This window comes from Cupressus sempervirens, chromosome 3, assembly GCF_028749045.1.
Source record: "Cupressus sempervirens isolate cs-2001-9-10 chromosome 3, ASM2874904v1, whole genome shotgun sequence".
NCBI classification, from domain to species: Eukaryota; Viridiplantae; Streptophyta; class Pinopsida; order Cupressales; family Cupressaceae; genus Cupressus; species Cupressus sempervirens.
Genome location: NC_143120.1, coordinates 267263213 through 267335301, shown reverse-complemented (window position 1 = coordinate 267335301; position 72089 = coordinate 267263213).

Here is a 72089-nt window from a genome sequence, read left to right as displayed (position 1 = left end):
TTGAAAGCTATACTGGAGAAAAGTTCTTCATTCTTTTTGTTGATGATTACTCAAGAATGATGACAGTCATGTATCTAAGAACAAATCAGAAGCATTTGAAAAGTTCAAATGGTATTTGGCTAGAGTAGAAAAGGAAACAGGGAAAAGATTAAAATGCTTGAGGTTAGACAGAGGTGGAGAATTCATTTCACATGAGTTTAATAACTTTTGCATTGAAAGAGGAATCAAAAGACAGGTATCAGCCCCTAGAACACCCCAACAAAATAGAATAGTTGAAAGAAGGAACATATCCATCATGGATTGTGCAAAAACTTTAATGATTGAAAAGAGCATTGCTATCAAATACTGGAAGGAAGCTATCATCACTACAGTTCATACCCTGAACCAAGTATAGCTGAAGAAAGACTCATTCAAAACCTCCTATGAGTTATGGTATGGCTCTAAACCTAATGTAAGTTACCTTAAAGTATTTGAAAGTAAATGTTACATTTTGAAAGAATCTAGAAAAGGAAAATTTGATGTGAAAGGTGATGAAGGTATATTCTTTGGATACTCATGCAAAAGTAAGGCATATAGATGTTTGAACTTGTCTACTCACAAAGTCATAGAAAGTGCACATGTGAAAGTTGATGAGTTTGCAGAAAGGACTGAAGAAGAAAGCAAAAGGGAACCAGAAGATTATAAAAGGTTTGTCTTCACTGAACCTGATACAGTACTAGTTACATCAAAGAATCAGGAATTTTCTACTCCTAAGTCATCTGTAACTGAGTTACAGAAAGTTCAAACCAAGCCACAACAAACCGAGTTAAATTCAGTGACTACCGAGCAAGTGTCTACCAAGTTTGAAGGACTCGAGCCAACATCTACCGAGCCAAAATAGACAGAACCTGAAGTTGAAATGCAAGAGGATAATAATGAAATTCATTTAAAAGGCAAGGAACCTATATTAGCTAAGTATGTTAGGAGACATCATTCAACAGTTCAGATCATTGGAGATAAATCTGAAGGAACCATGACAAGAAATAAGTTGAAAGGTACTTGTTTACTTGCTAATTTTGAACCTAGAAATATCAAAGATGCATTGGGAAATGATAGTTGGATTGAAGCTATGAATGAAGAGATAGAACAGATAAAAAAAAATAAGACATGGACTCTTGTACCTAGACCTAAAGACAAAAATGTGATTGGAACTAAGTGGGTATTCAGAAACAAGTTAGATGAAGATGGTAAGGTATCAAGAAACAAAGCTAGACTAGTATGCAAAGGATATGCTCAAGAAGAAGGAATAGACTATGGAGAAACTTTTGCTCCTGTTGCAAGATTGAAAGGAGTCAGAACCTTACTAGCATATGCTACTCACAAAGGATTCAAAGTTTATCAGATGGATGTCAAGTCAGCATTCCTCAATGGTATACTGGATGAAGAGGTTTACATTGAACAACCTGAAGGTTTTGTTGATCCAGATAAGAAGAACATGGTCTGCAAATTACACAAGGCATTGTACAGTCTGGAACAAGCCCGTAGAGCATGGTATGAAATATTGCATAACTATCTTATTCAAATTAGTTTTCAAAGAATTAATGATAATAGTAGCTTGTATATAAAAGAAGGATCAAATGATAAGATTGTTTTAGCATAGATATTTGTAGATGACACTGTGTTCAGAGGAAATGATGATCTTTGCAAAGAATTCTCAGAACAAATGAACAAGGAATTTGAAATGTCTATGTATGGTGAAATCAAATTCTTTGTTGGTCTTCAAATTCAACAGAATAAAAATGGTATCTACATCACTCAATCAAAATACATCAAGGAGATATTGAAAAAGTTTGGAATGGAAGATTGTAAACCAGTTGGGACTCCTATGTATACTAGATTAAAACTTACCAAGGAAGATGAATCAAAAGAAGTAGATCAAACATTGTATAGATCTATGATTGGAAAGTTGTAGTATGTAGTTCATACTAGGCCAGATATTGCCCTTGCAGTTGGTATTGTAGCAATATTTTCAGCAAAACCAAGAGAAAATCACATAATGGCAATCAAAAGAATAATGAGATATTTGAAAAGAACTGAGGATTATGGTTTATGGTAAAAATTTGGAGGTAATATGGATTTGAAAGTGTTTACTGATGCTGATTGGGCAAGAAACCTTGATGACAAGAAAAGTACAAGTGGAGTGCATTCTTTCTTGGAAAGAGGTTGGTTTCTTGGACAAGCAAAAAGCATAATTGTACATCCCAATCTACAATAGAGGCAGAGTATGTTGCTGCAGCAATAAACTATTCTAATATTGTTTGGTTTAAACAGTTGTTGGAAGGCATGAAGGTGGAAATCAAAGAACCAGTTGTTATGTTCTATGATAAAACAAGTGCAATCAACATATCTAAGAATCCAATGATGCATTCCAAAATCAAGTACATTGCAATAAAATATCATTTTGTCAGAGAATTGGTGCAAGATAAAGAGATTAGATTGGAATATGTTCATACAAAGGAACAAATTGCTGACATATTCACAAAACTGTTACCTAAGGATGCATTCTTGTATCTAAGAGGTAAGTTAGGGGTCACTCCCCTATCTGAAGTTCACTAAAATGAAGTTTTAGTGATGCATCAACTCATACCAGGTTGAAGATCTATTAGTTGATGCAGCATAATCAGGAAATATTGCATATGAATCGGTACTAAAGGTACACTGAAATTCATTTGAGTTGAGTTGTCTTTGGCATGTGTTGTCAAAGAGGGAGAGTTTTACTGTCATATCCATCTAAAATTTGTTTAAGATAAAGAGTTTGCTATGTAATTCCTTCACAGAGGGAGATTACTGTAAGAGGGAGAGTTTTCAATCTTAGAGGGAGAATTGTTATGTTGACATGTTGTGTTTCCACATAAGAGAAAAGGCTTGTTTTCAAATTTTATTCTGCTATGACATGTTGTATTGCCATCAATGCCAAAGAGGGAGATTGTTGGATACAATTGTTAATTGTGTATTGTCTTTGATGTTACACAAATGTCATATTAGCCATCAAACAGAGTCTACCGAGCTCAGATGGTTAGCAAAGCAATTTATAGTGACTATCGAGCATTCCTGAACATTATACAATAAGTTAACTCTTACCGAGCTCACTCAGGCATCAAAGGATTTTGTAGCAGAAATTTAATGTTAGCAATATCCCAATTTGGTAACAATAAAATGTTAGATGTGTTAACATCATAATGTTTTTGACACTTGAGTGTCAACACACTTAATCATATTCGACATTGGATGCCGAGTACATCATGCATGCCGAGTGATCTTCATGTACCGAGTAGTTTTCAGATGCTGAGTGAAGATCAGATACCGAGTGAAGATCAACTTCTGAGTGAAAATTAGATACCGAGTAAAGATCAGTTACCGAGTGAAGTATAAGTGCCAAGCAATACAAGGTGCCGAGTGTTAACAAGTGCCGAGTGTTAATAAGTGCCAAGTGGTAACAAGTGCCGAGTAACATAAGGTGCCGAGTAATACAATTTTGTTAAGGTGCCGAGCTATCTAGGAAACAACATGTGCCGAGTATCAGAAATACTTCAGGAGCCGAGTAATTTAGTAGATCAGCATAAAAGTTTGTAATTGCACAAACTATGATGCAAACAGTTTTTACAGCCGACATAAGGTAAATCTCGAAGGATTTAATGATGAGATCAAATCTTTTATTTTTCCTATGTAATTTGCATGCAACCAATAAGAAAAATGCTAAAGGCATGCAACCAATCAGCAAAAGATAAGTATTGAGCAGAAAATGAAGATTGAATATGGATTGTAGATCCATACCTAACCCTAAATCTTCAAATGTCTTTATAAGGAAGACGAAACTTCATTGTAAAATGCAAGAGATGAGAGGTATGAGAAGATATACAAGGGTTCAGAAGGAATTCTATTTTTAGAAGTGAGGATTATCAGATCACAAAAGGATCTAGATCAAAGAAAGCAGAACAAGTGCCTGCAATTAGAAATCAAGGATTGTAATCAGTCAGGTTTATTGTACCTAATACTTTCTAGCAATTGTATTAGAATAAAAATCCTATGGTGATAGGTTAGCTTAACAGCTATTTCGATAAATCCTTTAACTAGGTGATAAAATCCTTTAACAGGGTAACACTTCATGTTAAGTGTTTGAAAGCCTCTAACCAAGTTACTATTGAAACAGTGTAAAGCCTTTAATAGGGCAGGCCTTTAACATGGCAAACCATTAGAAGTGGTTGAACAATATTACTGCAATAATTTTTGTGGGTATCATCCCCACCCTAGTTTTACCTTCTTATTCCTAGGTTACCAAATTCCAGTGTTAAGTGTTATTGATGCATGTGTTTTGTTACATGTTTATTTGATCTATTTACATGCATGCAACTTACTTTCAGTTAAAAGTTTTATTAGCTAAAGTATGACACTTATGATCCCCCCCCCCTTCTCATAAGTACTCTTTCCATATTTGAATATTCCAAGAATTGGTATCAGAGCTTAATCTAGGTTCTCTTAAGGAAAAGCCTAATAACTTGGAGGAAAAGATCTAAAGATGGAAGCTTTCAAACTTGGAAAGATCATTGAAAATCAGGTGATAGATATGCAACTTGCTTTGCATAGCTTGGAGGAATTCAGAAACAAGTTGAGAAACTCATTAAAAAAGAGGAAGGATCTAGCCATAGCTGAAAATGATATACACTACAAGGAGATTGATACCACCAACATATTTTCCAGTGGAGACACTAAAGAGTTTGATGCAACAATAGCAGAACTGATGGAGAAAAACAAAATCCAAGCAGCTGAGATAAGATCTCTTAAGATGGAACATGAATCATAGGCCATAATGATATGTGAAATTACTGAACACAAGAAAAGAGTAGTTGAAGACAAAGTGATGTTGGAAAATGATAAAAGAAATCTTACAAACAGACTTGAAGAAAAATGTACTAAACTGACAAGGATCTCAAACATGCAGATGGATACACTTGCCCAAATGATGAACCTTTATCATGAAATCAATGTAAAGGATATTGAGATCTCTACCTTGAAGATGCAAAATGAAGAAATGCAGAATGAATTGAATAGAGAAAAAGAGGTAGCAGAGAATCTCAATAAATCAAGTGAAGCAATCAAGTATTTTGAACAGTTGCTAAAATCACCAAAATCTGCCCATGATACATCAGGACTAGGATACAATAGCACTGAAGTTGGAGAATCATCAAAGAGTGCTGAACAAAGAAGTAATAAAGGTAAGCATTCAAAACCCACTTGTCATTTCTGTAATAAGAAGGGACATACAACTAATGTGTGTAGGAGTAGAAGATTCAATCAATCAAACATACCCAAAAGTTTCTGTCACAACTGCAACATGCAAGGACATATGACACAAAATTGCGGATCCAATGTCACAAGAACTCAAAGATTTGATGGACATTGTTATAATTGCAAAAAGTATGGACATAGGCATTTGAATGTAGATCAAAACCTATGTGGACATTAAATCAACCAGCAAAAATAGAAGGGAACGGAAGCCATTATCATTGGGATTACAACACCAGGTATAGTTGTCACTATTGTCAAGAATATGAACATATACCACAGAACTGTATAAGAACACATTTCAAAGGAAACTACAAAAGATGGTTGAATCAAACTACATGTTTCAATTTTTTGAAAACTGGTCATATCAGTAGAAACTATGCTACAAGATCAAAGGCACCCAAGACTGAAGATAACAAAGGAAAACAAAAGATTGATGTTGAAAAGATAAGAGGGCAAATGAATAAGACTTGGAAAAAGAAGGAAGAGTGCAACACATCAAGTGGAGGGATCACTTCACCCAATGGGTTAAGTGATCATACTTCATTAAACTAAGCACAAGAAGTACACAGGACTGATATATAAAGCTATATCATACATCAGTCCCAAGACAAAAAAAAAAGCTAAGCAAAGTATAAATCTACATGAAACAATATGTCAAGATAAAAACTAAATGTTGATGCCGAACTGCCTTTGGATGCCGAGTCAAAATAGACGCCGACATCCCAACAGCGACTGAGCTAATAACTAATGCCGAGTTGGATAACTCCAATAGAAGCCAGTAAAATGGAAATAATGGAAGCCGAGTTAGGTCAAAATTTTTTTAGAAGCTGAGTTGGCAATTGAGCATTCAATGCGACGAAATTAGGGTATATTATCGCGATTTCAATCAGTTTTCGCATCGCGATCAAGAAGCAAAGGAGAAGAAAGAGAGCTAAGCGACTTCATAGCAAGAATCCAGTATTTCAAGCAGATTGCAACCTTATTGAACACATTTTTCATCAATCTAAAGGTATTTTCGTTTGTGCCAAGCTACGAAATTTTATACCCATTTGTTGTATAAACCCTAGTTCTCAATAATGGCGTCAAGTTCAAAGTAAACCCAAGAAAAAGAGTCATTTGAAGTCCATTTAGTTTCAAATGAAGTGAAGCAACCTGATTTCTGCCCTATTCTCGAAGTTGCCTACAAAAATGACCCAACCGGAGCTCTCTCCCACATTCCCCCAAAATTTGTAATGGTTCAAGATATGAGGAAATGTTACAATTGCAAGATAGGAGCTCTAGGAGACATGGAAATTAGACAAGCTTATGATAAACTATGTGTAGATGGAGTACTAAAAGAAGAATTTAAAATTGTTGAAAGGAAGGGTTTGACCCGAGTTTTAAGTTTTCCCACCGTATTCAAAACTGAATGGATTAGACTTGTACTGAGTAGAATCCATGGTGAAAACTTGTGGTTAGAAGATATGCCCATCAAATTGACAAAGGAAATTATACATAGAGTAACAGGGTACCCAACCCTAGATCGGTACAAAACCCTAAGAAGTGAATCAAAGGAGGTCATTGAAAGGAATACTGGTGCACAATGGAACAAAAGAGGAATGCCAATTCATACCATACAGGATCCTCTAGTAGAATTTTCTGTTAGAGTCATTGCTCACAAATTCTATCAATCTAGTAGACTCAACAGTGTACCATGCATTGTAGTAGATGTAGGTTACAAATTGGTGAAAAAGGATCATACTTATGATCTTGTAGAACTAAAATTGCAACAGATCAATGAAAACCTAGCTGCCATAAGAAAAACAAAGGGCACACAATGCAAATTTGGAGCAATCCTAGTTTGCATATTCTTTTATGTACAGAATGAATTTCTTTCTTTTGGTAAAGTAACATGGAGGAAGGACAGAACCATCATTGCACAAATTAATGAATATATAGAGCAAATGGGAGAAAATTTTGATACCTTGATGACAAGCTATTTTGAGGATTTCAAGAAATCCATGAAGCAAAGGTCAAGGATACCAACTTCATTAGTAGAAAAGCATACAAATGACATATGTTTCTTAGTTGACATAGATTTTACTTACATCCAAGCAGTAATTCCAAGGGTAAGATGGCTAAGGCCATTTGGATATGAAATCAATATTGATGAGGCATCAGTAGCAATAACTACATTATTGGCAGAGGAAGCAGATAAAAATGCACCACATTTTGGCACTTATGATGTGGTAAGATAAAAAATAAACATGGAATTAAAAACTACTTCTACATTGAAGAAGAAAGATAAATTAATCAAGAAGATCAAGAAGAAGTTTGGCAAAGAAATTGAGGCTGAGGCAGAAGAAGAAGAAGATGACAGTGAGGATGAAGATGAGTAGGGACAAGGGCCAATAGAACTAACCCAAGGTCTTGGAGAAGACAAGGAGGAAGGTGTAGAGGAAGAAGAAGCCAAGGAAGCACCAATTGAAGCTGACCCAAAGAAGAGAAAGGCAACATAACAGCCTTCAGCCAAGCCCAGAACGAAGAAAGCTGCCACTCCATCACCTCAAAAGCCAACAACACGAGCATCAACAAGAGCCTCTACTCAAAAGGCTAAAGAGGAAGTTGCCAAGAAGAAACAAGTCAAGGAATCTTAGGAAGAACTGAGGAAAAGAAGAAAGTATGTGGCTCAACCTGACACTGATGACGAAGAACAAATAGAAGAGGCAAGCAATTCATTAGTTGATACCCTATGTAAAAGGATTGCAAGTGGTGACTTGAATAATTTAAATAAAGTTGATTTTAGTAAATTTAATAAAGAAGAACAAAATAAGATAGAAGAAAGAGTGTATGGAATGATGGCACAGTTCAAGTACACCCCACTTGAACTAGATGGTCAATTGCCAAAGGAGCTGTCAAAAATTATAGAAGACAGATGGCGTTTTTGCTTTAAAATGGAGAAGGAGATGAGGGAATCAACCCTAGCCTGTGTATTGCCGGATTTGACCTGAGAACAAGTTAGCAAAGCAGTCAAAAGGCATAATAACAGGTTTACACCCAAATATAGGGCATTCTTTATACTTCAAAACAGAATGGAAGAGATTGTTCAAAGAATAATGAAATCGTGGAAGAATTTGTATAAAAAGATTGAAGATTTTCTTGAGGAAGAATACAAGGAAGAAGCAGCTATACCAATAGAGGAGAGGAGAAAAAGGAAAGAAGAAGAAGAAAAGAAAAGAGAAGAAGAAAAGAAAGATGGAAAGGAGGAAGAAACACAAAAATAGGATATAATGGCAATAGCTGAGCTAGAGCAGCAACCAGAACAGAGTGTGCAAGACACACAATTGCCACCCCCTAGCCCTCCACAAGAATCCATCCCACCTGTAGATACTATAACAATTATTGATGTTCCTAATACTTTTGGTCAGAATGTCAATCCATTAACTACAGAAGATCTGAAAAGAATTCTTGACCAATCAACACAACAAGCAATATTATGTACAGAACCAGTATTGGTCAATATAGATGAGTTACAAAAACTAGTAGAAAGTAAAATTAAAGATAAGGTGAATACACAAGAACCACCTTCTATCACAACTACTCGTATTCAATTTGAAATACCAACTAGTATAATTGATGCTGCAAGACAAAAGCAAAGTGCAGTTGTAGAACAAGGAAAAGAACAATCAGGACAGACTATTACATCTGATCCTACAACACAAATACAAGGTGCACTTCCACAGATAACAATAATTGATCATGGTAGAAAGAAGGAGGAGGAAATAGTAAAAACCCCTAAAGAATAGGAGGCAATTCAAACATTAATAAATTTGCCTACCTCGAGAACTCCTTCACATCAGCCATTACAGATTTCAGTACCATCATCCAGTACTGCCAGAGTTGCAAGGGTACTTCACTATGGAGACCCTGAATTAGATGAAGAGATAGTCATACCGAGCTATGACTCAAAATCAATAACCATTGATCAAATCAATGAGGTGTAGGATGCACTAAATAGAAGGAAAAGACAAGAAATACTCAGGAAAGAGTATAAAAATAAGAAAACACTTTATGAGATCAAGGACATCTTTATGGATGCCTTCAGTTTGCAATCACCGGATGAGTCAAAGCATATCACAGAGAAACTAATAGATATTGTTGACCAGGTGACAAATGAAGACCTAGAAACCAATGCAAAACTTATGGAATGGTCAGAAAGAAAATTTCAAGGGAAAGTGAATGAGAAAATATCAAGACAAATCACACTTTCACAAGTAGAATTAGCAAAGCTTATTGATAAGGTGAAGAAGGTACTTGAGAATATATTCTCACTGTATAAAAAATTGTGTAATTTTTCATACTTCACACAAGAAACTAGCCAAAAGATACTGAGCTTGGCAAGAAATTTAAACATTTCAAGCATGCAACTACCGAGTGATCCAGCTCAAAGTGAGAAGCATTTTTCTCAATCGCTTCACACTCACAAAGAAATAGCTATCTTAACAACAGATGAGGCCAATATTAAGGCCAAAGTAATATAGCTCTAGTCCTCCATTACCCCACATTTAGAGATACTCCATAAAGAGCAAGTATATTTTGAAAATGTACTCAAGAAAGATCCAAATCTTTCTACATTAGATGGACTTATTCAACTTGCTGCCAAGACTTCTATCCAGCATAAGTCATTAGAAATCACTTTGAACAATTGGGATATAACTCTCAGAATGATTATGCAGGTAAATATCACATTTTTGGCTAAATATGGTCTTAACCCTTAAACACTTTTTGACATAAGTGTCAAAAAGGGGGAGATATCGATTGTAAAGGGGGAGATATAGATTAATAAGGGGAGAATAGATACAAAGGAGGAGCATTGATATACAAATAATATATAGATAAGGCACAATCAACTCAGGGGGAGTTACAAAATTTTTGAGGTATATATTGTAAGATTGTAAGTCATAAATTTTGATCAAAGTTTTCAATATGTACATACCAATCAGATTAGTAAATGTACTTATAAGGTCAGTTAAGTGTTTTTGTCACTCATTTCAAAGGGGGAGATTGTTAACATCATAATGTTTTTGACACTTGAGTGCCAACACACTTAATCATATTCGACATTGGATGCCGAGTACATCATGCATGCCGAGTGATGTTCATGTACTGAGTAGTTTTCAGATGCCGAGTGAAGATCAGATACCGAGTAGTTTTCAGATGTCGAGTGAAGAATAACTGCCAAGTGAAAATCAGATATTGAGTAAAGATCAGTTATTGAGTGAAGCATAAGTGCCGAGCAATACAAGGTGCCAAGTGTTAACAAGTGCCGAGTGTTAATAAGTGTTGAGTGGTAACAAGTGCCAAGTAACATAAGGTGCCAAGTAATACAATTTTGTTAAGGTGCCGAGCTATCCAGGAAACAGCTTGTGCCGAGTATCAGAAATACTTCAGGAGCCGAGTAATTTAGTAGATCAGCATAAAAGTTTGTAATTGCACAAACTATGATGCAAACAATTTTTACAGCTGACATAAGGTAAATCTCGAAGGATTTAATGATGAGATCAAATCTTTTATTTTTCCTATGTAATTTGCATGCAACCAATAGGAAAAATGCTAAAGGCATGCAACCAATTAGCAAAAGATAAGTATTGAGCGAAAAATGAAGATTGAATATGGATCATAGATCCATACCTAACCCTAAATCTTCAAATGTCTTTATAAGGAAGATGAAACTTCATTGTAAAATGCAAGAGATGAGAGGTATGAGAAGATATACAAGGGTTCGCAAGGAATTCTATTTTCAGAAGTGAGGATTATCAGATCACAAAAGGATCTAGATCAGAGAAAGCAGAACAAGTGCTTGCAATTAGCAATCAAGGATTGTAATCAGTCAGGTTTATTGTACCTAATACTTTCTAGCAATTGTATTAGAATAAAAATCCTATGGTGATAGGTTAGCTTAACAACTATTTCGATAAATCCTTTAACTAGGTGATAAAATCCTTTAATAGGGTAACACTTCATGTTAAGTGTTTGAAAGCCTCTAACCAGGTCACTATTGACACAGTGTAAAGCCTTTAACAGGGCAAACCATCAGAAGTGGTTGAACAATATTGCTACAGTAATTTTTGTGGGTATCATCCCCACCCCAGTTTTACCTTCTTATTCCTGGAGGGTTTCTAGGTTACCAAATTCTAGTGTTAAGTGTTATTGATGCATGTGTTTTGTTACATGTTTATTTGATGTATTTACATGCATGCAACTTACTTTCAGTTAAAAGTTTTATTGGCTAAAGTATGACACTTATGATTCACCCCCCCCTCTCATAAGTACTCTTTCCATAGATTTGAATATTCCAACAAGATTCCTTCACCATTTGCCTTCCATCCTCAGGACTTATATTCTAAAATTCTTTTATTATTTCTTCTTTTGTTTGGTTTTGGATGGAAGCTTCATCCATTTCTAGATGCTCTGTTTTCAACCTTTTACATTTTTCCTCAAAAATATTCATGTTTGCCTTCCATGCAAACCGCTGAAAAGCCCTAGATTTCACAAAGTTGTCATCAGCCAAAAAATGATGACTTGCCTATTCTAACATAGGGTCCAATTCCCTACCTCTATAGTCAGCTGTTGTTAGGTCCAAACTTGGGAGGGGAGGTTCTGGAGGGTTTCCCTCATCTAATTTTGCCTTCCATGCAAACCGCTGAAAAGCCCTAGATTTCACAAAGTTGTCATCAGCCAAAAATTGATGACTTGCCTGTTCTAACATAGGGTCCAATTCCCTACCTCTATAGTTAGCTGTTGTTAGGTCCAAACTTGGGAGGGGAGGTTCTGGAGGGTTTCCCTCATCTAATTCTGCTTGAGTAATAAAAATACCTACCTGTGATCCCATCTGCTCAATTTGCTCACCTATGAGCTATTCTTCTCCAATCCTCAAAGGGGATTAAGTGGGTGAATATTCCTCAACTTGAGGTCTCTCTTCTTTCATTACCTTCTACCCCTTGGGACTAGGTTCATCAGGTCTCTCCTTTATGGTTGTACTGGTGGATCCCATTATTTTCTTGCCCTTATCTACAGGAGCTCTTTTATTTTGAATTATAGTGTAACGAGGCTTCTTTTGTACAATTATTTGACTAGCTCCAATATTACGAGTGAAAGCTAACCTACTCATAACTTCTCTGGCCTTATCATGATAAGAATCAATAAAAAATTGTTTCTTCTCATTCATAGCTTCCATTATTTTAGGGAAGTTACTTATGAACTTATTAATTTTTTTAGCCTCTGTATTAGCATTATCTAAAGGACTATATTTCTGATCAAAACAATGAATGAATTCTAAGACTTAGGAATAAACTCTCCATTTTTCCTTCTTAGTTTCATGTTCCTATAATGAGAATTCATTCCTTATAATGTCCTCTAGAAAATATGAATCATGTTTATCCTTTCCCAACTTAATTCTATGCCTTAACGTCTGATTAAAAAATCCCTCAAAATCAAAAAAACGAGGATGAGAGATAGCCATCATATACTGATCCAAAATTTTATGCAAAAAGAGCCAACCCCCTTTGGTAATCACAAACTAATGGGCCACTATGCAAGTAGGGAAAATTGACCCTAATTGCCTTTTCAATAGAAACATTTCTTCTACTCCTCCTAACTGCCACAAAACTTCAGCCATTCCTACCTTCAAAGGTACTTGGTAAGGCAAGACATGAGGACTCCCTTTAAAACCATAGAATATGAAAATAGTAGAAACAGACTAAGGGATGATATCTCCCCAATTATGTGAAACTTTCAAATTATGGTGGTTATCCATAGGCTTGATGAGACTCGTTAGTACCTTAGGGATTCTAGGATTGTCACTCAATATGAGGCATTTCAATTTAGAAGAAAAATACCTATCAAATTTGACAAAACTGGCATTATTTGCATCCTAGGTCATATTTGTGCTCCATAACTGGACTGGCAGTGCTTCCCCATTCTCCTCTCTATTCAATTCCATCTCATTACCAAAATATGTCACCCCCTTGAACAAGAACATATGCATTAATAGAGAATAGTGGCCAAAAATTTTCTCCACTTTGCCCTTCGCAATTCCAACTAAACTAGTATGAATTTCTTTAGCCAAAAAGGAGGTAAAATCAAAGATAACATCTACACCAAAAGAAGCAATTTGAACCATCATATACATAAGGCCAATGGGCATGAAGTCCTACTCATCTTCACCAAAAACATGACATAGGGTCCTATATATCTCTACAGCCTAGGAAGTGAAAAGACTCCTCTTAAAAGGTTCTCTAGAGGCTGTAGTAATTACTGGCAGATTTCCTATTGTACCAATATGTGCCCTCAGTGCACCTCCCCTAATCAAATCCTTCTTTTCTTTGTATTCATTTTCTAATTTTGGAAAATTGATTAGCACATGGTAATTTGACAATGGTTCTAGGTGAAAAACTTCTCTAATTTCTTCAGGACTAATTGAGATCAGAGGCACACCATCATTTCTTCTCACCACCCTAATAGCTTGGTCATAATTCTTGGCAATGGCTTCAAGCAAATCATAATCCATGAAAACACTTGGTACTACTAGCTTTCCCAAATCAAAATTCCAGACATTAGCATGCGGGGCAAACAAATTCCTTTCTAAAAACCACTTTTTAAAAAAGACAAGACCAGTTTGTGTAGTTGTTGCATCCCTAACCTAGTTCCCTTTGTCATATAAGTCATCAACAATTTTGAGCCTAGGGTTTAAGGAAATCAATTTTTTAACTTGTGTAGGTTCAGTGGTGGATTCTAGGAGTAATTCTAACAAATTTGCATGAACATTCCTATCCATGTAATTAACTTTCCCAGAAAATGCTTTCTTAGGAGGCATCTTGATCGTAATAATAGGAACTGGAATGCTACAAAGGTTAAACTATGAGTATTTACTTGATTTGCGAAACTTGTTCTTCTCTGAACCTCTGCAATTGCTCTCAAACAGATGAGGAATTAGTTCACGTCCGTACCAGGCTAAACACAATATGATCAATAGGCTCTTATGCTCAGAAAACATAAAATCTTTGTTTGTGTCAGACTGGAACTAATGAAAATCTCCTGTATTATACTATGTTTCTCCCACACGCGAAGTTTTCATTCATCATAAATGCACAGAATAGAAAAATAGAGTAGCACCACACTTCCTTTTAAATTTGTGCCGTCGATCCTTGAAGAATCCTATGATCCAGGAATGAGAACTAGGCTGACTCACTTTTCTTCTTAGCACACTAGAAATCAAACCAATAAACTGCCTCCATCTATATCTTTCCTTCAATGGTGGCATTTCATCTTGGGCCCACTGATGACTGGGGATACATGTCATCAAGTTGCTACCTTGCTATGCGTAACTTTCGAGCATCTTGCTATGGTGAGTATGCGACAACCACTAATTTTGCTTTGATCATGTGGCAGATATTTGAAACAACTTTTAAGAGAACAATGGTGGGTCTCTTGTTCGCTAACTCGCTATACATAATCTTCGCACATATTTCCATAGCGAGTTAACGAGCATTGTTGATCCAAGACCAAATGAAAGGTAGAGAAACTGCACAAAGTACCTTGAAGCATGGTGGGTCCCATACTTGCCATGTCACATAGAGTAAACGAATTGCAACTTTCCATAGCGAGAAAGCGAGGACTGTTGATTCTAGTTTGATCTAACAATAATAATTCTTTGCATGTTTTATACATGGGGAGTGGGTCCAGGTTACCATTGGCACTGAGATGGTTTAACATGTAATCACACATATATATTGTTTTTGGCTTATAGATGCTCAGTAGGATGCCACTGTGTTGTTTGATCTGCACAACTCAGCTTTTTCAAGTCACTCATTCAAGGCCCACCTTTGAGGATTTTTTGTTACATCACAACCTTCCAACCAGTTGCTACATCGCTACCGACAAAATTACCAACTATCTGGCTAGCGATATAGTGACTTTCTAGTAACCATCAAAACTGATGTTGGGAAATAAAACTATGAGTGACACAACTTGCACAGAAATAAAAGCAAACCTTGCACAATATTTTCCTCGAGATTCTCAAAATCATTTCTCCTTTTAAAAGAACACCGTCTTTTGCAATGACCAGGCCCTCGCTATGTTGCTATTGGAAAATTGGTGTTTTCCTGGCTAGCGATATAGCAACCTCTGACGGATTCACAATTCTAGTGATAGAAAACAAAGATACATTGATTGAAACTTCACTAATTAATACTGGTGACAGAAAAGGTAGTCATGCATATTTATAAGTCTGCATGGGGATTTCTACGATCACATCAACCTTTAAAAGAACATTGCCTTTTGCAAAATCTGGGTACTCGCTATGTCGCCATCGACAAGTCACATGAATTTTTTGATAGCGACTTAGCAAATTGCCAGAGAAACTTGAACTCCGATGACACTATTTGCAATTTTTTTCACGTGTGTTTCTTCTTAAAATTGACAAGCCTGGCACATAGCACGTGGTCATAATGTTTTCATGTTAACACATTTCTTGGCACTGGACTTCACTTTTCAGTATCACACATAGTTCTCTGATGGTCACTACCTCGCTATGTGTAATCTTCGAGCATCTTGCTATAGTGAGTATGTGAAAACCATAGATTCAAATAAGATCCAATGACAAGATAAAACCCTTTTCAAAAGGACTCAACAAAGACCTCAAAGTAGGCAGGAAAAGAATATTCGCTTATCCTTTTTAAAAAAAAAACTTTCATGCCAGGATAAAATTTAAAAGGAAAGACCTAGGGTTTTACATAGATTTTTAAAAGATATCAAAAATATGAGACCAAAACCTAAAACCCTAGGACCTAACAAAAGAACTCACATCTAATTTTTTCACCATGATTTTAAGAAAAATTAATATGTAAAAAATGAGACCAACAAAGTCATAGGGGCTCACTCTCTAGAATGGGCCATCTTCTGAGGCACCTCGATGAGCAAGACTACCATGAGTCAGGTCTAGAAGTTGGGAAAGTCTATGTCATTGAAGATCTGATAGGTGAAAAGGATTTCTTTTCTTGCATTGTTAGCTAGTGCACACCCAATGCACATGTGCTTGGTGCACTACCCTAACTAAGCAGTTGACATACACATGTCAAGGTGCACCTCTTTGCAGGGTACACCTATATATATATATATATATATATATATATATATATATATATATATATATATATATATATATATATATATATATATATATATATATATATGGTACCCCCCTACAAGATGTGCTTAGTGTTCTTTGTACTCCTCATATTGGTGCACCATCACACCCTCACATGTTCACTAGCACAAGCATCTTTGCAAGTCCTACTAAGGTAAAGCACTAGAGAACATGTTTACCCTATGCACCTATGCAGTGTGTGCAACCTCTAACAAGTCCATCTTCAAGTACCATGTCCCAATACTTATGTGGACACACTAGTTGCATAGTTACACACCTAGTGCAGCTGCATTAAGTGCACAGTTTCATGCCATTAAACCCTTCAGCTAGTACACTAGGCACCCTACACACCTATGTAGGTGCAATAGTGTGTGCCTTTCTTTTTTAGTAGTTTTCTTAGTTTCTTGACCAATTTTTCAGTCTTTTGCCAATTTTGTCTGGTCGTTAAGCATCATTTTTTGCCTCCAAGCAATAACATCTTGATTTTTGACTTTTGTGTAGGTTATAATGGATCCTTGTCTTCTTTAGCTACAAAAATCACACATAAACTAGTGACCTTCAAGTTTTAGGGCATACCAAAAAGGTCAAGATTCATAGATTTAGACTTTGAGATCTGAGATACATAACTTGGACATATAGACTAGAATGCATTCCTCGTGTTATGCAACACATTAGTTACATAGTTACGCACCTAATGTAGCTATGCTAAGTGCATAGTTTCATGCCATTAAACCCTTCAACTAGTACACTAGGCATCCTACACACCTATGTAGGTGCACTGTGTGCACCTTTCCTTTTTAGTAGTTTTCTTAGTTTCTTGACTAATCTGTCAGTCTTTTGCTAGTTTTGTCTGGCTGTTAAGCATTATTTTTGGCCTCCAAGCAATAACATCTTGATTTTTTATTTTTGTGTAGGTTATAATGGATCCTTTTCTTCTGTAGCTACAAAAATCACACCTGAACTAGTGACCTTCAAGTTTTAGGGCATACTGAAGAAGTCCAAATTCATAGATTTAGACTCTGAGATCAAGATACAAAACTTAGACATATAGACTAGAATGCATTCCTCATGTTGTGCAAAAAACCACATGAGAGATTAGAGATGGTCTCGTCACTTATTTTGAGTAGTTTAGTGAATGAAACATCACACTTGGTGCCAGTGTTGTCCTCAGAGTTGATTATGACACTAGCCCAACACTACATGCCCAAGGAGAAGGTAGCAGAAAGTATAATTGGAAAGATTGTCTTGGACATATGGCCATACAATATTGAGAAGGTATTCTACCTACTTGTTGTGGATTAGTATCAAAAGATCACATATGGCATAGTAGACATATGGTACAAAGAGAATGAATTAGCAACAAAAGACCTGGTACAAGATAAATAATTGATATCTAGAATCTTAGATAATAGGAAAGTAGGAAAAGTGGACATGACTCAATGGTACTTGATTGATGATATCGACTATAACATGATATCAAAAGTTTTAGGGTATACCGAAGAAGTCCAAATTCATAGATTTAGACTCTAAGATCTGAGATACATAACTTAGACATATAGACTAGAATGCATTCCTCATGTTGTGCAACAAACCACATGAGAGATTAGAGATGGTCTCGTGACTTATTTTGAGTATTTTAGTGAATTAAACACCACGCCCAGTGCCAGTGTTGTCCTCAGAGTTGATTATGACACGAGCCCAACACTACATGCCCAAGGAGAAGGTAGCGAAAAGTATAACTGGAAAGATTGTCTTGGACATATGGCCATACAATATTGATAAGGTATTCTACCTACTTGTTGTGGATTAGTATCAAAAGATCACATATGACATAGTAGACATATGGTACAAAGAAAATGAATGAGCAACAAAAGGCCTGGTGTAAGACAAATAATTGATATCTAGACTCTTAGATAATAGGAAAGTAGGAAAAGCGAACATGACTCAATGGTACTTGATTGATGATATCGAATTTAGTTTTTTATGCTTTAAGTATTTTAATTTGAATTTTGTTTTCTCAAAGTGTGCGTGCGAGAAAAAGCTAAAAGTTTCTAATTAATTATTGGGTAGGGAAACGATGTCGAAATAACACAAAAAATCTTTAGACAAAAATGATACTTTCAAATGTAACCGCAAGAAGGAATTTGATGGCTTCTTAGAAGTTATAGAACTATGATTCTTCAAAAAGAAGAAGGGATTCATCTTGTAAAAATTTGGAGAAGAGAATAGATTTAAGTTTTATTGGTTTTTCTTGCAACTTCTTGAGTTTTCAGCATTCATATGACATTTCTTAGTTGTCTTTGTGTAGAGTTTTTTAAGCATGTTTTTTGTCATGCTTTGAAGTTCATTTGAGAGTCATTGAGTTCCAAATCACTGTAGCTTAGATTCATTTTCATTCCATCTTTAGAAGACCAAAAATCTCTGTTATTTTGAGAGTGATCTTCACAAGGAGGGTTTTTGAAGATCCTTCAATGGTCTATGTTAGCCATTGGAGGATCATTAATAATCTTATGTTTTCTTCTAATGATGTATTATTACTTTTTTTGTAGGATAACCAAATGGATGAGCATAATTAATTAGGTGACATCTCTATGTGTCTACCGATTTTTATTTCATAAGTTTTTGTATTTCATGATATGTGGTTCCATTAATATCAATTTGGAATGGAATGGTTCTAGTGTGTGTGAGAAATTTGATGCCCTTGCTAGTTCAACTATGAATTTTCTGAGTGTATTTTGCTAGAAAAGTGGGTATTATTACGGGGGCCATATCTCCCTAACCCGTTGTTGGATTTTCATGATTTTTAGATATGTTATTACTAACCCGATTCTCTAGAATTTCACTAAAATAATTTTGAAAATATTTTTAGGAACAAAAGTTACATGTGTTTAATTCAGGTACTATCCAAACTGCCAAAACAACCATGAGTTGATTTTGCATGTTTGAAGAGTGATTGTGATTGTGGGTTTAGTCTATAGATTTATAGATGGGATTGTTAAAGTAAAGTTTTTGATTCACCAGGTTCTTGAATATTTTGAGGATTGTGCACTATTGGTTTGTATATTTAAAATAGATCTTTGTTTTGATTGTTATATGACAAGTGTTTGTCTTGATTCCTATCATTGTGAAGGTAAACCAAGAAGAGTTTTCAATGTTCTATGATCCTATCACTGAGTATGTTCCTATAGGAGGAAGAGTAGTATGGAAAGATAAGTGAAAGGGGTCCCAAATTGGTGACTATGAGCCTTTGATGAGGCCTTTTTGTGTTGAATTTATAAATAAAAGGCAATCCAAAGTGCAACTCTGCATCATTTTTGGTATCAGAGTCTAAAGCACAAATTGTTTGGAAGATATATGTTATTTGTACATGATCAAGAGTCTTTACTGGGGTTAAGTAAGATGGTGACCAATGCAGAATTAGCTAAAAAGGTTAAAGATCAAGATGAGTTTTATTAGAGAGAGAATAGGGAATTGAAGGAGAAGTTGGCAGAATTTGCAAATAAGCTAGAACAAATGGAAACTATGGTTGAGAAGAAATAAGAGAAGAAAGAAGTGAAGGAAGAAGATGGTGAGGCAAAAGTTCCCAAGGATGAAGAGGACACAATGCCTAAACATGATAGGCCATTCATTAATCTCTAAAGGATTTGGGAGAAAAATCTACTAAGTTACGTATGTTTATAGGAAAGGTGGATACTGAAGCATTGGAAAAATTCTTTGACTATGAGAAGATTTAAGAAGCACAAAAAGTTAAGTTGGCTAAGTCAAAAATTAAGGATTCAACTCTTACTTGGTGGAATTTTGTTTAGGAAGAGAGCTAAATAAATAAGAAAAATATTGTTTCTTGGAAGAAGATGGTTAGCATGATTAGGGAAACTTATATCCCTAAGGATAATGAAGTTCAACTACATCAGAGAAGGCATAATTTGAGGAAAAGAGATATGGATATTAGTACATATATAGAAGAGTTTAAAAAAATCAGCCTTAGATCAAAAATCCAAGAATTGGAATGTGTAAAGGTAGCAAGATATTTAAATGGATTGAGAATGAACATCCAAGAAGAGCTACAACTACTAAGTCCAATTAAAATAGCAAAGTGTTATCAATTGGCCTTAAAGGTCGAGGAAAAGATTAAAAGAAGACAAGAAAGTAGTAATAGAAGTAGGGGTAGGCAATCTTATAGATGAAGAGGTTGATTTAGGGGAAGGAGTCCCAATTTCTAGTCATAATTAGAACTAAGTCAAGAAGGGAATAAATATGATTCCTTTAGAGGCAACCTCAAAGGTAGAAGACCAAGTTTTAGAGGAAGATCACCAGGGATATCAAATGGGTCAATAAGGTGTTATAATTATAGCCAAGAAGGTCACATGGTTCACATGTGTCCAAGAAGGGAAAGCTCTAGCTCTCAAGTCAAAAGAAGAGCACATTTAACACAAGAAGTTGATTCACAACATGAGGCTGATGGTGTTGGTTATCCAAAGAAAGGGAAGTTGTAATAATGATTAGAGTTCTTCTAAAAATGCATACAAAATCAAAGCCACCACAAAGTAAAGAAATCTTCAGCTTAAATTGTAAATATGGAGGAAAGGTTCATAAGGTACTAATTATTCTAGTTTTATAGAAAGTTTTGTGTCTCTTGAGATGACAAAGAAGCTAAAAATACCAAGAATTACTCACCCATACCCATACAAATTTTAGATTGGAGCATACAAAGATAAGTTTTTGTTTGATGTTGTTAACATGGACACTTGCATTCTACTTTTTGGTAGGCCATGGAAATATGAACTCAAAGCACACCATGACGGGGTCAAGAACACTTATACAATCACTAATAATGGAAAGACCCTTGAATTGTTTCCATTGATTCAATTTGGTCAAGAAGAAATCAGACCTAAAGAATCCAAGATTATGGTGATGGATAATAATTTTTTTTTGAAGGAGATTAAGGGGAACAAATGCCATCTTTTTTCACTAGTACCTATTTTGAAAGACAAGCTACAAGAGAGTGTGAAAGATGAAAACAAATCAAAAAATGAAGACTTGAACTTGAAGATAGACGCTATAGGAAAGAAGGAACCAACTATAAATGAAGAAGTAAAATCAATACTTGATGAGTATGAAGGCATAGTTGTTGATGGATATCCTAGGAGTCTACCTCCCATAAGAGAAATCAATCATTGTATAGATCTTATACTAGGATCAAAATTGCCTAAAATAGTTGTATATAAGCTAAGACCATAATAAAATGAGGAAATGACAAAACAAATTCAAGAATTTCTTGAAGCTGGTTTGATTGGAAAGAGTCTAAGCCCATGTGTAGTACCTATAGTACTAGAACCTAAGAAAGAAGGAACATGGAGACTTTTCATGGATTCAAGAGCCTTCAATAAAATCACTATAAGGTACATATTTTCCATGCCAAAAATTTAAGATTTACTTGACTTTTTAGGAGGTGCCAAGTATTTTCAAAGATAGATATAAAAACTAGATACCATCAAATAAGAATTAGGCCAGGAGATGAATGGAAGAAAAAATTTAAAATTAATGAGGGATTATATGAATGAAAGGTGATGCAATTTGGATTGTCTAACACTCCTAGTACATTTATGAGAGTCATGAATGAGGTTCTTAAGGATTTTGGAGGCAAGTTTTTAATAGTCTACTTGGATCACATTCTAGTTTTTAGCAACACAAAGGAGGAACATTTGCAACATCTCAACATGGCATTAAGGTGGCTACGAGAAGAGAAGTTGATGACTAACTTGGAAAAGTGTACTTTTATGCAAGAAGAGATGGAATACCTTGGCTTTGTGATATCCAAAGGAACACTCAAGATGGATCAATATAAGGTAAGTGCAATCCTTTCTTGTCCAACTCCTAAGATTATTGCAGCATTTAGAAGTTTTCATGTTTTAGCAACCTTCTACATAAAGTTTATTAGAAATTTCATCTTGATTTGTGCACCTATTTTGAATACTCTAAAAGGAAGACAAAAATGTATATTTTTAGAGACAAAGGAAGAAAATTAAGCCTTTGAACTCCTTAAGAAGAAAGTAGCCTAACAACCAGTCCTTACATTTCCTGATTTTAGTAAAGTCTTCCAAATAGAATGTGATGCCAACCACATAGAAATAGGAGGTGTACTTAACTAAGAGGGAATACCTATAAATTTCTTTAGTGAAAAACTTAATGAAGATAAACAGAGGTATTATTCATATGATTTGGAATTGTATTCCCTTGCCTAATCCCTCAAGAAGTGGAGACACTACTTGTTGCGTAAAGAATTCTTTGTATACACAGATAACCACACCCTTAGCTTCATAAATAGTCAATAAAAACTCAGTCATAGGAACATGAAATGGATGGAGGCATTAAAGATTTTACCTTTTCTATAAGACATAAATAAGGAGTTGGTAATATAGTTGTAGATGCCTTAAGTAGAAGAGCTTTAACAATATTAGAAATTTAGTCGGAATGTGTAGGTATTTCAGCCTTGAAGAACATGTATGCTAATGACAATGATTTTAAGGATATTTATCAAGCATGTACTTGTTGGAAATGTAGAGAAGGCTAGGTGACTGAGAGGGGGTGGGTGAATTAGGAACCAATAAAACTTTAACTTCAATTCACCAATTAATCCTTCATAAACTAATTTGATCTAATTGCATGTATAAAATACTCAAAGCAATAAAACATTCATAATACTTTACACAATATTTGGCAACCCAAAAACCTTCCAAATGGAAAGTAAAACTGGGGTGGGGATGATACCTACAAGCTTTAGTATTGTAGTATAAAGTTGGCTTGTTAAGGCTTACACAGGATTAGTTTTTGTGATCTTCCCTATTAGGAGCAATAAGGACTGTTAGGTCCATCTTGTAAAAGGATTGATACAATACATTGAAGTATGTACTCAGTTAGGAGATTCTAGATAAGACTATTAATTCCACCTTGTTAGAGGATTTGACTGATGCACCTATTAGGATGAACCAATAGCTTATTTACGCTTTGCAACTTGGTTTGCTAAATGAGATTTCTTTGATGTAGAATGATCACCTTAATGTGATGGATGAGACTCTTCTTTTCCTTATACTACTTGTAGCCTTTAAACTCTAATTTTCATTTCTACTTATGTTTTTATTACTAATTTGGATATGACAAGATATATGACAATTATACCAATCCAAATAATTAACTTCTATAGTCATCTACAATATCATATTAAAAAATCTTTACCTAGTTAGCTTAGTGCTGACACTGAGGTTCAGAAGTCCACTCGAGTGATATATTGATACTTGGATAAACAGGCAACTTGAAAATCTCTGACACTCAGTTAATACTAATGCTTGGTCCACATTGATCACTCAATAGTAGATGTGAACTCGGTTAACACTAATGACTCACAAAACATTGAAGAGCTTGGTTGACAATGCAACAACTTAGTTACTATTGTAACTTGGTCAACACTACTATCTACCTTGCTTAGTTAACATGGTTAGCTTCTCTGCTAGGTTAACACTATGTGCTCAGTTAACACTTCATGCTCAGTTGAAACTATCTACAAGGTTTACTTGGTGGTCCTCGGTGACAATGTAACCAACCAAATGACTAAGTCTTTTGGCACTAATTGACAACTAGTCTAACCATAAGGTCAACAATCTCCCCCCTTGGCATTAGTGACAAAAACACGTATCATACCAAAAAAATATGAATACTCAAAATAATGAGTCACAAATCCCCCTATCAATGTACCTAGGTCTATAGCTTGGTTTTGACTACTATCTTGATACTCGGCTAACACTAACTCTATTTTTCATTTTTCAAAATTATTTTTGTAGCTCTGTTATATACATAGGTGTTATATATAACTATATTTCCCCCTTGGATTCCTTACATTCTATATTTCCCCCTTTTTTTGACAAAACCACTATGTATCTTCAAAATTAGAGACATGGTTTTGTCCCAATTTTCTTGCAAGACTTTAGAAGTATGCAAAGCTATCTGAACTTCAGCTGATAAATCCATCATATGATCATCAATAGAAATTTTTTTCTCATGGATTAATGTCTTTGCATGAACAATACATTTCTACATTATATCCATTTTTGGAATTATCAAACTTTGAATTTTTGATACTGTAGCCCTAATTCTTGCTTCTTCTCTCAATAAATCTATCTCCAAATAAGTCAAATCCCTGATCTTGAAAAAATGTGTTGAGCTAGTACTAGGGTCAAGTGAAAACTAGTTAGCACTTGCCTTTAGATCAATATCAATCTTTGACAACTTGTCTCTTATTTCCTTGGTAAAATTTGTGGTATCACTTAATTTTACAAACAAGGAAACAACATTATTAATAGTGCTTTCAAAAGAAATAAAAATAGTGGATAGTTCCACTTGATCTATGGCAATCTTTTGTGCTACATTATCAAAAACCTTATTCTCATATTTTCTCTCTACCCTCTGCAGTAGTTTCTCTTGACCATTCAAATTTTCATTGAACTTGTTGACTATGTCAACAAGTTGGTCCAAAATAGATTTCTTTTCATCAACTTCAATACTCAATTTATTAAGAAATATACCTTTGATGTCTTCTAGTACTTGATTTCTTTTCTTCTCTACTCTAATATTTTGTTCTTTGGTTTCTTCCAAAGTTCTCCAAGAGTGTCCATTTTGATCAGGAGTAAGATTGGAGAGATCCCAATATGGAATTACTATGTCTTCATCTAGATCAACTTCATCAATGAAAACTTCTATCTCTTTCCCTTTAGCCTTTGGAATAGGTGAAGGAATGATTTCCTTACCTTTACTCATATCTTTAGTGCTCAGTTGAGGATTGACTTCAATTTTCATTGCACTTGTTGTGGAATCACTTGCAACAATAACAACATGACTGATTGGAGAAAAAAAACAATTGTAGGAGTACTTATAGTGTGTTGTTGTGACTTAGTCTGACTTGATTATGAGATAAGTGGAGCCTATAGCTTAGTAGATGAAGTAGTGGTAATAGTACTCATCTCTGAACTTGGTAAGACAGATCTAACAACCAATTGAGTGTTTGGTTGAATAGTATTTAACCCAATGGTCTGAGGCTCATATGTTGTCTTCAATGAACTTGATATTATCATTACTTTTCTTGAAGAATTAGGAAGGGAGGTCATTTCCTTTGCTATAATATTTTTGGATGTAAATCCTCAATATTCTATATTTCAGGTAGATCCTCACTGACCATTTGATTTGCCTTTTCCTCTTCATCATCATTCGCATCATCTATTTAAACAACTTCTATAGTGGTATTAAAAAAATTCAATCCATAAATGTTTTTCCATGCATTTGTATTGGATTACACAATAGATTCAATATGATTTGACATAATTAAGAATGCATTGAACTTAGGAGTTAATGAGTGTTCATGCTTTTTCAATGCCTCCTTCACTTCTTTGTTGAATAGGTTTGGCAGTAGCTTCCTCAAGATTTGATCACAGATATCCTTGGCAACCATTAATGCATTATCCCAGCAACGTGATACTGTAGTAGAATATTAGGAACATTTTTTCTTAATTCACTTGGAGAGTATTTCCATTTTTCCATCTTGTTACTAAGGCTTGTTCTATTTGTATCTACTCTTTATTTCTAGTTTCATATTTAAGAAATTTAAAATCTGCCATACCTCCACCTTCTTTGAGTCACTTCAGTCTTTCTTCAAAGGTTGGAGTAGACCTTTTGAATGATATATGTTGCTCTTCTTCTTTATCTTCAAGTATGAGCTTCTTTCTTGATTTGGTGGGTTTGTTGGTGGTAAAAGTAGGAGTTGACCTTGTAACTCTTCTTGATGTAGACTTGCCCTTTTTCTTAGGTGGTTCTTCTTCTGTTTCTTCTTCTTCTTCATGTTCCTCTACTTCTTCTTTATCATGTTCCTTTGCTTCTTCTTCCTCTTTAATTTCATCACCCTTATCTTCTATGAGCAGAAGAGGGTAACTGGATTTCACATTCTCTTTCTTAATCTTTCCTAACTTCTTCCTTCCTTTCTTCAGAATTTGAGGAATCTTGATCTCAAGTGAAATCTTGGTTTTAGATTCTTCATAGGCTCCAAAATAAGGTGCTTTGAGGTCCGTAGGTTCATTAAAAAGAGCCTTAAGTATGTCCTTAGTATCATCAATATTTACCTCCTAGCCAAGAGGTCTTACCTAAGCAACTCTAGGTCTGACTGCCTGAATATGTACCTTATCACAATATGCAAGGAAACATATGTCTTGTTCATAGTCATCCACTAGTTGCTTAGGAACTTTGAATCTTCTTGTATCATCTTAAAATGGAATCAATTTCAACTTGGTAGGTTTAGCACCCTCTTTTAGTACATTTATCATGATATATTTGCATTTAGGATGCATTCTGCAATTGATTCCTTTGTTTTAGGTGAAATTTGGGTTATGATCTCGAAGATTCTCCTTAATTTCCTTCCTCTATGGCACTATTTTCTAGGTAGGACTTAAGAATAGGTCCTCCTAGCCTTCATCATATTCATTATAGGATTTTGTGCCTATTCTTGGCATTCAATCCTATTTTGATATCATTTCTAGGTTTCTGTGTATCCTCGAGACTTTCTACTTTTTGCTCTAGTTGGGTTTTAACCCCTAGATCAACCTTGACCTAGGGCAAGGTTAACTAGGTTGACCCTAACCTAGGGTAGGGTTGAGGTCATCCCTAACCTAGGTCAGGTTCAAGGTCGACCTTGACCCTCTTCATAATTTGATCCGCCTTTTTAGATTTTGGTCCCGGAGGGTCCTAGAAACAATGTCGAGCTTTCAGATTTGAATGCAAAAGGGGTTTAATTTGAGATTCATTTAATCATTTTCCTTCCTTGGTTACTGTGATCAGACCATAATTCAAGGTGAAATTTGAATTATGGATCCTCACATTACTCTAGGAGCTGCACCTTGAAGCCTTTATAGAGACTCTCATTTGCATTTATCTACAACTAGAATGAAGAGATAACAAAAGAACAAGATGACACTATGAAGATGAAAGGTTGCAAGAGAATGATATAGAAGATGAAGCTAGTTGTGGATATCAAGCATTTTTATACCATTACAAACATCTATTTAGAACAAGAGAGAGCCTATCTTCCTTGATCTGCCATTATCGATATTCAAGTATTCAAAGATACAATCGTGGCATAGCAATTATAGATTATGAGTTTGGTAGGAGTACTTTAGCCTTGGGGGCTTGGTATGCTTTCTTATCTTATTCAAGTCTATGCATTGCTTTCTCATACATATTCATGCTATGGTTTCTATCTAGTAGATTAGATCTTCGCATTATACATTCAATATACACACACATTCTATTATATCCAGCTATTCGTGGAGGTGTAAATCACCAAAATGAGGGTTTGACTAAGGAAAAACCCTATATAGCCACCCCAGAACCCCATTTTCAAATATATGTGGGTGTTTTTTCAAAAATTGGAGTACATATTTGGATGCTATTTTTGGTAAACTTCTGAGATCCACAAAAAAAAAATTCATCAGAGCAGTATAGGTCAAGGTCAACTTTTTGGGGCACAATTGTGCCCCACCAACTTGGTCAAGATCGACCTGCTCTCAAAAGGATAAAAGTTTTCTAGGTTTTCTCTATCTCAACATTCCTAGTCTAGAACGGGTTGAAAATTTTCTAGATTTTGTGCACAGGCATCAGAAAAATAGGTATTTCTAGATTGGTGCTATTTCAAGGTATGTATCTTGTTTAATTTCAAGCATTTCCATTACTTATTCCATATCAATCTTAAAACAATATATGAATGTTAGGATAAAAACATAGACATAAATAACAATTACATGCAAATATAAACAATAATAGAAAATAATAGATCGCTCAAAAGATAATACAAGACACCAAGATTGAATGTGGTTCACTTAATCCCTGCGCTACATCCACCAAACAATAAGTCCAATATTATTACAATCTAGTGATTACAACTTGATTACAATCCATAATCCCTTACAACTCAATACTACTACAAGAAGTAATTTTTACATCACCACATTGAAATAATCCCTAACCCTAAGCCCTTTTATACAACTATTTTTTCTGCTTTAGGGTTAAAATTAGTTACAACATGTCGGCCATAAAATGCTGATAAATAGCCTCCAAAAAAATTTCCCAAGGGCTCCACCCTCAAACCCCTAGCTGTATTTGGGGCTACCACCCCCAAACCCCATTGAGAAATTATGGAGTATGTACAATACTTTCCTGATTAGTCACCACAATCTAATAATGAATAGTGGTGAAAGTATTTCACATTGTTAGAGATCCACTTTTACCCTATTCATTTTGATCAACCAATGATAGACAACTCTTTCTTTTGGGTGTTAGATTTTCATCTTTTGTTAGATCTTGCATGTTAATTAGATTTCTTTCATTTATATGTTTAAAAAATACAAAAAATTTCAAAAACTCTTTAAAAATACAAAAACATTTAAATTTTCATGCTTTTCATATTTCAATATGTATGATTCTTGTTTGGAATACTTTGATGAAGTTTTTGTTGTAAAAGAGGATAGATTCCCTAATGAGGTACATGGAAGTGAGACTGAAAATGGTCTAGATAAGATCTCCATTGATCCTATCCCTATTTCACTCTCCTCCACAAACTCTTCAATTGACCTTTACCATAGGGTGTGTGCATGGTTACCTTCATGTTCCACTATATGCAACATTGATAAACCTAAAATGATATATCCTACACCTTTGATATGATAAAAGGTGTTGGACTAACCACCAACATTATCCTTTAGGATTCATGACTTAACTGCCTCCTATGTTTTATAAGTCTAGTGGTTGTGTTGGGCATTGACAAGCCAATCTTCTTTTGGTGCAATGACAACTCTAGCTTTTAACAAGTGGTATTAGAAATTGGTCACAAGTTCGAATCTCCTCAAGTAACATTGAGGGGGGGATTTTTGATCTAACCACCAATGTTCCCCTTCAGGATTTGTGACATGGCTTAAATACCTCCTATGTTCTATAAGTCTAGTGGTTGTATTAGGCATTGATAGGTCAATCTTTTGGTGCAACGACAACTCTAGCTTGTAACAAAAGGATGTCCTTAACTAACAATCAAGGGTCAACCTAGAAATCCTTTGGATTTCTTTGATAATACCGATTCCATTTCACATGCTTATCACACACACAGTAAAACTCAGCCTACCATTTCAGTTTCTTTACTACCTTCTCAACCTATTATTCCTCAAGCTCCTAATTTTTCTTCTACCTTTAAGGAGTATAACTTAGTTGATCAATTACATGCTACTCCTGCTAAGACATTGTAATGAACCCATTTTGGGGTTCATTTGTTTAGTTTAATTTCGTATCCTTTTGCCATATTTTTTCCTGATGTATCAATGTAAACTATGCAATGAACCTCCTTCTGTAGGCATCAATAAAGCTATGTGGTGCCATGTTTGATATATTGATATAACTATGCAGTTATGAATCCACTGCTATTTCTGATATGAAGATATACAATGTGCTATATTTTATGTTGTCTCTGATATGACTGTTATGATGCTTCTATTTGGATATGAAAAGGTTGTGTCAGAAACTAATAATATTCAATGAGAGCAAAAAGTCCACAAGGTAACAAATACAGTATTGATTCCTTTTTTGCCCCCTCCATAGCCAATTGGCATTCTTCATAAATAATATTTGAATAGGCATAGTGAACCATTGCCTTTACTTGTTATGCCTGTTGCCTTGATTAATTAACAACAAAATAAGTGGATTAGTTATTGTGAGCCGATAATGTACTACCTAAGGTAATCTCATTGATTTATAAAATAATCAAGTGCCGAGAAGTATTCATTTCTTGAGACATTTTAATTACTTATAATAATCATATGGATTAACATAAGTAATTGTTACAATCATCCATAGCATGATAGTGACACCCAACCATGGATTAATGATGCCATCTCTGAAAATGTTATTGAAGTATGTTGCTGTATGGATACATCCATACATGTTAGAATGATCAAGTGATACATCATTGTAGCATGTAAGTATATATACATATATTAATGATACCAAAATGAATTTCATCATAGACATATCAATGATCTCAAGATGGCATGATGATGTAAGATGTAGCCATGTATGTAAGCATATATGCATATGTATATGCCCATTAATGTATGTGCATGCATGTGTACCTTTGTATACGTGATTTTGTAGGCATGTAACTATGTTGCATGTCCATTTCATAATATAATATCATTAATTGTTTATTTATATATTTTTATACTATCATAATAATTATATATCAATATTATATAATAATGCTTGATGCACTACTATTAATATTTATATATTCAATATTTATTTAATAACAATGTACATAATTTATTAATAACATTATTGTTATTATTATGTGTACAATTGATATCTTGATTACCTTACTAATATTATCAATCTTTTATTTATTATATTTTAATACTATTATCATACTATAATTATAATGTAATATCATATTGTATGATAATAACATTATTATTATTATTATTTTATTTATTAATAATGATTTGACCTTTAATATTACCTTATTACCTTAGTAATGTATTATTATATCAATAATATATTATTATTTATCCTTTAATAATATATTATACCATTAATCATATATCAATATTTCTTTTAATATATTATAACATTTAAGAAATAATTTTTTTTTAATTCATAATAATTTACTTATATTACTCAAATTAGGGGACATGATAGTCTGCCCTTCCTGAAATTGCTTGTCCTCAAGCAATGATTGTTTACACTAAACCTTTATTGTGAATTCAATATACAAGTTATACACTGGAATGAAAGAATACATAAGGTATGCATGTAGTTAATGTCATAATGCATCTGAGTGCTTGCAGACACAAAGCATACATGAAGAAGACACATTAATGCATGAAGACACGAAGTATACACAATGCAGACACATGATGCATGAAGGCACAAAGCATACACGATGCAGACACATCATACATTCTTTGCTGATTTTCACAATGAAGTAGAGTAAAGGAAATGATGTATAAAATATACTTCCCTAATACACCTTTTGATCATGGACCTGCAACACAAAAAATTATTAGCATATAATAGCTCTAAAGAAAGATGAGTCTTGGGGTGCTCCTTCTTCTCATTTACATAATCCTTTGGAAGGAATATTTCTCTCACTCATCATTATGATCATCATAAGATGGTAGATTCATAGTGCAAGGGGCACATGAAAGAAGCTACAAGAGACTCCTTGGAGGATATCCATCATGTGCTTGAATTTACTCTACCTCTCCCTCCACCCACTCCCTACCTTAGGATATCATAATGTGGATGAGAAAATTAATCTAATGAACATAGTTTTTTGGCACATGAATCTTTCTCTCTCTGGATCATCTTGAGATGGTAGATTGATGGTGCAAAGGGTGCGTGAAACAAGCTACAAGCGGTTCCCTGGAGGATATCTGTCAGGTGCTTGAATTTACTCCGCCTTTCCCTCCACCAACTCCCTATCTTAAGAGATCATAATGTGGATGAGAAAATGAATGTTAATCTAATGAATAGGAATATTTCTCTCTCCTTATTACGATCACCTTGAGATGGTAGATTGATGGTGCAAAGGGCACATGAAATAAGCTACAAGCGGTTCCCTAGAGGATATCCGTCAGGTGCTCGAATTTACTCTGGCTTTCCCTCCACCAACTCCCTATCTTAAGAGATCATAATGTGGATGAGAAATAGACCCCTATGTACTATCTAATCACATGTCTTTACCTTCTATCATAATTGGTTAAATTCTTTCCTTTTTGGAATATACACTTCTTTATGGACATGTATTTACTCTTTTGTAATGTCAGGGGTAAAACCAATAGTCATTAAACTATGACAGGTCACTGTACCTTATTTCATATATTTCCATGGTGTTTAATACTTCGCTATTTATTTATATTTCATTTTTCATTCTTCATATATATATATATATATATATATATATATTTTCATTTATATTTCATTTTTCATATATTCTGATTTCATTTCTTTGTAACTAGAATCATTGATAGACTATTCAATATTCTTCACAATAAAAAATGTGTCAGTAATAAGAAAGATACTATCCATTATTTCATAACAATGTATCCAAAAAATATATACCTTACCTCATTACCTTTATGTGTTGAAGTGGTGATTATAGGATATTTAGCCATTATTTATTCTTAACTACCTTATAGATCCTTATAGATTCAACCACCTTTGCTGAATAGTTCTCCACTTCCATGTGAATTAAGTGCTTCGAAAAATAGTTCGATCATGGAGATGTTCTGAAATACTTTTGCACTAATGATTTTCCCTTGTGTATTTCCCTTTCTTTACGAGCTTGCCTCTAATGAAATGTTAGGCTCTTTTACCTTGGAAGTGTCAAACTCCCTTCGAATCTGATATCAATATCCCTTTTTTTGCAAGACATACTCAAAAGAAAGATCAAAGCAAGTGCTTGTAGAGAAATACAAGAAATAAGAGAAAGATTTATATCATGCTCAAGAATAAATAATTTTGCACAATAAATGATTCCAATAATATATATAATAATCTAATTGAAATATATACTTTAATACATATATTTCCAACATTTTATTTCCTTATCAAATAACTAACTATGATTATGAAATTCTTTCTACTAATTTTAGTGATTACCAACACAACATGAGTGGTCATTGGGAGTTTGATGCACATTGTGTACTTTGGGAAAATCTCAATATTGTCAAATGCTTCTTTACTAAGGGGCAACATAATTTTAGTACCATTGCTAGATTGGTAGATGGAATTATCTATAGTATTTTTTATTATATTGGAATTCTTCTGAGAGACAATCATAGTAGCAATTAAATTCTCACAATCATATTTCATAATAATATTAATATTTGATATTAGGTATTTCCCCCTCTCGAGAGGCAATATGAATCTCCATTATCTAGTATCATTTCGATATTAACCATTTCTTAAAACCGATTTTATAATGTTTGAAATTATAAATTATCATCATATATATTATAAACTCATAATATCCATTTATAGATATAAATAAAATAAAAAAGGAGAGTAATGTATACCTTATATGTTGTCTCATATTTTAGGTAATTACCTTGTATTTTCATTTATATCTTCATTCAATATTTTGTTCACCGAGAGAGTTTCCTCTATTCGAGAGTGGCCCCTAATAAATATAGAGATTATCATTTGCCACATAAAATTCCTTTTTATCTATTCATACCACTTATCTCGATCATTTCCCCTACTAATCATAGTCCACGCTTATAGAATTATTATCATGGCATTATCATATGTATGCAAGGCGTAGATTTGGTGGGTTTTTTTTTTTCACTTCAAGCAAAGTAGCCTTTTTTTTTTTTTGGCTTCATAGAAAATGAATCTGGTTGTCCATGAATAATATTATGGTCTCGAGAAACTCGTATCCTAAGACCCATATATTCAATGCTGACGACTTCAAATAATGCAAATCTTCAGATAGCGAAGGCGTGGAAACTGTTATGGCCTCGCAGTTACCCTAGAGGCTTTGCCTATTATCTTTCCAGTGATCATAAAAAATTTTCAATCTTTAGTGAAGCTTTCTATGTTGATTTCATAGCTACTGCCAGAAGATTTGGAGAGTTTTGCACCTGCATTCATAGCTTCTGCCATTTTTACATAGCTTCAAACTAGATTATGAAGGATCTAATTCTAGTCCTTCTTTTCATATATTTTTAAATTCTTGAAAGTAGATATAATTCTTGAAAAAAAAAAAAACCCGCCATCACCTTATTTTGGATGGTATTTTAACTGTTGAAATATTGGTTAGTGGGCTAGAGACTGCAAAGATGGTGATCTGAAAAATAAACGTTATTAATCTAAAGAGTGGGATTATATTGAAAGGAACTGTCTCAATCATGTAAAATAATACAGTCTGGAGAATGAGGTTGTAATTGAATAGATTGAAGTAGTGGATTGATGTCATTCCCATGATGCCTTGATTAGGATTGCCATTATTTGTCCATGTGCAGGTCTTGGAATTGTGCTTGTATCCATTAAAAGATTAGAAATAATGAATGGTGGAGAAATGAGATTTTATTGGTTGATCTTAAAAATTGATTGCCATATCCCTTGCAGAGACCAATTATAAATCAGACTTGTAACTGTCACCCATCCAACATCTCTTACAGAGATCAATTACAAATTAGACTTTTAATTATCAGCAGTCCACAGATTTTTGGAGAACATATTTGAATCATATCACACTTTCAGTGATCAATATTATGTTACTTCTTAGTTCTTTCTTTGTCCCTAGGAATGCTCATTGTTTGGATTTTCTTCTTTTGATTGGCTGGAAATAGTCCTCTTTTTATCAACAATGCTAGAACGTAGACTGTTAAGAGGGATCTCCATGTAGATATATATAAACATTGTCAGGACTACCTGTGCAACTTCAGATTGATACCTGTGAATGCTGGATATTTATGTCATTGATTTTTTACTAGACTTTCAAACCTACAATCACGTGTTATCCCTTATCTTTTATATATATACCATAGCACATTCATTTTGTCTTCCTTTTTGATTAACGTGAATGTCTTCTCCCTTACTACTAGTTGTATTTCTACAATTTTGTTCTGATTAGATCTCCAACCATACCCAATAGGATGGCAAGATGGCAGGCTCCAATACCAATTGGTAATGAACCCATTTTGGGGTTCATTTGTTTAGTTTAATTTCGTATCCTTTTGCCATATTTTTTTCTTGATGTATCAATGTAAACTATGCAATGAACCTCCTTTTGTAGGCATCAATAAAGCTATGTGTTGTTGTGTCCACAACACACGCCCCATTCCTCATTAGGAATGGAGACCCCCTACTTTTTTTGACTCCCGAACTCACAATTCGAGTTAGGAGAAGAATTTTTGTTTGAAAGTTGAGTCCAAAAATCACAAAAAAAATCAAAAAAATTGAAAATCACAAAAAATTTTAAAAATTTGAAAAATGCAAAAAAAAATAAAAAATTGAAAAACACAAAAAATTAAAAACCAAAAAAAGCCAAAAAAGTGTCGTGCACTCGCACCCACGATGCTCGAGTGACGCGTGCCTTGTGCCACACACCCATGACACTTGTGCCATGCATCGTGTGCCTGCATGCTTGCATTGTGCGCTTGAGCGCCCACACGCTTGCGCAAAGCTCGCGCCACGCGCTCGAGCGCTCCCAAGCCCGAGCGCCCGCGCACTTACGCACCGCTCGCAATGAATATTTCTTGTGGAATTAGGGGACTTTCAATTTGAAAATCAGAAGCCTAGACCAACAAGCTCTGAACACTTTGAAAATTTTAAGATTTGATCATTTTGGGTGCTGTTGAATTCAAGTCGAAGATGATGAGAAATGATCCAAACTCTGACTAGTTCAAACAAGAGGGGTCTCCTCGAAAGGTTGCTATTATCATTGTTTGGCATGAGAGTTTCCTAAAAATTTCTAAAAGAGGAACACAAGGGATGTTCATAAGAGATTAAATCCAAGAAATGACACTGATGTTCTGACTACATAGTCTAAACGTAGTCAGGATACAGAAAAAAAGAAAAAAAGAAAAAAGAAAAAAGAAAAAAATGGTGTTAAGTCTGAAAGATTCTAAGATCTGAAATGGCAAAGGATACGCACTTGTTTCATCAAAAGTAACATTCTGAATGACATAAAGCAATTATGTAAAAGGCCATAAGTTAAAAGAACATGACATCCCGCCAAGAGCCCTCAAACTAATTCTCTCATCCAGTCAAGCAATTGATTGATAAAGAGCCTTCGTGGAGATTCTGAATGAATAAGCTGGGAGGAGTCGAAGATTGTTTTGAGTTGTCAGAAAAATCTAATTGACTGTAGCCTGACACATCAAAAAGAATGAATACACAATGCACACACTGAGCTGGAAGGTTTCGAGTTTTGAGATTTTGACTGAGAAGTCATCCAAAAGATGCTTGGGATGTTTGAAGCTTGGTTGGTGTTTGATACACATCAGAGGAATGTTTGCTGATGAAGAAATTCCTTGGTCATTTCTTCCTTTTTTCGGGGCTATTTTTTGTGGTGTCCACAACACACGCCCCATTCCTCACTAGGAATGGAGACCCCCTACTTTTTTCGACTTTCAAACTCACAATTCGAGTCAAGAGAAGAATTTTTGTTTGAAAGTTTAGTCCAAAAATCACAAAAAAAATCAAAAAAATTGAAAATCACAAAAATAATTAAAAAAATTGAAAAACACAAAAAATTAAAAACCAAAAAAAGCCAAAAAAAAGAGTTGAAAAAAGCACGGCGCACTCGCACTCACAACGCTCAAGCGACATGCACCTCGCACCGCGCACCTACGATGCCTGCGCAATGTGCCATGTGCCTGCGTGCTCGAGCACCCATGTGATTGCATGACACTCGCACTGTGCACCCAAGCGCTCGCGCTTGCGCACTGCTCAAGTGCCGTGCGCCCGCGAGCTGCACACCCGCAAGTGTGTGCCGCCTCATGTGCGCACTTTGCCACGAGTTCGTGCCTCATGCATGTGCACTCAAATGCATTTTGTACATGTGTGCACGCGCATGATCAAGGCGCCTTGTGCGCATTCATGTTGTGTGCTCCCAAAGCACCATGTGCCCTTGCCAAGCTAGCTTTTCACCTCCAATTTTGCTTGAGTAGCCATAAGAGGGGTTTAAAATATATCATTTAAGTATAAGTTGACGTATATTTAATTTCTTATACTTAAGATATATTTTAATATATGTGACGTGCATGCACTTTTCCATGAGTTCACGCCTCGTGCTTGTGCACTCAAATGCATTTCATACGTGTGCGTGCGCACATGATCAAGGTGCCTCGTGTGCATTCATGCTGCGTGCTCCCAAAGCACCATGTGCCCTTGCCAAGCTGGCTTTTCACCTCCAATTTTGCTTGAGTAGCCATAAGAGGGGTTTAAAATATATCATTTAAGTATAAGTTGATGTATATTTAATTTCTTATACTTAAGATATATTTTAATATATGTGATGAATATTTTGAGATAGGTTTCAGACCTCCCCGAGATGAGGTAAAGATTGTAAGAAATTTTAGGGCTTTAGAAATCCAGACTTAACCAAATTTCAGGGCTTCAGAAATCCAGACTTAGCCAAATTTCAGGGCTTCAGAATTTTAGACTTAGCTAGATTTCAAGATTCATCTCTAGTTTTGTTTGAGTAGCTAGTGTGTCTTTACTATGCATTGTTAACTCTACGGACTAATGTTTGCTTCTTGTGTAGGTAAAAATGGCATCCTCAACTTGTCAAGATCATAACTTTTAATTTGGGCCTCAGAATTCAGAATCGCATACATCGTTGCAAAGAAGAACTGAAGATCTAATTTCAGTCCCTAAAATAGTGAGCCTTTGGCTGCCCAATTTTAGGGACCTACAAAGGTTCTGACTTGAAATTTTGAGCAAAAAATGTCTAGAAAATTTGTGAAAAAATATGAAAAAGTTGCAAACATTTGATCGTCTTGGATAATCTAGATCACTTGGTTTCTCGTTGAGAATGATTGGACAGGTGGAAAGAAGACAAAGTTCAAAGATGCAGAGGTTGGACACATAAAGAAAATTAGGTTCCACATCTTATGCAGCTATTGGGGACAAGATTCAACGTAGGTGCCTTGAGATTTTTGATTGAAATAGTAGAGGAAGTGCAAGTTGATGAAAGTAATTGGCTATAAAGAGGATGTAAATCATCAGAAAGGGGCATGGAGCATATACAAAAAGTGATCTAAAACCTCATTTGAACAAAACCCAGAAACTATTTTCAAAATTGAGAACTTTGATTTTTTGGCGAATTGAGCTCCGCAGCTATGCAGGTCCGTAGATCCACAAGTTCGTAGCTCCACAGATCCACAGCTCCATATTTTCATGTAGCTCTGCAATTCAGAGGTGTGCCGACAGTTGACTGTCAGTTCCAAAAATAACACTTTCCATGCATTGGGAGCACATTCTGATGGCAAGTTTAACACTGACACACGCTTAGTGAAGGGGCAACTTCTATTTTTGGTGTCTCCATGCACTTTCACTTCAATTGATGGCTTCCTCCTACTTTCTCTCTCATGCTTTCATTTTTTTTGACATGTAAAGGGCTCATGCATCCAATTAATGAATAAAATATGGATGGAGTCCCTCTAAGCACCAGTTAGATTACCAGTTTGTATATATTTAGTTTGTTTTAATATTTTAAAACCATTTTATTGCATTAAGATATCTCTCACCCTCAACACAAATTGAGGTGATGATTTCTTATAAATACCCCATTGTAAAATGTAAAGAGGGCTGCCATTATTATGCAATAAAATTATGCTTTTGGTGCTAGCATTTGGAGTGTAGTTATTCTTGCCTGAATGTGTCATTGTTTTGTGGATTTTATTCATGAGATTGTGATTGAGCCAAAGGTTTATTGCATTGTTTCTGGTTGTGCAATCTTTTAGTTCTGGTGTTTGCTATAGATATATGAATTCCGTTGACATAACAAGCTTGAGAAGAGATCACCCGATTATGTCTACATAGCTTTTTGTCTCGCATGAGCACACTTTCTGTGGCCTTGCGATTTGATGAATAGTGAAACATCATTTGATTTGTTACAGATTCTCACCGACGATTGCATCAGTGGATTCTAGGAAGCGCTGCTCCTGTTTTCATTGGTTTCCTACCGATTTCTTCAAAGGTTTAACTCACAATGTGTTGTGTTCTGTAGCTTATGTTCATTTAAGAATTTCAATTTCAAGTTATTTGATTTCATGTTATTTGCTTTCAATTTCATTATTTGCTTTGCTAACCCCCCTGTTAGAATAGGACCTCATAGTAGTTGCATTGTTAGAGTTGCATTCATCGAAAAATAGAAAATACAAAAAATATTGTTCTTTTGGTGTGATATTTTGGGACAGCAAATAGATTTTACTTGATTCCAAGGTAAAAGAGTTTTTGGAACCAACAAAGGCCTCCTCATGAACATTCACATTTATCTTCTACTACGCGAATTTTGGTATGTCGCAAGACAAACACTGAACCTTGGAGTGGATCCTTTAAAAGATTTGCTTTTCAAGAGAGGAATTACACTATGGATTCCTGTCGTTGACCTCATGCAAAATGAATGCCCAACAGAAGTGGTGCTAGAAGGAGGGCCTAAAAACAAAGAACCTACTCTTGGAAACAAGAAAGATTTGATAAAGTTTTAAAAGTTTTGCACTCTTGCAATAATTTGCACTTCACACAAGTTCAATTTTTTTTTTTTGAGTTTTTTAGAAATTCAGGTGTGCAGCTCTGCAAATCTGCAACTTTGCAGGTCTGTAGCTCCATAGGTCTGTAGGTTCGCAACTTCGCAGATCCGCAGGTTCTTAGATCCACAAAAAAATTTTGGTGCACTATTTTGAGAAAGTGTGTTTCTCCAGAGGTATACTTTTCCAAAATAAACACAGGTTGTCAGAACTTAGTCACTTTCACAGGCATCACAGTGATAAAGAGATTTTGAGAACTCCACCCTTTCACATTACACATTTCATCATCATCATTCACTTTACATTCCACTTTGCACATTTTCATCATTATGCACCATGTCTTTCTTCAATGCCCAAAGTTCACCTTTGAACCTAACTGGACCATTACATGACTTGCCCAAAAATCCTGAAAAGTTTTGCCCACGGTTCATCTATGGAGAATCACGAACAACAGAAGATCATATCAAAATTTTCAAAGAGATCTGTAATCAAAACTAGATTCAACATATGGATGTGGTATGTCACCTTTTTCCTTACACTTTGGGGGAAATGGCATTCTGTTGGTACCTCAATCTGCCACTAGCATCAATAAGGGATTGGAACTCTTTTGAGAACAACTTTCTAGAGCAATTCAAGATCTATGTTGACCCAACTCTTCTATATCATCAGTTCATCTCGATTAAGAGGGATCCCCATGAGATTATTTCACAGTTTAATCATCGCTTCTACAGGATGTATCAAAGGATGGAGTTTCCATACACTATACCACAAGAGGCTGTTATCCAAGTCTATTTTGGGACAATGGATTCATTAACTTCTATTTTTATAAGAAGGCTCCCACCCAGAGACATTGATACCATTGAAAAGGTCTTCAAAGAGGTTGTTACATTCACAAGTCAGGTTATTGCTGCTCCAATGCCAACAATTACATATTTCGGATATGGGTCTCAAAAGATCACTTTCTTTGAGCAAAAGGCAGTTGCATCCATTGAAGTAGAAAATAATGCGGCTAGAGAGCTTAAGGCCATGAAGGACACGATGTCTCTTTTATCCAATGAACTTGTGAGAATAAAGTTGAATTCTTCAAGAAACCAAGTCAATCATCCAAGACAACTTTCTACTCGGAACAATTATTCTCAAAATCAGAGTGAAAATTTTAACCTTTATAGGAACATCAACAATGAGAATAATCATATTACAGGAATGAGTCCAAGTAAAAATGGGTATGGGCATGATGATGTTTTGGATCAGCCTCCCCAAATCATGGAGAAACAACCTTTGCAGTTTAGTGCAATGATGTTTGAATCACATGATAAGTCCACAGGAGGAAAATTTGATGAAGATGATCAAGAGGAGTTTGCGTTCCCATTCAATGAAGAAATTCTTCCAAGTGTTGATGTCACAATAAGTGTGGAAATGCCAAGAATTTTTGAGGACACAAGAAATTTTGAAGTTCCAAAACTCCATGAAGTTGCAAAAGGTGATGGAAATGCATAAGATCCTGAGGTTGGTGAGATTTTTGAATCACAAAGTCATCAAGAAGAAGACACCAGTTCTTCCTACTGTGATATTGCTTCCCCATTGGATAAAGATAAGATATATCCCTCAAAACAAGATTTGTCATTAGAAGAGATGGATAGAGTGTTCAATTTGGTCTCAAGCTTGACTAAGGAAATGTCTATTTGTGAGTATTCTACACATATATCAAACCATGCAATAACTGAGTCATGTAGGATCCATCCATTTGGGTTCCATTCAGAAGAAAGTTGCCCCAATTTCTTGTTAGCTTGGGAGATTGCAATGGAGGGAAAATATGATTTTGAACAAGCTTCTTTGGGATATAAGGCAGAAAACATCTTGGTCGATGATGGTGATGAATCCTGTAATTTAAAAGGAGGGTTCGTGATGGATTTTTCTAGTCCAAGGGAGCCTAGGGTGGAACCTAAAGTGTCTCCATGTTCGCGTGAATTGGTGTACCATGAGATGAGACCACTAGAAGGAGAAATTACAATGTGTGAGTGTACCCCTATAGTGGGGGACTTGCTAGATTAGGTGATATCTTTCCATTAGCCCTCTCAGTTTGATGATTTTCAATTTGAATATGATGCTAAAGGTAAGAGAACTTGTTTGTGGATTAAGAATGGCTATAAAGAGTTACCACAACTTCTAATTTTGTGTGATTTGTGCCCTGAATTTGAACTAAGATTGTCCAAACTTTATTTTTCCTGAGTACAAAGACAAGTCAACAGTTTTGAGAACTATATGGGGTGGTTCATTACTATTGCACATAATAAGAAATATACTAACAACCACCCCACATTCTTATTATTCAAGGTTTTTTGTAGATAAGTTTTTGTTTTTTGTTTTTGTTTTTCTTAGTCTTTTTTAGTCTTTCTAGTTAGGTGTTGCATGTTTTCTTTTAGTCGTGTGTTTATTTTTTTTATAGTTATGTCAGTCCTAGGGGGTAAGGTGTACTTGGGATTTTTCTCAAGATTTTACTAACCACTCTTTGGTCCTAATTTCAGGAGGAGGTATTTCTTTGTCAAAACATTTGGATGATTGTGTGTTTTATACCAACCAAGCAACAGACATTTCTTATGGAATTAGGGGACTTTTAGTTTGAAATCAGAAGCCTAGACCAACAAGCTCTCAACACTTTGAAAATTTTAAGATTTGATCATTTTGGGTGCTGTTGAATTCAAGTCGAAGATGATGAGAAATGATCCAAACTCTGACTAATTCAAATAGGAGGGGTCTCCTCGAAAGGTTGCTAAGATCATTGTTTGGCATGAGAGTTTCCTAAAAAGTTCTATAAGAGGAATGCAAGGGATGTTCATAAGAGATCAAATTCAAGAAATGACACTGATGTTCTGACTACATAGTCTAAACGTAGTCAGGATACAGGAAAAAAAAAAAAAAAAAAAGGTGTTAAGTCTGAAAGATTCTAAAATCTGAAATGGAAAAGGATATGCGCTTGTTTTTATCAAAAGTAACATTCTGAATGACATAGAGCAATTATGCAAAAGGCCATAAGTTAAAAGGATGTGACATCTCACCAAGAGCCCTTGAACTAATTCTCTCATCTAGTCAAGCAATTGATTGATAAAGAGCCCTCATGGAGATTCTGAATGAATAAGCTGGGAGGAGTCAAAGATTGTTTTGAGTTGTTAGAAAACTCTGATTAACTGCAGCCTGACACATCAAAAGGAATGAATACACAATGCACACATTGAGCTAGAAGGTTTCAAGTTTTGAGATTTTGATTGAGAAGTCATCCAAAAGATGCTTGGGATGTTTGAAGCTTGGTTGGTGTTTGATACACATCGGAGGAATGTTTGCTGATGAAGAAATGACTTGGTCATTTCTTCCTTTTTTGGGGGCTATTTGTTGTGGTGTCCACAACACATGCCTCATTCCTCACTAGGAATGGAGACCCCCTACTTTTTTCAACTCCCGAACTCATAGTTTGAGTCAGGAGAAGAATTTTTGTTTGAAGGTTTACTCCAAAAATCACAAAAAAAAATCAAAAAAATTGAAAAACACAAAAAAAAAATCAAAAATTGAAAAACACAAAAAATTAAAAACCAAAAAAAGCCAAAAAAAAAGAGCTGAAAAAAGCACCGCGCACTCGCACCCACGACACTCGAGTGACGTGCACCTCATGCCATGCACTCACGATGCTTGCGCCATGCGTCGTGCACCTGTGCACTCGTGTCATGCACCCGAGCACCCATAGGCTTGCGCGATGCTCGTGCCGTGCGGTCGAGCGCTCGTGCGTTTGCACACTGCTTGCGTGCGCACTTTGCCACAGGTCCGTGCCTCGCACACATGCACTCTGATGCATTTCATACGTGTACGTGCGTGCATGTTCAAGGCACCTCATGTGTGTTCATGCTGCGTGCTCCTAAAGCACCATGTGCTCTTGCCAAGCTTGCTTTTGACCTCCAATTTTGCCTGAATAGCCATAAGAGGGGTTTAAAATATATCATTTAAGTATAAGTTGGCATATATTTTAATTTCTACTTAAGATATATTTTAGTATATGCAACGAATCTTTTGATATAGTTTTCAGACCTCCCCGAGATAAGGTAAAGATTGTAAGAAATTTTAGGGCTTTAGAAATCTAGACTTAGCCAAATTTTAGGGCTTCAGAAATCTAGACTTAGCCAAATTTCAGGGCTTCAAAATTTTAGACTTAGCCAAATTTCAAGATTCATCTCCAGTTTTGTTTGAGTAGCTAGTGTGTCTTTACTATGCATTGTTAACTCTACAGACTAATGTTTGCTTCTTATGTAAGTAAAAATGGCATCCTCAACTTGTCGAGATCATAACTTTTAACTCGGGCCTCAAAATTCAGAACTGCTTACACTATTGCAAAGAAGAATTGAAGATCTAATTTTTGTCCCTAAAATAGTGAGCCTTCAGCTGCCCAATTTTAGGGACTGACAAAGGTTTCGACTTGAAATTTTGAGAAAAAGACCTCCAAAAAGGTCATTTAAAAATGCCTAGAAAATTTGTGAAAAAATATGAAAAAGTTGCAAACATTTGATCGTCTTGGATAATCTGGATCACTTGGTTTCTTGCCAAGAAGGATTGGACAGGTGGAGAGAAGACAAAGGTCAAAGATGCAGAGGTTGGACACATAAAGCAAATCAGGTTCCTCATCTTATGTAGGTATTGGGGACAAGATTCAACGCAGGTGCCTTGAGATTTTCAATTGAAGAAGCAGAGGAAGTGCAAGTTGATGAAAGTAATTGGCTATAAAGAGGTTGTAAATCATCAGAAAGGGGCATGTAGCATATACAAAAAGTGATCTAAAACTTCATTTGAACAAAACCTACAAATCATTTTCAAAATTGAGAACATTGATTTTTTGGTGAATTGAGCTCTGCAGCTAAGCAGCTCCATAGGTCCGTAGCTCCATAGATCTGTAGGTCCGTAGCTCTACAAGTCCACAGCTCTACATTTTCATGTAGCTCTGCAATTCAGAGGTGTGCATACAGTTGACTGCCAGTTCCAAAAATGGCACTTTTCATGCATTGGGAGCACATTCTAATGACAAGTTTAACACTGACACATGCCTAGTGAAGGGGCAACTTCTATTTTTGGTGTCTCCATGCACTTCCACTTCAACTGATGGCTTCCTCCTACTTTCTCTCTCATGCTTTCATTATTTTCGACATGTAAAGGGCTCATGCATCCAATTAATGAATAAAATATGGATGGAGTCCCTCTAAGCACCAGTTAGATTACCAGTTTGTATATATTTAGTTTGTTTTAATGTTTTAAAAATATTTTATTGCATTAAGATATCTCTCACTCTCAACACAAATTAAGGAGATGATTTCTTATAAATACCCCATTGTAAAATGTAAAGAGGGCCATCGTTATTATGCAATAAAATTATGCTTTTGGTGCTAGCATTTAGAGTGTAGTTATTCTTGCCTGAATGTGTCATTGTTTTGTGGATTTTATTCATGAGATTGTGATTGAGCCAAAGGTTTATTGTGTTGTTTCTAGTTGTACGATCTTTTAATTTTGGTGTTTGCTAAAAATATATGAATTCTATTGACGTAATGAGCTTGAGAAGAGATCACCCGATTGTGTCTACATAGCTTTTTGTCTCGCATGAGCACACTTTCCGTGGCCTTGTGATTTGATGAATAGTGAAACATCATTCGATTTGTTACAGATTCTCACCGACGATTGCATCAGTGGATTCTAGGAAGTGCTACTCCCGTTTTCATTGGTTTCCTACCGATTTCTTCAAAGGTTTAACTCGCAGCATGTTGTGTTCTGTAGCTTATGTCCATTTAGGAATTTCAATTTCAAGTTATTTGATTTCATGTTATTTGCTTTCAATTTCATTATTTTCTTTGCTAACCCCCCTGTTAGAATAGGACCTCATAGTAGTTGCATTGTTAGAGTTGCATTCATCGAAAAATAGAAAATACAAAAAATCTTGTTCTTTTGGTTTGATATTTTGGGACAGCAAACAAATTTTACTTGATTCCAAGGTAAAAGAGTTTTTGGAACCAGAAAAGGCCTCCTCGTGAACATTCACATTTATCTTCTACTGAGTGGATTTTGGTACGTCACAAGGCAAACACTGAACCTTGGAGTGGATCCTTTAAAAGATTTGCTTTTCAAGAGAGGAATTACACTATGGATTCCTGTCGTTGACCTCGTACAAAATGAACACCCAACACTATGTGGTGCCATGTTTGATATATCGATATAATTACGCAATTATGAATCCACTGCTATTTTTGATATGAAGATATACAATGTGCTATGTTTTATGTTGTCTCTGATATGACTGTTATGATGCTTCTATTTGGATATGAAAAGGTTGTGTCAGAAACTAATAATATTCGATGAGAGCAGAAAGTCCACAAGTAACAAATACAATATTGATTCCTTTTTTGCCCCCTCCATAGCCAATTGGCATTCTTCATATATAATATTTGAATAGGCATAGTGAACCATTGCCTTTACTTGTTATGCTTGTTACCTTGATTAATTAACAACAAAATAAGTGGATCAATTATTGTGAGCCGATAATGTACTACCTAAGGTAATCTCATTGATTTATAAAATAATCAAGTGTCGATAAGTATTCATTGCTTGAGACATTTTAATTACTTATAATAATCATATGGATTAACATAAGTAATTGTTACAATCATGAATTACTTATTTATCGATAGCACGATAGTGACATCCAACCATGGATTAATGATGCCATCTCTAAAAATGTTATTGAAGTATGTTGCCGTATGGATACATCCATACATGTTAGAATGATCAAGTGATACATCATTGTAGCATGTAAGTATATATACATATATCAATGATACCAAAATGAATTTCATCATAGGTATATCAATGATCTCAAGATGGCATGATGATGTAAGATGTAGCCATGTATGTAAGCATATATGCATATGTATATGCCCATTAATGTATGTGCATGCATGTGTACCTTTGTATACGTGATTTTGTAGGCATGTAACTATGTTGCATGTCCATTTCATAATATAATATCATTAATCATTTATTTATATATTTTTATACTATCATAATAATTATATATCAATATTATATAATAATGCTTGATGCACTACTATTAATATTTATATATTCAATATTTATATAATAATAATGTACACAATTTATTAATAACATTATTGTTATTATGTGTACAATTGATATCTTGATTACCTTACTAATATTATCAATCCTTTATTTATTATATTTTAATACTATTATCATATTATTATTATAATGTAATATCATATTGTATGATAATAACATTATTATTATTATTTTATTTATTAATAATGATTTGACTTTTAATATTACCTTATTACCTTAGTAAAGTATTATTATATCAATAATATATTATTATTTATCCTTTAATAATATATTATACCATTAATAATATATCAATATTTCTTTTAATATATTATAACATTTAAGAAATAATATATTTATTTATTCATAATAATTTACTTATATTACTCAAATTAGGGGACATGACAGATATCTTTACGGGGGCTACTTCAAACTTCTTCGACATATTATGAGGCATTGCAAAAAGCTTTATCTACTCTTCCTATTTCTGCTCCTAATCAAAACAACGTTCATTCTATTTTGGATTGCATGCATGCTATGCCTTCTGTACCTCTTATTACGTATTCTGATAATGATTTACCTTCTCTTGAGGTGCATAATCAATATGATGCTCTTATGGTTGTTGTTTCTATTAATCAGAGTATCATTCAAAGAACATTAATTGATAATGGATCTGGGCTTAATGTTTGTAGCATGGAGATGCTTAAAGTGATTAAGGCTGATCTGACTACTATTCAACTTGATAATGTCCCTATACATGGATTTGATAATATTGCAAAAAGAAATTTGGGCATTATCACTCTACCTAGACCTCTCAATTATAATCTTCTATTAGGAAGACCTTGGTTACATACTATGCATGCAATTCCTTCTACTCTTCATCGTAAGCTTCTATTTATTTATAACAAATTAATGTACACATTACATCTGGATGATGCATGGATTCCTTGCCTAAATGCAAAATATGTTAAAATCTCTAAGCCTCTTCAACCAAGTAAAGAGATTGAAAAACAACTTGAGATTCAACAATTGAAAGCTTCATCTGCTTCTTTGAGTTGGGATGATTGGGGAACATTGGATTTTAATCCTACTTTCATTGGAGAATATAAGGCTTTGATTTGGAATTCATAAAGAAACAAAGTCAATTTGAGAAATAAGTTTTTATTCCTTCTCCACTTTGTAAGAAACTAAAAAGTAATTTTGTTGCTGCTTTGGTACAAGAAATATAAAACATGATTGTTTTGATATCGTGATGTATACCACTCCTTGAACTCCATCTGAAATGACTGATTGGTATGGTTATGGTTATCATTTGCTTAAGAAATTAGGATTAAATGGGAAAGGATGTGGTAAATATGAGCAAGGTATACAAGTACCTTTGGATAATGAAATTTTTGATCATATATATGGATTAGAATTTAATTTGTATAAACAACCATAGAATTTTCCTCTTAATGTTAATCATATATGTGGTGGACTCTTGAAATTAGTCAACCCACTACTTATTGACATGAATCAAGCACCTACTTGGGATATTTTTCGTAAGGATGAAACTTTAATGGAATTTTTAGGGGTTTATGAAGATTTACCTAAATTCCATCACAAAGAAAGGAAGCCTTTTTGTTTAAATACAGATGCTTATTTTGGAGAACATGATAATTAGGATATTGTTCCTTTACCGATAGATCCTCTGATATGAAGTGATTTATTAATAACTAAGACTGTTGATATTTAAATGGATGAGAATAATCTTGAAAAGATCATAAAGATTGGGAAATGTTTGAATCAAGATGAATGTGATCAATTAAGTTTCCTTTTACTTGAATATAAGGATTTTTTTTCTTGGACATATTCAAATATGTTGGGTATTGAATCTAAGATTGTTACTCATAATATTGTTTTAAAACCAAGTATGAAACCTGTGAAGCATAAAATTCAAAAGATGAATCTATAGATTGCTTTATTAGTCAAAAGTGAAATTAAAAAATTATTGGATTTTGGATTTATTCATTCTATTTATTACTTCAATTTGATTTCAAACATTGTGCTATTTCAAAAGGAGAAAATAAGATAAGGATGTGTACTGATTTTAGAGATTTAAATTTGGTATCCTTGAAGGATGATTTCTCATTACCCAATATTGATATGATTGTGGATTCAACAACAGATCATCCTTTGTTATCTTTTATGAATGGCTTTTCTGGATACAATAAAATCTTTATTCCTCCTAAAGATCAATTTAAAATTGCATTTATAACACATTAGGAAACATTTTTTTGGGTCATGATGCCTTTTGGATTAAAGAATACATGAGCAACTTATCAATGTGCTATGACTTTGATTTTTCATGATTACATCCATAAGATTCTTGAAGATTATGTGGATGATATCTTAGCAAAGTCTATACAAAGAGAATATCATGCTACTATTTTATGACAAATATTTGAAAGGATTAGAAGTTACAGCATGAGATTGAATCCTAAGAAGTATGTTTTTGGAGTAGACTCTGGTAAATTATTAGGATTTATATTCTCTAAGAGAGGCATAAAAGTTTATACTTAAAATACTGATGCTATTGTTAATATGCCTCCTCCTAAGAATATTTCTTAGCTGCATAGTTTACAAGGAAAGATACAAGCTATTCATCACTTTGTTTCTAAGTTGGCTAATCAAATAATTCCTTTTACTTCCTTGCTTAGAAAGGATACTACTTTCTCTTGGAATGATGAATGTAAGAAAACTTTTGAGCAATTTAAGTAGTACCTTACAAACCCTCTTATCTTGTGACTAGCTAAATTTGATAAGCCATTTCATTTGTATACTTCATTGACTTCAAAGTTTGTGAGTGCCCTATTGGGTCAAAGTGATGATGATGGTAAGGAAAGACCTGTGTATTACATTAGTTAGAATTTACTTGATTATGAAATAAGATACACAGATTTGGAAAGACAATGTCTAGCTATAGTTTATGCATGTCATAAACTTAGGCATTATCTTATAAATGTTGAAGTCAATGTGATTGTCAAGTTTGATCCTTTGAAACATCTTTTCTCACAAACTGATCGATTTGGCCATTTGACAAAGTGGGTGATGTTACTTACATAATTTGATCTTAATTTCATTTCTCAGAAGTTGATGTAGGGGACTCCCCTTAATACCATAAACTCATAACAAAAACAAAGAAACAATAGCAAATGTGAGAAACAAAATATGGACTTCTTATTATCGCCACAAATGCGGTATTAAAAAATTCTCAATTATAATATGCTAACCCAAATGGGCACCTTCATTACAGTAATTTGCAAGACAATACTGCAAACTATCACCTTGAGCTATCCTAGACAATGTTTAGGCCTTTCTTAAATAGGCAATTTTATGCCACCTGGGAAGGTTCTAGATGCTCAAACTTAATACCTAGGGCTGAAAGACCCTAACAATACACATAGAGTCAGCCAAATACATTTTTGACAAATTATTTTAGAAATTTTGGTAGCCCAACTTTCAAAGACCATAACTCACGAACTGTTGCTCTGATTGGCTATTATAACCACTTTTCGAAAATGCTAGCTCCTAATCTATAGGCTCAAAATTGTGCTAGCATGCTTCCATTGAGTTTTTGGACCTCATTTGGGCACTCTAAGGCCTCCAGCGGTGAGCCTGAAGATTTTTTTACAAATTTTTCCATAAAAAATCTGCAATAACTTCTCTGATACTTAAGCTGGAGCAATGAGATTTTTATGGTAGGCTTATATCTCTAAAATGAACCTTCTTGTAGTAAATGAGAACATTCTGCGCTCATATGGAAAACTTACTAAAAATAGCAAGTTCCCATAAATAGTAACCACCCTGTCTACTAGTCCTTATTAAAATAGAAAAGACTAAAAATAAAATATTTTTGGGTGATGCAAGATTGCCCTTACACCCAGGTTGCTCCTGCATCAGACACCTGAGCTTATTTGAGAAGTGACCCTATCACATCTCAAGTGTTCAGAGGAAAACCAAGATGGTTGACCTCCTCCTTTACTAGCCATGATGAATCCTCAACTGGTCTACCTTTCCATTTGACTAGATATTCCTCATAAGTTCTATTTCTAGTACTTTTTCCAATATAACTGTCTAGTATCTCCTCAATCTCCTTGGTAGCCAAACTAGCTGTTGGAATGCTCCATTGTACTTCTGCAACTTCATCTCGATCACCTCCTTCATAATACTCTATCAAATCTAAAATAGTAAATACTAGTGAAATATTCAATTTAGTAGGCAACTCCACTTCATACACATTTCCAGAATCATGCCTCTTCACTATCTTGCATGGTCCAAACTTCTTCATCTTTAGCTTATTATATGTACCTCTTGGAAAATGCTCCTTTCTCAAATAAACCATGACTTCATCTCCAATTTGAAATTCCTTATATCTCCTTTTCACATCTACCTTGGCCTTATACTATGTATTCATCTTTATGATGTGCTTCCTCACCTCCTCATGGATGTTCTTCAAATGTTCAACAAAATCTTCTACTTCAACACTACTTACCTCTCCCTTATCCAACTTCCTCAATTCAAAAACATTTTTGTGACTACTCCATATACAATCTAGAATGGCGATTTACCAGTACTCCTATTGAAAAAATTATTATACACAAATTCTACCTATGGTAAAATCATATCCCATCCTTTTGGTTTATCTCCAACCAAGCATCTTAGCAAGTTTCCCAAACTATGATTCATAGCTTTTGTCTATCCATTAGTCTGTGGATGATGTAATGAACTGAACTTCAAATATATCCTTAACTTCTTCCACATTGTATGCCAGAAATACCTAAAAAATTTGGTATCTCAATCTAAAACTATACTCTTTGGCAAACCATGTAATCTCACTACTTCTCTAAAAAACAACTCTACTACATGAACAACATCACTAATCTTCTTACAAGGAATAAAATGTGCCATCTTTGAAAACCTGTCGACCACCACAAAAATAGAATCATGCTCACACTATATCCTCAGTAATCTAAGAACAAAATCCATACTGACATCCTCCCATGTCTTCTTTGGTAAAAGTAATGGTTGATACAACCCTATATTCTACTTCACTCCTTTCACCATCTGACATACTTGAAAAATTTATACAAACTTTGTCACATCTTGTTGCAATTGTGGCCAGTAATAGTTTTCAGTAACCAAAGCTATAGTTTTATCTCTGCCAAAATATCTAGCCAATCCTCCACTATCCTTCTCCTTGATGAGGTTCTCTCTAATTGAACATTTTGGAATGCACAGCTGGCTTCCTTTGAACAACATATTATCTTGGATCATAAAATCCAACCACCTTTTCCTGTCAAGTGTAATAGGTTCTATACAAGCCTTCCATGCTTCATGAAAATCATGATCATCTGGATATAATGTACTAAGTTCCTTGAACCCAACCACCTCTATCTACATTTCTGTTAGCAGAAGTTGTCTTCTACTAAGAGCATCTGCAACTTTGTTAGACTTCCCACTTTTGTGTTTCAAAACAAATGTATAACTTTGCAAAAACTCAACCCATTTTAAATGCCTTTGGTTCAATGTTCCTTGACTACTCAAATTTTGTAAAGCTTGATGATTAGTATACAAAACAAACTCCTTAGGAAGAAGATAGTGTCTCCACTTCTTCAATGCTTGAACTATAGCATAAAATTCCTAATCATAAATAGAATATTTTCTTTTTGCATCATTCAAATTCTCATTGAAATAAGCAACTGGTCTACCTTCCTGGCTCAAAACAACTCTTATTGTAGTGCCACTAGCATCACAGTCTACTTGAAACACCTTGTTAAAATTAGGAAGTGCTAAAATAGGCTACTCAGTAACTTTCTATTTCAACAGATTGAAACTCTTATATGCTCCTACAGTCCACTTAAACTCTTTCCTATCTCCTCTCATTGTTTCAGTCAAGGGTCCACAAATACTACTAAAACTTCTTATGAACTTTCTATAAAATGTAGCTAGTCCATGAAAAGATCTTACCTCTATCACACTCCTTGGAGTAGGCCATTCAAGGATAGCCTTCACTTTCTCTAGGTCCATTTTCAAACCTTCTCCTGAGACTACAAATCCCAAGTACACCAACTCCTTTACAAAACTGCACTTCTTCAGGTTTATCAACAACTTTTCTTCCCTCAACTTTTCAAACACCTTGTGAATATGAATCAAATGCTCCTCCAATGTCTTACTAAAGATCAATATATCATCTAGATACATAATGAAAAACTTACTTAGAAACTTCTTTAGTACCTCATTCATGAGCCTCATGAAAGTGCTCAATGCATTGGTTAGTCCAAAAGACATGACTAACCACTCATATAGTCCTTCCCTTATCTTGAAAGCAGTCTTCCACTCATCACCTTCTCTAATATGAATCTAATGGTACCCACTATTCAGATCTATCTTTATGAAATAATGAGCTCCACTCAAAGAGTCCATAATATCATCCATCCTCGACAAAGGAAATCTATACTTGATGGTGATCTTGTTGATAGCACGAGAATTTGTGCACATTCTCCATTCTCCATTCTTCTTTGGTGCTAACATTGCTGGTACAACACATGGACTCAGACTCTCTCAAATCAACCCCTTCTACAACAACTCATGAACTTGCCTATTCAACTCTTCACTTTTTGTTGGCATCATTCTATGTGCTACCTTGTTTGGAAAACTAGCTCCTAGAACCAAATCCATCTAGTGACTAATCTTCCTCATTGGGGGCAATCCATCAGGTACATTATCTAATATAATATCAAAAAAATCTTCCAACATATCTACAATTTTTGTAGGTACCTCCTCTACTTCTTCTTTACTATCTTTAGGAATTATAGCAAAACACATATGCTCATGTTTCATACCTTTAAGAAACTCTTTTCCATCAACAAAACATATTCTAGTAACGCTACATACCTTTTCTTCTTTATCCTTCAACGGCTTCAACTTATGTTTCACTCCATCCTTAGTTAGAGTATAGGTATTTGCTTTCCCATCATGTACAACATGTTTTTCAAACTGCCATGGCCTACCCAACAACATATGACATATGTCCATAGGTATGATATCACATAGTATCTCATCCTAGTAGCTCCCAATCTTGAACTTCATTGAGTATTGCTCATTGACCATAACCTTGTGGTCATCTTGCACCCAAGCAATATGGTATGGACATTTGTGTCTTTGTCTCTTTAGCTTCAACTTGGTGACCATCATTTTTGACACCAAATTGTTAGTACTTCCACCATCAATGATCACATCACAACACTTATCTTCACATTTGCACCTTGTTCGAAACAAACTCCTTCTTTGATTAGGTTCATTCTCACCACTCAACAGGATTCTTCTATTAACTAGGACTTCTCCTCTTTCAACATATTCAAAATATGAGGATCTAGCATCTTCATCAACATGTGCAACTCTTGCCTAACCTTCTATTCTTTGGTCTATCCTTCCTTTGCATTGGGTACATTCAAATGCTCTATGCCCTTCTTCTCCATAGTGAAAACATTTTTCACGGAAGCCTCCTCTTTCGGATCCTTGTCCTCTGCCTCTTCCTCTCTAATCTCTATTGTTCTGATCATGGAAATGATTGGAATTATTTCCCCTTTGGTTTTGGTTGCTACTTCTAGCCTCATCCTTGTTCTTCTAATCATCATTACGACCTCCATAAGATGATCCGCTATATCTTCTAGCATGACCTCTTCCACTATTCTTATTGTCAAACTTCTTGCTCAATTTCTCCTCAACTCTTAGGGAAAAATAGTATGCCTCCTCAATACTGCTCATTCGAACTAGACTTAGATCATCCTAAATGCTTGGCCTTAATACATTAAGATAATGGATGACTTTCTCCTTATTAGCTTTTGCATGGCCGATTCTAAAGAGAACTTGTTAGAACTCTTCAGTATACTCTTGAACAAATTTTCTCACTTGCTTCATCCCTTACATCTTCTTTAATAGATCAAGCTCATAATCCATAGGAATGAATTGTTGCTTCATTTTAGCTATCATCTGATCTCATCTGGAGATTTTTTCCTTTCCCTTTCTTTCCCTTTCTATTTCGCTCCAACTAAACTTCTTGCCACTAGATCTTTGCATGTCCCTTCAGTTTTGCCTTCACAAACTTGAACGTATCCAGATCCTCAATATCTTCATACTCAAAGTACTCCTCTAGTTAATTGATCCAATCAATTAGCTCTTCTAGGTTAAGATTTGTTGAAAATGTGGGAACCTCAAACTTAGGTCTTTTTCCAATCTTAGAGATGGCCCTAAAAAGCCTCTCTTCCTTTGGATTTAGAATTGCCTCTGCTTTGACTTTTCTTCTACTTCATCCTCATCCTCACTTTCATCCTTTTTATCCTCAATCTAATGGTCAAGTTGAAGCATCAAATAAAATTATTGAGTAGATTCTAAGAAAAATAGTTAACAAGCATGTAAAAGATTGGCATGCTCAATTGACATATGCTTATTGGCTTATAGGAAAAGTGTTCATACTGCCACAAGTACTTCTCCTTACAATCTCATTTATGGTACTGATGTGATTATACCTTTGGAATTAGAAATACCTTCTTTGTGTGTTTCATTTCATGGGATAATTAACAAAGATACTTTTTGAAAATAATGTTTACAAGAGTTAGAAATGTTGGATGGACAACAAATACATGCATTAGAACATATAAAAGCTTATCATAAATATCTACAAAAGCAATATAATCATAAGTTAATTGAATGAACATTTTCAATCAGTGATTTAGTTTTATATGAGAATCAACAAAATGTGAATGCTTCTCCTGGTGAAAAAGGAAAGTTTAGCCCTAATTGGCTTGGACCTTTTGTTTTTATTAAAACTTTGGTTCAAGTTCTTATAGACTTGCTGATATGGATGGTGTTTCTTTTAAGGAACCTATGAATATTATGCATCTTAAACATTATTATCCTTAATTTTATTCTTTCTTTTCTTTCTACATTTATATATTCCTTATAGACTTTGTTTTATAGGTTATGTAGTTTTAACAAAATTATATATTGAATCTATTTATGCACCCTCTTTCTTTCTATTGAGTTTTATATCAAACATAGAAGTAATTAATAAAGAAATTTTTTCATTCATCAAAAAGTGATTTAAGTTCTAATACATATGTGGCCAACAACCCTATCTATCACTATGCCTATCACTACACTTTGATGGTTGATGGTTGTTAGATATCTCTGGTCTATAATAGGAGGATGTAGATCTGTGTGTTCGTGTATGGCTCCTGGATATGCTCATACCATGTGAGCACTCTTGGGCACTCTATAGCTCATCTATTAAATTCTCCTCCCTGTCCCTATACATCCTTAACCCTCTTTGGACAACTACAAAGATATCAGCATGCCTGCTGGAATCTCTGTAGCCAAGAGAGGACTATTGCTCACTCGTTGGTAGTTGGTAGGATATGCATGCATCCTTTAGAATCTTGGATACAAAATGCCTCTGCTCTACTACACTAGCTATAGAATAAAAATTACATTTATCAATTTCATACTTTTTAAAATAAAATTGCATATTTAATCACATTCTATTATTTCATACCTAGGTCTCCCTTTAGGACGTCACTAAAAGGTCTAGATGGTGGGGGCATGGAGTGACTACTCTCTCCATGATCATTGTGTCTAGGCCTCAGTAGTGGTATCTCTGTGTGGTCACATGGGGGCCATTGTGATCTCAGTGGTGATATGTGATAAATATGTACATCTACACCAATATCACTGGCTAGGGGCATCTTGTCTACTCTCTCCTCTCTCTCCTCCTCCATGAGATCTCCCTTAGAGATGTTCTCCTCCTCATCTTTGATATCCTCATCCTCCTTGTTGTACCATCATCTTGATATGTCATCTCTAAAGCACATGGATCACCTATACAATAATCCTCAAGAAAGATGAGATAGGACCCCTACAGACTCTAGTACCTGATGTAATCTTTGCTCATGCCTAAGTAGGTCATATCTGATGTACTTCTATATCCTTTGTATCATCATAATCATTTTCCTCTATATATGTTGTCAATGGTCGACGTATGGCACCTGTTGGTCTGACTTTTTCTGCAGTAAAAAATTTTCAGTTAAACCATAGAAAAGTCAGATGTTCTATGTCTAAATAAAGTATAAGGTTTTGGATAAACCATCTGTAAGAAATATTTGCCATGTAAGCCTTACATTCATCCCTATTTATAAATGGTCGGGCGAGAAAATTTTCAAAATTCAAAAGAAGCGAATATGCTTCCGTATTCCTTTTCCTTTCTCCCGGGTTACCTTTCTTACTGTTTGTCCCTACCGTCAGATCCGATTAGATCTACCGCTGGCGTTATCTCGCTATTGAAAGTTGCATGCTCATTAAGTATAGCGAGATAGCGAGTGTCAAGTTTTTAAGCGGTGGGACCATGAAGTGAACGTGCGGCGATCGGAGATTTGCTATTTAATTGCTTTATTGTCCAGGTACACTTAGCAATTCACCATAAAAAGGGGGAAAAGGACCCACTAGAATATCTGACATCAGAGCCGGAATGTTGATATTTTTCCGAAAGTTCCGCCACCTCGCTATTGGAAAATTCAGGCACTTCACCGTTAGCGAAGTAGCGAGGCCACGTGAAAATCTGAAAATGATGACATTGCATCTTGCTTGTGTCATAATTACACCAGGTGGCATGACCTATCATAAATACTGTTGTCAGAATCAGTTTTAATTAACAGAAGTAATTACCGGGTACCCCCTTGCTTTTTCTGGCACGGAATCCTTTAAAGTGCCGAAGCTCGCTACCTCGCTATCGGAAAATTGAGGTGCTTCACCGTTAGCGAGTTAGCGAGGCCCCGTAAAATGGTAAAAGATTGGCAAGATCTATGATGATGTGTAATGACAGGTGACTGATAAAATTTGACATGTGCTAGCTATGCAGAGATCCGATTCTCATTAATGCCTACCTGACTAAATGTACAAGAAATCTGGAACGTCAGCTTGAAGTGAATCAATGGAGCTCGCTATCTCGTTATGAAGAGTTGCATGGAAGATAATTATAGCGACATAGCGATATGGGCCCACCGCCTTCTTTCTTAAGAAGTCCTGTAGCGTATCGTTCGATCATTTCTTGGTCCGATCAACGGTTGTCGCCGCCTCGTTATGGTGAGGTGCTAGTTCTTTATGCATAACGAAGTAGCGACATGCTGACACGTGTTCTCCGTCGTCAGTGGGTTTAAAGGTAAGCGCCATCAAAAGAAAGAATTATGTACGTGGCAAGCTCTCATTGGGTAATATAACTGACATGGCAAGTATAACTCCTAGTTGTTCTCTGTGTACCGCATGATCGTAGGATCTTTGAAGATCAACGGCGCAGTTTTAAATAAAAAATGTAGTGCCACTCTCTGTATTAATTAGACAAGAAAGCTTCATCCGTGAGAAAAAACAGAGTATAATACAGAGAGATTGCATCAGTTTCATTTCACGCGAGAAAAGATTTGAAGCCATTCTTGTGCAGAAGCTATTACTGAAAGAAAAGCGTGCCAAGGTTGATAAGAAATTGTCAAGTTATCTGTTCGTTGAAATTTTGCAGGAATTCAAAGGAGATTTGAGACAGAATTCAAGTAAGTAAAACTACCATCATCTCTATGAGCTTTTAAGTTTTAAAGAGGATAGCCCAAGATGCCTCCTAAGAAGGGATTTACAGGAGCAGTAAACTACCTGGATAGAAATGTGCATGATAATTTGCTTGAGTTACTTCCTGAGTCCACTGTAGAAACGGTACAAGTTAAGAGGTTGACCTCACTCAATCCTAGGCTTAGGGTAGCTGATGGATTGTATGATAAGGGTAATTGGGTCCGGGATGCTCAAACTGCTCAGACTAGTTTGAGTTTATTCAAGAAATGGTTTGCAGAGAGAAAGTTATATGCCCCTCATGCCAACATTTGGAATTTTGATCTTGGGAAGCTTGTTGTTCCCAGCGTGTTCATGGATTTTGACCTGCTTGAAGCCATAGCAAAAAACTATGACCAAGCCACTAAGGTAGTGAGGAGAATAGATGGTGAGGCTTTAGTTACCATCAGTCCCGAGGAGATTAGGAAGGTATTCAGTCTGGGACCCCTCACCATGTATCATGTGCCCATTAATCTGACAGATTTAGAAAAGGAATATATATCCAAGAGGGATGTAGTTAGACAGGGTGCACTGAAAGCCCACATAGGCCGGATTGGAGGCCTCCCAACCATAACATCATCTTCTAAAGAGCCCTTCAAGAAATCATGTTTTAATGCCAGGGCAGTCGAGATATATAGGACCCTGTGCAGAGTCTTCGAAGAGGGCGAAGAAGATTTTATTCCGGTGAGCTTCATGTATATGATCACCCAAATCTCTTCTTTTGGTGTGGAAATAATTTTTGATTTTGCATCTTACTTGGCAAATGAGATCCATCATGGATTGGTGGGGCTTGCACAGGGCAAGGTGGAAAAGGTTTGGGGTCAGTATTCCTTACTGATGCATATGTTTCTTTTTAAAGGGGCCACTTATTTTGGTAAAGAAATGGTTTTAAATAGAGAACAAGAAGGGGAAGCACTACCAGTCCAATTATGGAGTGCAGACATGACCTGGGAAGCAGAAAATGCTAGCTTCGTTAGATTTGATAGGCACTTTGCCTCCAAACTAAGGTGCCTCTTATTGAGTGATAATCCCAGAATCCCTAAGGCATTAATGCACCTTATCAGGCCTATGGACAAAACCCACAATCTAAAAGTTTCACATAATTGGGGAGATATTATCCCACATTCAGTCTCAACGGTCATCAAGGTCTATGGTTTCAAAGGAACACCCCATGTGTTACCCTATCAGGTACCCTTGAAGGTAGGGATAGCTGAATTTTTGTGGCAGTTGGGAGGAGTGGAGGAGGCCTTTTTGCACAAAAGGGGGACAGGATCAATTTTTCCTACTTGTACTATAGCCCACCAATTTGTGATAACTAAAGAAGGGTGGGCCTTTCTCCATAAATTTTTGGATCAATACAAAATGGCAGTGTCTCACTCTCGTTTTTGTGATACAGAAGGTTTCTTTAACTCTACCCTTAGATTGAGAATCAAGCTGCGTCCAGTTCAGCATGAATTCTATTTTCCAGAAGATGTAATAAGAAATGAATATTCTCTCCATGAGCAAGAAATAAAGAAAGAAAAATGGAGAGTCTATTCAAAAGTTTTGGAATTCATTAATTGTTTTGATAAAAATTTCAGTCCTCTTAGTAATGCTGCAAACAATGCAGATAAAGTACATAAGCTCATGAGTAATTTCTCTGAGATAATGGAGGTAATGAATGAGAAGAAACAGCATTTTATTAATTCTTTTCCAGATAAAGCCAGAGAAATTATGAGAAAATTGGGTTTCACTCCCAACATTGGAGTAGGTCCACTGGTGGTACGGAAGAAAACAGGATATACTATTGTCCGACAGCAGGTGCCCGTTGTGCATAAAGAAAAACAGATTGTTGGATCTTCCAGCACTGTCCTAGAAGAAAGACCCCCTGAACCTTCCCCCAAAAGAAGAAGAATAATAAGGGAGGAAGAATCCCCTGATGAAAGTGGCTCACCTTCTCAAACCCCAATAAGAGTTGAGGAAGAACAACTCACCAGTGAGCAATTTGAACAAATGGGGTCACAAGGAGAAATTTTTGTTACACAAGCAGAGATTGATGAAGGCAACCCTCAGGAAACCCCTGTACCAAGTTTTGAATTAACCATAGCAGATTTCAGAGGAAGGGAATTGGACCCTGTTTTGGAACAAGCCAGTCAACATTTTTTGTCTGATAACAATTTTGTAAGATCTAGGGCTTTCCATCAGTTTGCGTGGAGAGTAAACATGCACATTTTTGAGCAAAGGTGCAATAATATGAGAACAGAACATCCAGAAATGGATGATACCTCCATTCAAAATCTAATAAAGGAACAAATGGTTCAAGAGTTCCAAAATATAACCCCTGATGAGGGAAGACAGATGGTAAAAAATGCTAATGTTTTATTATTGCCCAATTGGGACATTGCTGACGCATTAGTTTTTAATTCTGTTTCAAATAATTTAGGACTCCAGGATCCGAATAAAGAGGAATTCTTGGGTACAGCATTCAGTAATGATCAAGCTGCCCTTGTTATGTGGTCCTTGAGAAGAGGATCCAGAGTTACTTCATCACAGCCTGATGACTCAGGATTGACAGGGAGTATCATTGTAAGAAGAGTTGCTGACACTTCAAATGTACAGGCAGCCCACATGAATGTGGATTATTCTAAATTTTCCCTGGCTACTACAGAAAGAGAAGAGAGGGAAATGATGGATATGCATAATAAATATGAAGTAGTGGTGGAAGCCTATAATCAAGAGGTGAAGAGGAGAATTGAGTTAGAAAACAGGATATCTCAACTGGAAAAGGTACTTGGAAAGAGAAAAGTGGGAGAATCCAGTACATTGAGAATTGCATATCCCCCACAGTCATCTGTGGGATTAACCCCTATTATTGAGATACCTGACACCCCTGAAAGACCCCAATTCTATACTGCAGAGGAATTTGAAGCAGAAAAAACCAAATTACATGAGTGGCAGATAGAATTTAGAAATCAGCAGGAAGAGAAATGGAAGCAGGGTGTGACATACTTGAGGGATAAAATACAATGGTCAGATTTTTATGACCAGCTGACCAGGATTGTAACCCTCATAGATGAGTTAAATAAAGGAAAGAATGGACTAGACTCTCTTGCACAGAAGTGGAGACAGAGGAATAATGATGTTACAATTGTTTGTATCTCTGCAGTTCAAATGCCTTACCATCAGGTTGAAAGAATTTTTGATTTATTAAATCAATTAGATAACTTTGAAAATAAAAGAGATTCTTTACAGAGGAAATTGACACTCTATTTTTCAAGATATCTTGCTAAAAAATTCACCCTATTTCCTTGTGCCTTAGAAACTGTTGATACAGTAAAGGAAAAGGACAAATGGAAAAAGGAAATGGATGAATTATTTGATAACAGAATAACAAACATCATCAGTGAGACTGGCTGTTGGTTTTGAGCAAAGACAAATGAAGAGCTGGTAAAGATACAATTGTATTATGCTGATATAAGAAAAGAATTCGATGAATTAGAAGAAAATGCCAATTCTTTAATAAAGATACAAAGAGAAACCCTAAGTTTTGATTGGCCAGATGATGATACTTTCAACAGATGGAAAGACCAGTTTAGTGAACAGATGTCAGGAGAAGATGACGAGGAAGATGTAAGAGTAATAGTTACTCTTGTAGTCAGCAATGATGACATAGAAAATCCCCAGGTTAAAGTGATTTTGCATGTAACAGAAGATGATACATCACTTGCAGACCTTATGGATATGTACTCTGAAGATGAGGAATGATTGCAAGAACAGACCATAACAACCAAGAAGCATAACAGAAAGGGACCCGCCAAGAAGTGCTGTTGTAATCAACCTTTCTGTTATTCTTGTTTTTTGTTTTTCAAAAGAAGGACACCTGTCACCTATTGTAGCCTGAAGCTTGTTGCATCTCACATTATTTAAGTGAGATCCCAAGGCTAAAGATAGGTCCGAATTTGGTTTTCACTAAGTGTTGTGCTTAGTTCTTTTTTGGTCCAAACATTTTTGGAAAGAAATTTATAGTATGCTTTTTTTGTCAAAATCTCTGAGATATGGATGAATGTAAAAAGAACTGTGCTTCTTCTCTGAAGGTTTCTCTGGGTCTTTTGTAAAGGATATATCATTTTCAAAGGAAATGAATACAAGTTATGAACTGTCCCCATATCTGTTCTTCTCTGAATTTTGTCTCCTTTTTAATACTGAGTTACCTTGATGTTGTGTGAGTAAAAGCTTATGCAATTGATTGCAATTTAGTAAGACTGTACATCCATTTGTTATTGCTGTTAATTCAATGGATTAAGTAAAGGCTTTGATGAATGTGATGAGGTTGCTTGGGTGTTAATAAGGATTTTTGAATGATAAATTCTGGTAAGAATTGCTGATGAAAATTCGTTGCAAGGCAACAAATTAGATCTAAGAATTTACTTGACTCTGAATTCCCAATGGATTAGGCACTGATCAAGAGTATTTCAGCCAAAAGAGAAGTATATTATAACTAGCTTTTTCAAAATACATCATAAAATCAATTTTCATTTATCTTTCCTGTAAGATTTTCAAAGTTGGCCAGCACTTGCCTGCCTAGATTGTTTTAGCTTCATTTAGCCATTGTTGTTGGAAACATCTGCAGAGCTATAGAAGATTTCTTGGCCATATCTGTTTCAAGGGATGTGTTTGTTTGTTATTTACCTATATGTTTAAGGATTTAGAGATGAGAATCAAAATGAAACTAAGAATAATTCTCATACAATTATTCCATCTTTGAACCATCCCTGGGTGCACCCGCCCTGGTTTTACAGAGCCAAAAGAGTAGAAAACCGTCTAAGGTTTTATGGAAGTTGGGTCCTAATACTTTGCATATGCAAGTGATAATGAGAATTGGCTATTCTTTAGGTTGTGTATGTACTGATATCTAGGTACTAAGCCTTTTGTCGCCTAGTAGTTTTAGTACTGGTAACATCAAAATAAAACACCAACAGCACCAAGTCTCTGATAATACCTCATCATATGCACATAGAAAGGTACTATTCTAGGGATTCCATGTACTAGTCCAAATTGTCTCATCACCCAATCATAGTAGTATGGCACAACTATATGATTGTGATGACCCTCTAGTAGCTTTTGCCATTGTGATTATCTCATTTGGAATCAAGTATCAGCCACTCTGTCATCCAACATTAGGGTCTCCATATAACATCCACACTTGAAATGTAGTCTAGAGATACTCTCCAATACAAGATATCTCCAAACTACCAATCATTCTTTAGTGGATAGGAAAAGACTCTCGATGTGCTTGCATCTACCATCACTGGGATACCCTATGGACATGTAAATGTAAAGTTCTCAAACAACCAAATCAGTAAGAGAGTGCATATTGATAGGCTATCTCTCTAATATCTCACCAACTAACATAGCTCATGGTATAGTTGGGATAACATGTTGTGACCCTGTGAGAATATAGTCCTCTCACTCTCCATCCTTCATATAACATGGGTAAGAGGTGTCAAAAATATGGTACCTTTTGAATTGCAACACAACCAAGGATACTTTACCAAGCATCACTCTCTGTACTAGAGGGCTAGGGCTTGATAGTACTGAGGATAGAAGGACATGATCTAATTGGGTCCACATATATGGAACATGTCCTGGAAAATACTCCTTGTCAGTAAGGATATGCTTATAGACTCACTATGCTCTAAGTTTGATGGTCTCACCTTGGTTTGGAAGTTGTAGGATCTTGTAGACATCCTCTAATGTAACTGTGATCTCTCCCAAGGGAAGATGAAAGGAGCATGTTGTTAAGATTTAACCATGGATAAAAATAAGAATTACATGCAAACATAACCAATATTAGAAAATAATAGATCATACAAAAAAGAACACAAGGCACCTAAGTTTAACAATGTTCACCCAATCCCTAGGCTATGTCCACCAAACAGAAAGTCCAATATTATTACGATCCAGTGATTACAACCTAATTATAATCTATAATCCCTTACAGCTCAATACCACTGCAAGAACCAATTTTTGCATCACACCTTATAAGACCATCCCTAACCCTAAGCCCTTTTAGACAAGTATTTTTTCCGCTTTAGGGTTAAAATTAGTTACAACATGTCAACCATAAATTGGTGAATATAAACAATAGCCAATTGGAAAATATTAGCCATTGGCAAATAGTAGCCCAAATTATTTTCTCGGGGTGATGCTCCAAACCTCAAATAATTTATGAAGTATGTACAATACTTCCCCGATCAGTCACCACAAACTAACAATCTTCCACTTGGGCACTAATCAGGCTCCACACTAGACAACACATGTATCCTCATCTCACCTCTCTATAAGAGCCAATGACATGGCTTGACATAGTCTGATTTGTGGTAGGACTAATACCTAGTATAGCTCTACATCTCTTAGTAGCTATATATCATCCTCATCCAGATTGAAAATCTCTCTCTAATGGTAATAAGCAACTCTCTAAAGGGATGCTCTTAGAGATGAATCATATCCTATACGCACAGATAAACAACACATCAGTCTATTATATCATCAAATCTATACACTGAACTTAACTAGGTCAAGGTCAACCATCTTGGGTCAAGGTCGACCTTAATAGTTCAAGGTGAACCTTTCATGGTCAAGGTCAACCTTGTTGGGTCAAGGACAACCTCATCATAGAATGAGTGGAAATTTGATAGTCTATGTTGACCTTCTTGGGTCAAGGTCAACATTTTTGGGTCAGGGTCAACCTTTAAGGGTCAAGGTTGACCTTGCCTACATAAATCACATATTTGGAAAGTACATAATCAAATAACAACAAACTCACCTTGGGAAGTGGCTATCAGGTAGCAAGGCACTGTCTTAATAGCTCCATGTGTGTCGTTTGAAGTTGTTCTCTCCTCTACATCTTGTCAAATCTAAAAAATTAAAAAATGAGTAATTATGATTTCCTTCTCATTATTTATTGGTGGAATTAGGGTTTCTTTTAGGGTTAACTCATGGTAAACTTGGATTCCTCTTGTCTCATGCATTTAGATAGACATTCACTCTTTTCATCATAACTTGAGCTTGACAACTTCATTTTTGGTGCTATTAGTAGCATTAGAAACATGAATCAGATACCTAACTCCTTGAATCAATTTAGTAAGGTTACAAATTATTATAATTTTTTTAAGAAAGATCTTTTGAACAAACTTCATATTTAGTGTTTAGAGTTATCACCCTGTTTCACCCTTTGGAAATAGAAATTAGAAATAGGGGGTAGAAGGGCCTTTATGCAGTTCTCAACTGTCATTTAGTAAGATTTAGGTGGTTTATGGATTTTCATTAACCTTGTGTGTTGCAGTTTCTAATAGTTTTTTACAGGATCTCTACGTTGAGGACTTGGCTATATCCTTTTTATTTACTATGATGTTTTCTTACTTTAGCTTGCATATTCACACAATGTCACATTTGAGCTAAAGTGGGGACTAAATGTATCATCTTAAAATGGAATAAATTAAATATTGGTATGTTTAACACCCTCTTTTATAAGATTTATCATGATATATTTGTATTTAGGATCCATCTACACTTGATTCCTTCATTTTAGGTGAAATTAGGGTTAGGATCTCAAAGATTATCCTTAATTTCCCTCCTTTATGGCTTTATTTTCTAAGTAGGACTTAGGAATAGGTCCTCCTAGCCTTCATCATATTCATTATAGGATTTTGTGCCTATTCTTGGCATTCATTACTATTCTGATATCATTTCTAGGTTTTTGGGTATCCTTGGGAATTTTTGCTTTCTACTTTGGTTGGGTTTTAACCCCTAGGTTGATCCCAACCTAGGGTAGGATCAAGGTCATCCCTAACCTAGGTTAGGGTTGGGGTCAACCTTGACCCCCTTTAGGATTTGATCTCCCTTTTCAAATTTTGGTCCTGGAGGGTCCTAAAATCAATGTCAGCCTTTCATATTTGAATGTGAAAGGGGTTTAATTCGAGATTCATTTAATTTTTTTCCCTCCTTAGTTGGCTATTATGATTAGAAGATAATTCAAGGTGAAATTTGAATTATGGGTCCTCACATTACTCTAGGAGCCTCACCTTGAAGTTTCTATATAAAGATTCTCATTTGCATTTATCTACGACTAGAATCAAGAGATAATTGGAGAACAAGATGATACTATGAAGATGCAAAATTGCAAGAGAATGGTATAGAAGATCATCCTAGTTGTGGATATCAAGCATTTTTATACTATTCTAAATATCTATTTGGAACAAGAGAGAGCCTATCTTCCTTAATCCATCATTATCAATATGCAAGAATTTAAAGATACAATCTTGGGGTAGCACTTATAGATTATGAGTTTGGTAGGAGTATTTTAGCCTTGGGGGCTTGGCATGCTTTCTTATCTTATTCAAGTTTATGTGTTACTTTCTCCTACATATTCATGCTAGGGTTTCAATCTAGTAGATTAGATCTTGGTATTACACATTCAATACACACATACATTCTATTATATTTGACTATTCATGGAGGTGGAAATCACCAAAATGGGGATTTGACTAAGGTAAAACCCTATATAGCCAACCTGAATCCATAGGTGTTGTTTCAAATATTGGAGTACAGATTTGGATACCCTTTTTAGCAAACTTCCAACATCTATGAACTGAATTTTCATCAAAGCAATATAGGTCAAGGTTAACTTTTTGGGGTGCAATTGTGCCCTAGGGTAAGATTGTGCCCTGCCAACTAGATTAAGGTCAACCTACCCTTAGAAGGATAACAGATTTATAGGTTTTCTCCGTCTCAACATTCCTAGTTTGGAACAAGTTGCAGATTTTCCAGAAACTATGCATAGACATCATAAAACATGTATTTCTAGATTGGTGCTATTTCAAGGTATGTATCTTATCTTGTTTAATTTCAATCATTTCCATTACTTATTCCATATTAGGGTAAAAGCACAAACCTGTGTCACCCTTTTGTAAAGGAAAAGGCTAACAAGTATAACTCTTCACCTTCAATGACATAAAACTATTTTTATTATTTAGAATTTAAGAATGAAGTAAACTAATGAAATGTATAGAAATGGATGAAGTTTAGGTTTATAATTTCTAATAATTATTTGGAATAAGAATTGATATATTTTCCAAATTTTTATAGCTAATTTTTAGTTGCTGAAAAATTAGGGGTTTAGTTCCCACCACAAAACTATATGAAAATAAACTTATTTCTATTTGAACTCCGACTATGTTATAGATCATATATATAAATAGAACAATCAAAAATAAAAATTGACTTTAGACCTATATTTTCTCTTTTATAATTATTCAAATTTCAACTCACCTTAAATCGATAGTTTTCATCTCCCACCACATTTTTCATCACAAATCTATTGTAACTAGAAGAAAAATTATACATTCTGGAAGAGGATTCTCTCCTCTAGAACGTTATATAATATTTATTTTTTTTTACATAATTTAATATTTTTTCTTTCTCAAAATTGGTATCTTTTTTATTTTTAAAATACATACTTGTAGAATTTCTTAATTACAATATACTATACCTAGTTAAAACACTATAAACTCTATATGAGAATATTCTTGACTTTGAGGTCTATAAAATGGCATGGGACCAAGTTAAATCAAAATTGGATGATGTTTATATGTTACTAAAAAGGTATCATAAAAAATAGTAAGAGTTATTGAAACGTCAGTTTTTTGAAATAATTTTATATCTTTAGTAATTGGATACAAACTAGTATAAAACATGCATTTAATAGACATTTCCAATTGAAAAAGTGTGAAAACATATATAAATTAGCTAGAACGAATCAATCTACATCACATGTTTGAACCAAATTGATTTTTGAATAGAAATAATCAAATTTAGTTATTCTGATAAGTCAGCCTAAAAGGTGACACAACTTTGTACTTTTACCCATCAATTCTAAAACAATATATGAATAGTGGTGAATATCTTACGCATTGTTAGAGATCCTTTTTTACTCTATTCACCTCTTTGCATCATTTCCTTGAAAGTTTCAAAATATGCATCCATGATGTCCTCAAAGTTGTCTCCCATTTCATTTATGAATTCGTTAATCTGATACACAATGGGCATGTCCTTCTTCCATACTACATTGCCCTTGGAAAGAAAAAAATTCTAAACATAAAAGAATAAGAAAACTAAAAGTGAAACAAAATTACATGGATTTTTCTTTGATGCCTGAATGCTTTCCATGTTTTTGCTCAATTGGTTTAACTGTAACTCGGCAAGGTCAAAAGAAATATTGTTCTTGACTACCTTGAAAGCCAAGTCGAAGCTTCACATGCTATGCTGTCTAGTCGGCTGGAACTATATATCTTATGTGAAATCACATGAATACCAAACTTAATTTCCATGTTAGTGACATCATTTAGCTTCATTCCTTTTCCATCCAACTTGGTAAGAGTCTTCTTTTCTAGCTCAATCTAACCTTGGGTTTTGGTCATCTTGGATTTATCAAGCATGGGAAATTCGGTAACCCTATAAATAATTTTCTTCATGATCTTTATGGGTTGATCAAACCATAATTGCATGTCATGAACACAAATTAGGATGAACCTAATCCAATTGATTTGAAAATTCTTTGGCATATGCAAAATATGGGTTTAACCCTTCACTTCTAGGTGTCTGTGCTTGGGTTTGAGGTTTCTGTCCACACATAATGCTTCATATGCTTGATTGAACTTTAGAGTTCCTAATTCTTGAATTGAAAACCAACTGGGTCTAATTCCTCTGCAATCACAAGACAAAGCTTGAAATTTGGGTCTTTGCACACAATGTGCCTTACTAACATCTCAAATCCCTTCTCAACCTTGATGCTAGATGAGGATTCCATAATGCTTAGTGATGGAAGGATAATATTTGATAAATTCTCTCTTAATTTCTCAGATGCTTGAGGTTTCTCTGCTCTATTCACTCTTGAATTCATGGTGATGAATGAAATCATTCAATTCTTCCTTTTATTCCAAAATTGTCTTTAAGTACTATAAATGCATCATATGAAAAATAACTCGATGACAACCTATTTAACTTGTCATATGTGATATGCTTGGATAATACCTTTAGTCTTCAACTTGGTAAATGCCATCTACATGCATGCTCGAATAGGTCTCTGAACTTGGTAAAGATCAGCTAGAACTAACTTGTGCTCAACTTTGCTTGGTTAGGTCATGCAACCTGACTTTGCTCGATAAGGTCAGATACTGATTCAAACTGAAATTTAACTTGGTGATCCTAATGCATCTTAAATGCTAATTTGGATCTTTTTTCTTGCTAACTAGAATTGATATAAGATGTTTCTTTGAATTATAGTTCTAGTGATCTCCATGGATAATTAGCTTTAAGTGGTTGAATCACCCAATTCATTGACTTGAGTGTCAATGATCTCATGACTTTGACTTGCATTCTCTGGATATTTCTTTACCCATTGTTACTCATTTGATTTATGATATTATTAGCCTTTGCTTTCTTTTCATCTTCAATTGTAGCTTGGTTCATACAGTTCTTGACTAGATGACCAAGTTCTTTGTATACAAAACATCTCTTTGTAGGGTCTCTCTTCTTCATGTGAGTTCTTATGCAATTTTCTCCAATGTGTCCATGCTCACCACATAAGTGACATCTATACCATGTGTTATAATCCTAACCAAAGATAGCTTTCACAATTTGTTCTATGGGGTTCCATTTCTTGGTTTTGCATTATGAAGATGTGTGCCCTTGTTTGTTGCATTTGAAACATTTTCCTTCAAACTTGGGTTTCTCTATGCATTCACTTGCTCTACGACCTTTCTTGTTACAACTATAACATTTTCCACTAAATTTTGATTTACCATTTCTTGAACGCTTGTTTGATGTATGTCCTATCTTTCCACAATTATTACATGTAGGTCTTTTGATCTTCTAAGCTCCTTACTATGATGATTCACCTTCATTTGTATAGCCTAATCTAGCTTTGCCTTTGTGTCTAAATTGAGTTTTCTTGTCCAATTGATTCATGCTTTCTTGATATTTCATCATCCTTTTATTGGTTTTCCTTTCTATGTTGATATCATTCTAAAATCCTACATTATCTGTCCTTAAGTTGATAAGCTCTTGATTTGCACAATTGAGTCAATTTATCAAATTTGCTTGCTGAAAAGATAGGTGTTGAATTTCATTTTCCTTTTCTTCTATCTTTTTAGTTAGAAATATTTTCTCTTCTTTTTCTATGTCTTTTTGTTCCATGTCTTCACACATTCTGAGTAATTGAATTTGTTGTTCTCCTTTCAGTTTTCTAACTTCTTCATGTAGAGTGAGATTCTTTTGAAGTAGATCTTTAATTGCTACATTAGCTTCATCTGAATTTCTATCTTGACAAAGGTCTTCAATTCTTTCTTCTATGTAGAGATTGTCATTCATATGTGCTTCTAGTTATTTCCTTCTTTGCAAGGATTTAGAGAGTTTCTCCTTCAGTTTCTTGAATTGATCCATGGCCATATGTCAATCCAACTTTTCATTTTCAATGACTTTCTCTAGTCTGTACACTTCCATTACCTCTAATCTTTTCTCAAGCTACTAAACTTTTGATACGAGAACCAAATTATTTGATACCAATTGTTGTAAATGTAGACAAGGTTAGGTGACTGAGAGGGGGGTGAATCAGGAACCAATAAAACTTTAAATTTAATTCACCAATTAATCCTTCATAAACTAATATGATCTAATTGCATGCGTAAAAGATTGAAAGCAATAAAACATTCAAAACACTTGACACAATGTTTGGTAACCCAAAAACCTTCCAAATAGAAAGGAAAACTAAGGTGGGGATGATACTCACAAGCTTTAGTACTGTAGTATAAAGTTGGCCTGTTAAGGCTTACAAATGATCACTTTTGGTGATCTTCCCTATTAGGAGCAATAAGGACTGTTAGGTCCACCTTGTAAAATCATTTATACAATATAATGAAGTATGTACTCAGTTAAGAGATTCTAGATAAGAATATTAAGTCCACCTTGTTAGAGGATTTGACTAATGCACCTGTTAGGATGAACCAATAGTTGATCTCTACTTTGCAACTTGGTTTCCTAATTGAGATTCCTTTGATGTAGAATGATCACCTTAATGTGATGGATGAGACTCTACTTTTTCTTATACTATTTGTAGCCTTTAGATGCTAATCCACATTTTTCCTTATGCTTTTGATACTCATTTGGATATGAAAAGATATATAAAAATTACACCAATCCAAATAATTACCTTATGAAGTCAGCTATAATATCATATTAAACAATCTTCACCTAGTCGGCTTAGTGTTGGCACTCGAGTTTAGATGTCCACTCAAGTGATATACTAATACTCAACAACACAATAAACTTGACAATATTTGATGCTTAGTTGACACTGGTGCTTGGTCCACATTGATCACTTAGGA